The sequence below is a fragment of the Poromitra crassiceps genome (assembly GCF_964638095.1).
Source record: "Poromitra crassiceps genome assembly, contig: HAP1_SCAFFOLD_139, whole genome shotgun sequence".
In the NCBI taxonomy this organism is placed as follows: domain Eukaryota; kingdom Metazoa; phylum Chordata; class Actinopteri; order Beryciformes; family Melamphaidae; genus Poromitra; species Poromitra crassiceps.
This window is the reverse complement of record NW_028152225.1, coordinates 521,600-593,688: the sequence shown is the minus strand read 5'-3', so window position 1 is coordinate 593,688 and position 72,089 is coordinate 521,600. Positions and strand designations below refer to the sequence as shown.

The 72,089-nt window shown below is 44.2% G+C and overlaps 2 protein-coding genes across 2 annotated transcripts in view; both read left to right on the top strand.

Moving 5' to 3' along the window:
• Positions 1–5,100, top strand: part of LOC310770640 (extracellular calcium-sensing receptor-like) — a gene marked incomplete at both ends in the record, with an annotated part of 19,324 nt that extends 14,224 nt beyond the window's left edge. Inside the window, one exon of the mRNA XM_083663383.1 lies at positions 4,187–5,100. Coding sequence (XP_083519509.1) covers positions 4,187–5,100 — 914 coding nt within the window. The remainder of the gene's footprint in view (positions 1–4,186) is intronic.
• A 16,832-nt stretch (positions 5,101–21,932) lies between these two features.
• Positions 21,933–45,804, top strand: LOC310770638 (vomeronasal type-2 receptor 1-like; the record flags this gene model as incomplete). Its single annotated transcript, XM_083663382.1, has 9 exons — positions 21,933–23,440; positions 25,698–25,970; positions 26,157–26,231; positions 29,355–29,588; positions 29,711–30,008; positions 30,245–31,039; positions 31,212–31,439; positions 31,598–31,721; positions 44,891–45,804. The coding sequence occupies 9 exons, from the start codon at positions 21,933–21,935 to the stop codon at positions 45,802–45,804; spliced, it is 4,449 nt and encodes a 1,482-aa protein (XP_083519508.1).
• Positions 45,805–72,089: the final 26,285 nt, after the last annotated feature.

The following is a 72,089-nucleotide window of genomic DNA, read 5'->3' as shown; positions in this document are numbered from 1 at the left end:
GGCACAACTTACCTACAGGAATGAAAACATGGCTGGCATTCAATGTGTTAAATCCAGACTGAGGGAGGGCACACTCACACATTCACTGCCCAACAGCATGTGATAGATAGATAGATAGATAGATAGATAGATAGATAGATAGATAGATAGATAGATAGATAGATAGATAGATAGATAGATAGATATAGTGAGAGCTCACTTCTCTCAAGAGAAAAGTAGTTTTGTTATTGGCTGGGACTGATTCATGTGAAATGCAGTCAACAAAAGGAAAAAAGGGGAAACTTATTTTTCCAAAATTAAAGCACTTTATTTTAAGATGCAAATTTTTCCAAAGCACTCTGTTGTTATATGTAAACGCAGCCATTATTTTTTACTTGAAATGATTAAAGAACATTTATTTATTATTATAGTACACTAGCTATTTATATACCATTGCTCCGATTGCCTCCAACCTTGGGTAGTGCGCTTAGGCTGACCTGACGCAGTCCAGTGCCAAATTTAGTGGAATTCAGACAGCACCAACTACTGGCAACACAAAAAGTGTTTTTTCTCGAGAACCGTTGATCCAATCGACTTCAAAGTTAGGGAGTGCGCTGACGGGAATGCAATGAAGTGTGGTGCCCAATTTTGGACAGATGCATACTCATAGCGCCACCTACTATTTAGAATTTTGTCCAAAAGCTCTTTTTTTCCGCTATTTCTCCTTCAAATGTTGTCAAATCTTAACCAAAGCGCATCACACAGCTTGTGTGGACTGTCCTGCTAAACTTGTTTTGCCGTTTTTTGAAATACCGCACCGTTGCGATATAACTTTCGACTTGCAAAGTGGGTGGGGCCTATTTCACACAAATCGCTATTCAAATTCTGTCCAATCTTCATCAAACCCCACACACAGCATGTGTGGACTGTGCTGCTCAAAACTTATTTCGTGGTTTTTTAAAAGCCTGCACCGCAGCATAGGCTATTTCATGATGATCTTATGATTTTGGGATACTGGGAGAGATGTAATTAGATGAAAAAAAGAGGACTCCCGCACACTGACTCCCACTTCAAGGCTTTTAATAATAATGCTGCAACGTTCATTTGATCCTGCCTTTTCCGACGCACCTGACGTACACGGTTGTGCAGAGATTTCAACCCGTTCTCACTCTGAGCGCGTCGCATATTGACGCTTTGTCCTGTCCCTTGTGCGTCGCTTGTTACTAACATGGTACCCTTGAGCGACACATGAAACGACTTGGGCTTTCCGACTAAACTCAATGCAAACCCATGGAAGTCATCTTTGACGCTTATGGCAACTGCTCCCCTATTAGCCTAACTGCTCCACCATTAGTCAACTGCTCACCCATTAGGGTCTGGAGGAGCTAACCTCTCCCAGACCCTAACCCTAACCCTAACCTCTCCCACCCCATGCCTAAACCTAACCTCTCCCAGACCCTAACCCTAACCCTAACCTCTCCCACCCCATGCCTAAACCTAACCTCCCCCAGACCCTAAACCTAACCTCTCCCACCTCCCATGCCTAAACCTAACCTCCCCCCAGACGCTAATGGGGAGCAGTTGACTAATGGGCGAGCAGTTAGGCTGATGCGGGAGCAGTTGCCATAAGCGTCAAAGTTGACTTCTATGGGTTTGCATTGAGTTTAGTCGGAAAGCCCAAGTCGTTTCATGGGTCGCTCAAGGGTACCATGTTAGTAACAAGTGGCGCATAAGGGACGGGACAAAGCGTCAATATGCTACGTGGTCGGAGTGAGAACGTGTTGGAGATTTTCCTCTCTTAGAGATGTAATTAGAACAATAGAAGTTGGAGAAAAGGCACCATGAGGCTATACAGAGGGGTAGGGTCCTTTTAATGCGACAATTACACATCTTTTAGAATTTTACAATAAATACACGCGCATGCACGCACGCACACGCACACGCACACACACACACACACACACACACACACAAATGTATTATAATAAAATGTTTTGTTAAATGCAAGTACATAATTAAATAATTATTTTCTGTGGCTTGGGGACGGCACGGTGGCTCAGTGGTTAGTGCTGTTGCCTCACAGCAAGAAGGTCCCGGGTTTGAACCCCGGTCCGTCCCAGGTCCTTTCTGTGTGGAGTTTGCATGTTCTCCCCGTGTTTGTGTGGGTTTTCTCCGGGTGCTCCGGTTTCCTCCCACCATCAAAGACATGTATGTTAGGGTTAATACTGTCAGTGCCCCTGACCAAGGCAATTGCGAAAGAACTGGAGTTGGTCCCCAGGCACTGCACTGTGGCTGCGGACCGCTCCTAGTTCTAGGAAGGTTCCTAGTAGAGAATGGATCAAATGCAGAGGATGCATTTCCCCATGGGGATAAATAAAGAATAATAACTTTCTTACATACTGATTTTCCATTATATGCTTCATACTTTTGCCACCGACAGCCCTCCACATTAACAATGTCACTGCCTGCTAAAACCAACAGGGTCGTTAACGCTTTTCTGCGCTGTCCATATGCTAGGTTTCGACGTAGCCTTGTACTTAAATGTGTGTTAAATTTGCAGGCTGAGACCACTGAAACTTTTAAAGCAAGTGACAGAAGCAGGCTGGTAGCAGGGCACTGCCAAGGTGGTCTTAGGGATCTCAGTCATAGTGCCACCTACTGGCAACACAAAAAGCTGTTTATCTTGAGAACCATTCATCCCATCGTTTTCATACATGGTGAGTGCGCTGCGAGGTACCCGATGGAGTGCAGTGCCAAATACTGTGTGCTTCGGAGAGATGTTCGGACCGAGAGATGTTCGCAAGAGCAGAAAGTAGCGAGACAAGCTGTTTTGGGTTTGTTGCTACGGCCGTAAACCGTTTCGCTCTGCCTAGCAACGGTTTACAGCTGCCGTAAACTGTTTCGCTCTGCCTAGCAACAGACCCAAAACAAGAAGGACGGCTTTCCACGCTACTTCACGGGGCTTTCTACATTCGCGAACATCTCTCGTTATATTCTAACAGTTAGTTTGAAAGTAATTTTCTAATTTTGTGGTTATGGCTGAAGTGGCTGCCGTAAACCGTTTCGTTTCACTTCCTGATCTGCCTGGCCTGCACACAGACTATAATCAGCAAGACAGCACTCGTCAATTCACTCGGTGTTGGTCTCATCTACTATTAGAGGTAAGATGTGAGGCATCAATATTAAACTTAGACTGTTTAATAACAATCGAAAATCTTGCTCGTAGTTACTTTAAAGCCCATTCAGCAACTTTTCCAAGTTTTGCTATGGGAGAAACTGCGCCCTCTGGGTACAATAGTATCGATATCGATATCGCCATTCAAAGTCCACAAAACACAGTGGCAGAAAGCTCTATGTACATGTTGTGACATCGGGTACTCACCACGTGATGAAATAATAATCCATAGTTACGTGAAACGTCATTTTCGTAGCAAATCCACACCGAGTTACTTCCTTGTTTTACTGAACACAAGGCTCCCGCTGTACTGCGCATGCGCGCATCTTGCCTCCGGGACCCAGGCACCAAACTGCTTAGTCCCAGGAGAGGCCTTTGGAGGGTGGTGTGTGACCAATAGAGGTGACATTCTCCCTGTTACAAGTCACTACCATCCTCAATGACTAAAAAGCTGTTATATTAAAGTGAAAAAGTTACTGATTGGGGCCTTAAGGTTTCGGCATCCATTGCACTTAGCAAGGGACGGATCTTTGAGATATTGTGAAGATGAGAAAATGCTATGTTAGTGATGTCCTTAATGTGTGCATCGAATGAAAAAGCAGAATCGAAGGTAACGCCTAGGTTTTTCACCATTGAGTTTGGGGTAATTACACAGCTCTCAATATTTAGAAGATCTATCCTATCCATAGCTACGGCCTCTTCCTTGACCCTCTCCACCCCCTCCCACCACGCACACCCCCATAGCCACCTCTCGTACCCCGACTGTCTACGGCCTTCCTATCTAGCTACGGACGATTTTCCCTAGCACCATTCCATCCCCGCACAACATCACAACACCCACATCCCTCTAGCTACTCCCCCTACCCGAACCCCGATTTGATGACCTAACTATCCCTCGCCATGACCCCTATTCCCTAGCCCCGCCCCCTTCACTAAATGTCTATGAGTGACAGACAGACTGAGTGAGTGAGTGTTGTAAAGATAAGGGAGCTACTCAGGAAATCTAATATCTCTTTTGATTTTAACTTGTAGATTCCATCACCTGTGTGCGATGCCATCCTGAATTCTGGTCAAACGAGAAAAGAGATGGCTGTGAAAAGAAGGACACAGAGTTTCTATCATATGAAGAGATTATGGGGGCACTGCTCGCAGCGGCGGCCCTGTTAGGAACATGCATGACTGCTATGGTGGCTTTCATCTTCTTCAGATACAAGAACAGCCCCATAGTCAAGGCCAACAACTCTGAGCTGAGCTTCCTGCTGCTCTTCTCCCTTGCTCTGTGTTTCCTCTGTTCTCTGACCTTCATCGGCCGGCCCTCTGAGTGGTCATGCATGCTGCGACACACAGCATTTGGCATCACCTTTGTCCTCTGCATGTCTTGTGTTCTGGGGAAAACTATAGTGGTGTTACTGGCCTTCAGGGCTACACTCCCAGGGAGTAATATGATGAAATGGTTCGGCCCTGCTCAGCAGAGACTCAGCGTTCTGGCTTTCACTCTCATACAAGTCCTGATTTGCATACTTTGGCTAACTATCTCTCCTCCTTTTCCTTTCAAGAATTTTAAACACTTTAAAGACAAAATCATCTTAGAATGTGCATTAGGCTCAGCGGTAGGCTTCTGGGCTGTGTTGGGGTATATAGGAGTCCTGGCTATGTTCTGTTTCTTTCTAGCTTTTTTGGCTCGGAACCTGCCTGATAATTTCAATGAAGCCAAATTTATCACCTTCAGCATGCTGATATTCTGTGCGGTCTGGATTACCTTTATCCCTGCGTATGTCAGCTCTCCAGGCAAGTTCAGTGTTGCTGTGGAGATATTTGCAATTCTGGGCTCCAGTTTTGCACTGCTAATCTGTATTTTTATTCCCAAATGTTACATAATCTTATTGAAGCCAGAAAAGAATACAAAAAAGAATATGATGGGTAAAATGCCATCAAAATCATCATGACTCAAGGGAATAGGCATAGTAGAATGACAAGAACTTGTTTAAATGAAATCACATTTCATTCATGCAATAGCATACATCATACATCATAATAACTGTGGTTGCTGACATTAATCACAATGATTGATAAGCACTATGTGTTGTTGTTACTAGCAAACATGGATGGATTTAGCAGGGGGGCCAGTGGTTAAAAAAAAATCTCACCATTGTAAATCTCCATGTTACGTTCTGGCTGAATATGATCATTCTGCCAGGGCCTTGCTACAGCCGCGCTGTGGATGCTATGGAATGCCCTCCCCAGTCACATCGGGCAGGCCAAAACTCATTGGGCCCTATCTTGGTACAGGTGATATTGTATCCCCTATTTGTGCTTGCGCACCTGTTTGCGCATGCCTTAAGGCAGGGAAGATAGCAGTCCGCCCCACGCTAGTGTTCAGGTGTTATGCCGAGTTGGTAACGCTTTATATTAAGGTTCTATTAATAAGCGTTAATTAATAGGTAATAAGGCTCTTATAAGGTGCTTATTAACACTATTATTATGTTAATAATACTATATAAGTGTTAATAATCGCATTATAAACATATTTATTGGTAGCTTAGAAGAAAGTAGTGCCCTGTTCACAGCTGTGCTGCTAGTCCCGGGTGCAGCTGGAGCAGGAACAGCAGAAATAGCAGTAGTAAGGAAATCCAGCGCACACCAGGTTGTCAGAATAGACTTCTTTTATTTAAATTGCATAGATATGGCGAACATATTTATTGGTAGCTTATAAGACATTTATAAGCACTTTATAACCACCTTGTTACTGGTTTTGTTACTTTATTAAGCCTAATAAATAGTTTGTTATTACCTTATTAGCAGTTAACTATGCACTTATTAATAGTTAACTATGCTTTTTGCAGGTACCGGACTATGGTACCTGCAATCTGCCCCCGCGCAGTGCATGCATGTGAGTTTGAGTAACAACAAAGTGATATCCATTCTCCTGGCCGATTCTCACATTTGCCCATGTACACTGTAGGTTATTTAGAGGCACCAGTATTTCATAACCAGTTTAAAAGTTCCATGTATGGATTTAATTTTAACGTTATACGTTATAGCCTACTTCGGCTATGGGCGGAGGACATATCTATATCAAGTAGAGACGAGTAAGACCAGGTCGAGTAGAGCTGTACTGTGCTGTTATATGTGGTGGAAATTAGCCATTGGAGTAACACTCAGGCCAAGCATTTATAAAGGTATTTTACTTTTGTTTGATTATATTATTATTGTGATAATTATTTGATTATATTATATTATTGTATTATATAATACAAATTAAATTCATTGTCATACTTTTTGAACAGGTTAGATAAATTGGCCAATAATATCAATATTAGACAGGTACTACTAATACCATGTATTTTTATGCCTCCGCCGGCGACAGCCAGGCATTATGGATCCGGGTTGTCTGTCCGTACATCCGTCTGTACGTCCATCCGTCCGTACGATGTTCGTTAACGCGATATCTGAGGAATGCCTTGACGGAATTTCATCAAATTTGCGGCGCAAGATGGCCGCAATAAAACGAGCTGTGATGATATCTCATGATCTAAAATGCATAAAACCCCCGTTTTTTGATCTATACATAGGTTTTGGTGGTTGTCGATGAAAGGGGCTGGCCACTCAAAAATTCAAGATGGCGACCATTTCAAGATGGCCGCTATTTCTATCGCCACAAAACAAATGTTTTTAATATCTCAGTAACTAATAAAGAGATGTCAGCCTCCAGGCTCTAAAACCTTGGAATCCTGTAGTTGTATGTATGTATAAGTATGGCGTTTTCAGCCATAGTTTGGCCATTTGCTGTGGATGCAGTTGTTACATGGCATAAATAACTAGCCTACAATTTACATGATGAACAGTAATGAACGGTATTTCATGGCATAAACATCTTCAATCATGTTGAATTTGCTGCATGGAATTCTTGCTTGTTTTTACACCCACACTCGTCATCTCAGGCTATTTTCTATAGTCTGTCTGATTATGTCCATTTTATTGCACGCACACCCAATAACATGGTTTGGACATAAACACATGATCATAGGCGCAGATTTATGTTTCTGCCAGTGGGTGCACATGCCAACACTGTGTGACTGAGAATGAAAATGACTGAGGGTGCAGTTATAACTGGGAGGGGGCAGATATTTTTTATAGTAAAACCTATGTTATTACCCGCTATGCCTATTTCTGCACTTTTTAACCATGCAATAGCCTCTGAAAGCTAAATAACAACACAAGAAAGACTAGTGTTTCAAAATCAAATCAAATATTTATTTCACAGCAGTGGTGAAATGAACGCAGTATTAAACCTGAGTGTCCTTGCACAACGCAAAATGTCGTTAACTGTCTGGAGCACTCAGTCTGAACACAGGTCTATGCAAAATCATAGAATGAACAATTTGTTGACTACAAAAATCAACAAAAACTAAACAAAAGTATAGCCAACAGTGCCATGCCAGGGTCATTAAATAGACTAAATAAATAAATAAGTGATCAGATCGCATTGTCTATCTTTCTGCTCATATGTGGGTGCAGCTCGCTAGCTCGCTCTCTCTCCCATTGACGTCACTGGAAATTTCACTTCTCCATGGTTTCCATTCTGTGGATTGCTACAATGGAGAAAAAAATAGCCTAGAATTAGGGCTGAAAGTGTCAGGAGACAGCGGGGTGTGTGTTTTGTTTGTGTCTCTTCTTCTGTGTTCCCCCTCCCCTGAGTGTTTTTGCACAGTGGCACGGCTGGCAGCAATCTCTCCTGATGACCATGGACCTCGCAGCACGGCTGGCAATCACTCCACTCATCACCAGACACCTGTATAAAGACCCTGGCTCTTCACTCACTCTTCCTCAGATCATTCCGTCATCTACAGTGGTAGCTACGCTCGACCTTAGAATTATACTCTCTCGTGTTTTTCGTGCTTTCCCTGTGGACTATTTCTGACTCTCATTCTCCTGTGTTCAGGTCGTGCCCCAGCACCGAACCTCGTCGCCAGCTGTGAGCTGAGTTTGGGATTCTCTCTCTGCTGCTGCCTGTCCGCCCGCCATTCACTCCAGTGGATTTATCTTTAAATTAAACACTCTTTATTGCGAGAACTGTTTCCGTGTCTGCTCCTGGGTCCAACCACCTTATCCTGTAACAGAATAATCTGAGCAAACGATGGACCCAGCAGACGTGGAACATTTTCGCTCCACCTTATCCAACCAAGGCATTCTTCTCTGGGAACATGACACCCAGCTCCGGAGGGTGGTGGACGCCCTACAGGACCTGACGACCAATGTAGGACGACTGGTCGTTCCACCTGCTCCTCCGCCTCATGTGCCTCCAGTTCAGCCGGTGTTAGTTCCTGCTGCACCCGTCCTCGCTGCTCGAGAGCCTCACTGTCCTACCCCAGAACGTTACGCAGGAGATTTAGGAGCCTGTGGCCGTTTCTTGTTTCAGTGCTCTTTGATCTTCTCGCAACAACCAGGTACCTTTCTGTCTGAACAATCACGTATTGCTTATATTATGGGACTATTATCTGGGAGGGCCGCACAGTGGGTCACAGCCCTGTGGGAGAGTCATAGCCTGGATCCTGTATGCACTTCACTTACTGTTTTCACTGCCGAGCTCCGTAAAATTTTTGATCACCCTGTGCAGGGAAGAGAGGCCGCTGGGAGAATTCTCTCTCTCCGCCAAGGCTCCCGCTCAGTGGCAGAGTTTTCAGTGGATTTCCGAATTCTTGCTACCGAGAGTGGGTGGGATGAGACCGCTCTACGTAGTGTGTTTGTTCATGGCCTGGCCGAGTATATTAAAGACGAGCTAGCGGCGCGGGATGAGACCAACAGCCTAGACTCACTCATCTCCCTGGCCATCCGCTTGGATAACCGGCTACGTGAGCGCCGTAGGGAGTGAGGTTCTCACCCTGTGGTGTCGTCCGCTTCCATTCTCCGCACCCTACCACCTGTTCTCCGAGTAACATCTGATGTTCCGTCTTTTTCCAGTGAACCCGTCAGACTCTCCTCTCCCACACTCTCCCAAGAGGAGCCAATGCAGCTGGGAGGAGCGCGACTCACGCAAGCAGAGAGGCAGCGCCGCATGAGGGCTGGCCTCTGCCTTTATTGCGCCCAGACCGGTCATCTTATCGCCTCTTGCCCACAGCTACCAAAAGACTAGGCTTGTCAAGTCATGGAGAGGACCTGATGAGCCGAACCTCTTTTTCTCCAGCCACCACAGCCCGCAATTTGATGCAGTGTTGCTATGGCAACAGCACTCCCTACCCCTGGTGGCCCTCGTGGATTCAGGTGCGGATGAAAACTTTATTGACTTTTCTCTTGTGACTAAGAATAATATTCCTCTCAAGTCTCTCCCTGTGCCAAAGATTGTCAATGGCCTGGATGGAAGATTATTGGCAAAAATAACTCATTGTACAGCTCCTCTCTCTCTGTTACTGTCAGGAAATCACCGTGAAGCCATTCAGTTCTATGTCATCATTTCCCCTAACATTCCTGTGGTATTAGGACAACCTTGGTTAAAACTACACAACCCACACATTGACTGGCCTACAAGTTCTGTTTCCAACTGGAGTGTTTTTTGTCATTCCCACTGCTTGCGATCTGCTCTACCTCCCTCATCTCAGTCTGTAGCTCCACCTCCCAAGCCCCCAGACCTGTCTTGTGTTCCTACAGAGTATCACACACTGGGAGAGGCTTTCAGCAAAGAACGGGCCCTTTCTCTTCCTCCACATAGGCCATATGACTGTGCTGTGAAACTACTTCCAGATGCTCCCCTGCCCAGCAGCCGTCTCTACAACATCTCTCGGCCGGAACGGGAAGCCATGGAGAAGTACATCCACGAGTCACTCGCAGCAGGTTTGATCAGACCCTCCTCTTCACCGGTTGGAGCCGGGTTTTTTTTTGTAGGAAAGAAAGATGGCTCTCTACGCCCATGTATTGATTATCGTCAGTTAAATGACATTACGGTGAAAAACAAATATTCTCTGCCTCTCCTGGACTCTGCTTTTGTGCCTCTCCACGCCGCAACTATTTTTTCCAAACTGGACCTCCATAATGCCTACCACCTCGTCCGTATTAAGGAGGGGGACGAGTGGAAAACTGCCTTTAATACTTCTATCGGCCATTTCGAATACCTCGTCATGCCCTTCGGCCTCACCAACGCCCCAGCAGTTTTTCAAGCCCTGGTCAATGATATCCTACGGGACATGCTCAACCGCTTTGTTTTTGTGTATTTAGATGACATTCTCATATTTTCCCAGAACATGGAGGAACATGTCCAGCATGTTAAGATGGTGCTCCGCAGGCTGCTGGACAACAAGCTCTTCGTGAAAGCCGAGAAATGTGAGTTCCATGTGACCAGTGTGCCTTTTCTGTGATTTATTGTTGAGCAGGGACAGCTGAGGAAGGACCCAGCAAAGATCAAGGCAGTGGCAGAGTGGCCGACACCCACGTCCCTCAAGCAGCTCCAGCGTTTCCTGGGTTTCGCCAACTTTTACAGGAGATTCATCCAGAACTACAGCGCTGAAGCAGCTCCCCTCACCTGGCTCACATCCACCACTGTTCCCTTCTCCTGGACTCCTGAGGCAGAAGTAACTTTTGCAAAATTCAAACGTCTGTTCACGACTGCGCCGGTGTTACACCATCCTGATCCATCTCTGCAGTTTGTAGTGGAGGTTGATGCCTCTGAGACGGGGGTAGGGGCCATTCTCTCTCAGCAGGTCCCGAGGGACTCTAGGCTCCACCCATGTGCGTATTTCTCGTGTTCTCTAAACCCTGCACAGTGTAATTATGATGTTGGAAATCGGGAGCTCCTTGCAGTGGTGTTGGCTCTGGATGAGTGGAGGCACTGGCTGGAGGGGGCAGCGCATCCGTTCATTGTATGGACGGATCATAAGAACCTTTCGTACCTCCGTTCTGCAAAACGGTTGAACTCTCGTCAGGCCCGGTGCGCTTTGTTTTTGGGACGTTTCAACTACACCCTCACCTACCGCCCCGGCTCTCGTAACGGGAAACCAGACGCCCTCTCCCGCTTGCCTGAACCTGAGAAGCCAGCTCTGGAGCCCGAAACCATCCTTCCCTCCTCCTGTGTGGTGGGGGCTGCTAACTGGCAGGTTGAAACCCTGGTCCGTGAAGCTCAGGAGGCCCAGCCGGACCCAGGTAATGGACCACCTAACTGTCTTTTTGTTCCTGATCTAGTTAGATCTCAAGTGCTGCAGTGGGGTCACACCTCGAAATTGGCTTGCCATCCCGGCTTCCGCCGCACCCTGGACTTCATCCAGCAACGTTTTTGGTGGCCTACCATGTCGGCGGACACCAAGGCCTTTGTCGCCGCCTGCTCCGTCTGTGCCCGCAGCAAGGCCTCTCACCAGCCGCCAGCCAGCTTGTTGCAGCCACTGCCTATCCCTCACCGCCCTTGGTCGCACATTGCAGTGGATTTCGTTACCGGGTTGCCGCCATCAGAAGGTAACACAGTAATACTGACTATTGTGGATCGTTTTTCTAAGGCCGTGCATTTTGTTCCTCTCCCTAAACTGCCCTCCTCTGCAGAGACTGCTGACCTGCTCGTTCTACATGTCTTTAAACCCCATGGTCTTCCCCTGGACATTGTGTCAGACAGAGGTCCGCAGTTCACGTCCAGGGTGTGGAGAGCTTTCTGTGGGGCCATAGGGGCCACAGCCAGTCTCTCCTCCGGGTACCATCCCCAGTCCAATGGGCAGACGGAGCGGGCCAATCAGGACCTGGGTGCGGCGTTGAGATGTATCACCGCTCGCCACTCATCTGCTTGGAGCAAACAACTGCCCTGGGTTGAATATGCCCACAACTCCCTCACCAGTTCTGCTACCGGCATGTCACCTTTCATGGCCTCTCTCGGCTACCAACCACCCCTTTTCCCCAGTCAGGAGGATGACATTGCCGTCCCCTCGGTCCGGGCTAATCTCCAGCGATGCCGCAGAATTTGGAGAGAGGCTCGGGCAGCCCTCCTGCGAACCGCAGCCCGCAACCAGCGCCTGGCTGACTGCCACCGCACCCCTGCCCCGCCCTATCAGCCAGGTCAGAAGGTATGGTTATCTTCTCGTGACCTTCCTTTGAATGTCGAGGGCCATAAATTGGCGCCTCGTTTTGTCGGCCCATTTGAAGTGGACAAGATTATTAATCCCACGGCTGTTCGTCTTAAGTTGCCTGCCTCTCTGAAAGTTCACCTCACTTTTCATGTATCATTGTTGAAACCGGTAGCATCCAGCCCTTTGTGCCCTCCAGCCGAGCCCCCTCCGCCTCCCCGGATCGTTGATGGCGGCCCAATCTACACTGTTCGGCGCATCCTGGATTCCCGCCGCTGAGGCCGGGGTTTTCAGTTTCTAGTCGATTGGGAGGGTTATGGGCCTGAGGAACGGTCCTGGATAGCTCGTGGGCTAATCCTGGACGCGTCTCTGCTACGGGACTTTTTTAGGGACCATCCAGACAAGCCTGGAAGGACGCCAGGAGGCGTCCGTTAAGGGGGGGATACTGTCAGGAGACAGCGGGGTGTGTGTTTTGTTTGTGTATCTTCCTCTGTGTTCCCCCTCCCCTGAGTGTTTTTGCACAGTGGCACGGCTGGCAGCAATCTCTCCTGATGACCTGGACCTCGCAGCACGGCTGGCAATCACTCCACTCATCACCAGACACCTGTATAAAGACCCTGGCTCTTCACTCACTCTTCCTCAGATTATTCCGTCATCTACAGTGGTAGCTACGCTCGACCTTAGAATTATACTCTCTCGTGTTTTTCGTGCTTTCCCTGTGGACTATTTCTGACTCTCATTCTCCTGTGTTCAGGTCGTGCCCCAGCACCGAACCTCGTCGCCAGCTGTGAGCTGAGTTTGGGGTTCTCTCTCTGCTGCTGCCTGTCCGCCCGCCGTTCACTCCAGTGGATTTATCTTTAAAATAAACATTCTTTATTGCGGGTCCAACCACCTTATCCTGTAACAGAAAGTTCATTTCACAATCACGAAAAGCAGACGGTTTGAACCAAAGTGATGTGTCTCTATCTCCGCTCCATTTCAGCACCGCGGACAGCAGGGATTCTGGCCAATGCTGCCGGCGGTATCGTTCCAAAATTCCGGCCTTATAGAATGTTTACCGGCCCAGTCAAAATGTAGCTATTGAAAAAAGATTGATTTAATCATTTTTTAAATACATAACATATTTTTAGCAAACAAAATTTTCTTTTTAAAATATTTTTTGTTGCCGTTTATTTCAAAATGTAGTCAAAATGTAGCTATTGAAAAAATATCGATTTAATAATTTTTTAAATACATAACAAATTTTTAGCAAACAACATTTTCATTTTAAATAATTTTTGTGTTTATTTCAAAATAATTATCTATGCACTGCGGTCTGTGCTTGTAGTGCAAAGGGAAGCCTCACTGCTGGTTAATTAATTAATTTGGTTAGGGTTTGAATTTACTTTAGAAATAAACAGCAATAAAACACACAAAAACAAAAGGCTATGATGCAATCATCCAAGAAATGTGTTTTATTAATATAAGGGTGTCTTTACTCGACTTGGTGGCTTTATCAGTGTGTTTTATGGCACTTTGCTGTCGCATTAAATGAGCAGCTGGTGTGGTGCATGCAGATGCTTTCAGATTGATAGAGCCTTTGGTGAAGCCGTTTTTCTTACCCACCTTTTCACAGATGGTGCAGAACATTTGGGGCTCTATCTCCCCCCCTGGCCTTAGGCACTAAACTGTTAAACGCAAAAAAAATATGCTTTGCACCTGCCTACCCGTGACTCGGGAAGATATCGTCATGTTTTTACGCCTCGAAATGCGATTTACGCTGAAGAGGCATGGCGCAGTGCCAGAATAGGCCAGAATGGGCGTTTTGGGCTTAAATACCAGCCTAAAGCGATCTTCCCAACTGTCATTAATTTTGCGGTTAGCGCTTTTCAAAACCAGGCCTTATTCAGTGCGCCGGCCCCGGGGATGCACGCACAGCATTATTCAATCACTCTTTCTGCCGCTATCTCACTCTCTCTCCCCCCTCTCTTTCTCACTCCCTCTCTCCCTCTCTCTCGCGCATCAATTTCTGCCCCTATAGCCACTGCAAGCATCAGATCTGAAATGTAGGCTACACCACTGAATGACAGAACCATCACAATTTTGGGGTAAAGTCCACTAATTTATATGTAGGCACTAGGCAGGGACAATGACCGATGAAAAAGAAAGTTGATATACCGTAGTTTTGAGCGCCTGTCATTCAAAGGCTGTTGCATCATCCTACCTCATATCTGTCTGCCGTGCAGAAGGGAAGAAGAAAAGCCAGCGAGAGAAAACGATGCAATGATTCTGTCCAAATTTTCACCAATATAATTTCATCATGACATCCAGGGATAGGCTATATTTTCCTAGCCCATGCATTTAGAACATTGTTCTCAGTTTGCTCTTGCTATAGTGTAGCGTATTTACATGCTTGCTGTATTTAAACCGCCGTGAGATTTGTTTAAGGAGCATAATTATGGAATAATATATATGGAGACAGACGGGGATGAAAGAGGGAGGGGGGAGGTCAGAGCACTTTGGTTGGGCTTTTCTGACTGGACTGGATCGCTCCGTGGAATCGGAGCTTGAAAGGGATGAATGTGACTTGTTTACTGCAGATCGTTAATGGCCACAGTTGTGAATAATTCTACACTTAAAAAGGTGTGGTTAAATGGTTAGCACCGGCTTTAGCGCAGAGGAAAAATTATGGAATGCGCCTGACCACACCCACTAATAGCGCTAGGCCAAGCCATAAATGCAAATTTAAGGCCACGGGGAAGATAGAGCCCTTGATCTTTTCCGTCCACATTTTAGCAAGGCTATCGTTTATACAAGAAGACTCATATTAACACAGTTGGTGATTGCCCCTAATCAACACCTGAACAGCTCCATGGTGCTGAAAGAGCGCACAAGCTATACTTCCCAAGCATAATGGGGAATATTTGATGCATCCAAACTCACCGAATGCGAGCACACTCACAAGAGTTCCACTTCGGTGCAGGGCCAACACAAGTCACAAGAGTGAAGAAGAAGTAGGCCAGCACTCCAAAATATCCTTTCAAAAATTTTATAAGTCACCTGGGACAGAAGCACCAGGAATGTTTCAGCGTCAAGCCTTCAATATTTGATGCATAGGCCTACATGCCATTATAATGCCATTAATGCAACAATGCCAGTAGATCCAAAAGTAGGCCATACACAATTAAGTAACTCCATTTAGGGCATTTTAATCACCAAGTTCACCAAAGTTTAGACACGCTGTCTTCATCAGGGTATCTGGGAAACCAAAAACATACCGGCTATTCTGATATTGTGATTATGCGCTCATAAGGGAGCAATAAAACAAACAAATCGGAGTGGTAAAGCCAAGGTAAATTGACCTCAGAAAGATGAAAAATTAATTGATTCTGCCGCTCTCCATGTGGCCATACAGCATTGCGTAATGCTGTGATGTGCGTAAGGAAACACTGGCACTGTTATTAATAGGCAGATAATGAGTCCAATTTTAGCCATTACTCAGTCAACATCACGTGTTATGTCCAAACCATGTTTTTGGGTGTGTCTGCAATAAAATGGACATCATCAGATAGATAGGCTATAGAAAATAGCCTGAGATGATGAGTGTGTGCGTAAAAACAAGCAAGAATTCCATGCAGCAAATTCAACATGATTAAAGATGTTTATGCCATGAAATAGCCTACGTGTGTGTGTGTGTGTGTGTGTGTGTGTGTGTGTGTGTGTGTGTGTGTTGTGCGAAACAGCGCCTAAATAGAATTGTCTGCGGCTGTTTGCAGCCGAATTTATGGCTGCAATCTAGAGATTATAATGGACATTTACACCTCAATTTCAGCACCACCTCCAATGGACAGCAGTACAGCCGAATTTACATTACACCTCCATTTCAGCACCACCGTCGATGTACAGCAAGCAGTAGGTACAGCCGAATGTATGACCACAATCCAGAGATTATGGACATTTATACGCCTCCATTTAAGGACCACCGCCTATCAACAGCGACAGCAGTGTAGGTCGGATGGACAGGTCGGACTAGTGGGAGGTCGGACTAGCGGGAGGCCGTGGCAGGGTCGGACTAGCGGGAGGTCAGACTAACGCCCGGACCCCGCCCTGCCGTGAATGAGTATTTCAGCAGCAGGGTGTGAGAGGGAGGACCGGATCTTGGCAATGTTGCGGAGATGGTAGAAAGAGGTTTTGACAATATGGTGGATGTGGGGCTCAAGGGAGAGGGTGGGGTCAAAGATTACGCCAAGGTTGCCTGAGGAGATGGGTATGGGATCAGGCCGTCGTGCCTAAACCACAATTACCACCGCCACCAGTATGGGAGGCAGAGGGAGGTTGACTGGTGCCAGTCACAACATGGGATACCCCACCCACCATTACACATCTCATCAAATGTGGCTGCAAGAAGATCCAACAACCCCTATGTTTAGTTTGCTTTGTTATATGTTGTTGTATGTTTGTTGTATGTTGGGTGAAGTTAAGGTAACTGGAATGTATGTTATGTTCATGTTTATGCTATTTGTAAATGCTCACTGTTAACAAAAAGAAACCTATGTTTATACATTTGATCTTGGTTTCCGTCTTTATTTTATATTAACACATTCACTGCCAGCCGTTTTTTCAATACTGTAGGTAGGTTCTGCCAAGTTTTTTTTTTGAGGATCTGGCTCATCTTTCAAGAGCCGAGGATTCTTTTCTGCTAAGATTTTGTGAACACAAATGATCTCAAAAGAACTAATAGAATGTGTGCTTTCTCTGTCTAAAAGAGTTAGTTTGTAGAGTTAGTAGTTATGTAGGCATTAGCAGTAGAATACAGCATGGTTTCAGCGTCTGAAAATTTATTCTGAGATAAATGGCTTTTTGTGAAATTCGATAGAACAGTCACTTTAACCATTTATTTTTGGCGTAAGACGTCAGACATCTAAACAATAGTTTTGAACAGTAATCTCCTCCATAGCAGCAGGAAACCCCCCTCTCCTTCAAACTCCTCCCTCCGTGGGTGTGTCTCTGGTGGCTTTGCAGCGTTTGTCACAAGCGAGGCTCTGCCTGTCTGTGCTGCCTGGCTGCTGGCGGCTGCTCTTTGGGCGAGTCTGCATGAGTCGTTTCGGTTGTGAGCTCAGCTGCAATGAAGCTGCGTGCGATTGTGGGCTTTCTGCCGGTGTTTCAAAGTGTGTTGCACGCATAATCTATTATGCAAATTTGCAATCCCCCACCGCCAGCTCCCAGCGCGATAATGCGCGAAAGCGAAAGCGTTTTCGCCAATCCATTTTACAGTATGAGAGAATGGTTTCCTCGCGCGTTCCCCTGCAGTTTTGGCTCAGCTTTTTCTAGTCTGGAGAGCACTGTCGCCACTTAGTGGGTCGGTGGAATGGGTTGTACACGTTCGGTGGCTCCAATATTTTTATAGGAGACGTGGGGGGGCGTTGATCCACGTCCCACCGTCGATTATTATTTATTTTTTTTAAGACGAGATATCTCGTTATTGGCAGTCAACCGTTGGATTTTTTAAGACGAGATATCTCGTCAATGGCAGTGAACGTGTTAACACCCTGACAACTTCGGTTTCATTAGCATCAGCAGAAACGATAATCAGTTTGAACTGTAACCTGAAAACGAGGAAAACGAGGCATCTGGAATGATTGTATTTATGTCTAGTCAAAAGCTTATTTTCCAACACACAGATGCTCAATATGCTTATTATATAATAGAGCGAACATGAATTAGTGATGTAACGTACCTCTGTGCTGCTGACAGCCTCCTCTCTTTGCTATCCGTCACATAGATAGCACCTCCCGCTTTATCTCCCGTTGCTCTTTACAATCCATATTCAAATGAAACATCCATAATCTTGAAATCAGATAATATCTATATGCTACACTAGGCTGCTACACAACAGACTGAGTCAACTCTGACCTGCCCCGCATGTGCTTGTGATGGCCACAGGCCACACATGGTAATATTATTTCAATTTACTCTCACCTCATTTCCTCATTAGTTTGTTGTTCACACAGGTTCATTTCATTTGCACTCACCACACCCCAAACAATTAACAATAATTAACAGCACACAGTTTCTTTAATTTAGAATATGTTTATTTGCTTTATGCTTGACATTGTTTTATATAAACACATTTAACACTGTCAGGTCAGTTAAGACATTTTCTGTTATATTAATCATTGTTTCTTTCTTGAGTTACCATGGCTGTCTGGAGGTTTCCTGGTGGGGCAAAAGGCGTGGCTGAGGGCTGAGGACTATTAAGTACTGGAGCCAGCTCATCAGCCCAAACCAATGTGCTGCCAAGTTATGGGGGGGATTTGGGTTTAGTTAGTTTGCCTTGTGTTTAGTTGTAGTTGGCATCCATTTTGTTTACCCCCTGTGTTTCATTTGGTTTGCCCCAGTCACTATATATGTCTCCCCATGTTTAATTGTAGCAGGTCAGTTTGTTCAGTTAATACCTGTTACTTTGCGCTATTTCATTATAGTTATGTTTTGTTGACCCCTTTTATTAGACCTAGGCATTATATTTTTGGTTTGTAAAACTTTCATTCCTTTGGGTAAATAAAAAAACCCTGATTTAATGGAATATACCTGTGTCCTCGGTTGCTTTGCTGCTTGGTCTCTCACAGTTGGTGTCATCCAGTGGAGGACACAGGATTTTTTTTTTTTTCTCTTGAACATTTATTGAATTTTTCTTTTTTCTCTTTTTGCCGCATCCCCTAACCCAAAAATATATATAAAAACAAAAACAAAAAAAAATGGTGCGTGGTGGAAAGACTGGGGCAAGACAAGGAGGCCCTGCAAGCCTACAGACCGGACAGGAGGAACACGCCGGTGGTGAAGAGGAGGAAAATGGAGCTGCTGGAGTGGTAGAAAGCACTGAGGGTGAATGTAAGGAGCCAACACTGTCGGACCTGATGAGCATTTTCCGGGCTCATATGGGGCAGCAGGAGGCCCGTGAGGAAAGACAGAAGGAGGTAACTGAAAAACAGGAAACACGGTTTAAAACACTTCAACATCAGTTTCAGCTTTTGCAGTTAGAAGTACAGGCCCGAACATCTCCACTCACTCCTCTGTCATCAGACTCTAATGTATTGGATTTGGAGGCTTTACCACCCACCACAGAACATTCTCAGGCCCAAGCTGAGCCCTCCATGATTGCTAATCCAACTATGGCCTCTGCAGGTCAGTTTGGCTCACATCGGGAGCCCAGATTGGAGAAATTAACTGACACGGATGACATTGAACATTTTCTTGTTACATTTGAGCGCATGGCTGTAGCATGCCGGTGGAAGAAAGTTGACTGGGTTTTTCACTTAATACCATTGCTAACTGGCAAGGCTAGAGGTGCTTATGTGCATATGGACATTGATGATTCCCAGGACTATGAGAAGGTAAAAGCTGCAATCCTTTCTAAATATGACATTAACCCTGAGACCTACAGGCTAAGATTCCGCTCCCTGGAGATTTACCCGAGGGGGAGAGCCCCAAGGAGTTGTATGTAAGGCTCAAGGAGCTTTATGGGAAGTGGATACAGCCAAAAGGTAAAACTGTTCAGGAAATTGGTGAAATGATCATATTGGAACAATATTTGAGAATGCTGTCCCCTGAGCTTCAGGTCTGGATCCGAGAACATGATCCAGGTTCAGCAATGGAGGCGGCTAAGCTAGCTGATGTGTTTGTGGCTGCCCGGAACAAGGCCCAACCATGGGGCTATAACTCTTCATGGAGAACAAAGGACAGCCGCAGACCAGCCTCACAGTATCATGAGAGGCCAGCAACCGGTGGGGGTAAGCCTCCCATGTGGGAGAACCAAGCAACTAATATGCCATTAAAACCCCCTGGAAAAAAGCCAATTTGTTATCTCTGTGGACTAGAAGGCCATATAAAACCCATGTGCCCTAAAAATTCAGCTGAGATAACACAAATGTGCTATGTGCCACGCCCTCATGTTGAACCGGACCAGTCAAGTAGAATGGCATCCATTGAGGTAAATGGAACAATGCTCAAGGCCCTACTTGATTCTGGGAGTGATCGGACTCTTGTACACAGAATGTTTGTACCACCCAACATTATCCGCACCAAAGACACCACCCCCATTTGTTGTGTACATGGGGATAAGAAGCCCTACTCAACAGCTGACATGTACATAAAAGTGGAGGGCCAAACCTACCTCTTTAATATTGTGGTTGCTGATAATCTGCCTTATGCAGCTGTGCTAGGACGTGACCTTCCAGTACTTTTTTACTTGTTGGAGTCAAACCAGAGCCAAATGGCCAATGTGGAGTCAGACCAAAGCAGAACATGCAATGTTGCCGTTACTAGAGCACGGGCAAAATAATTAAACAAACACTCTGTGACTCTCAGTGCTCTGCCTTTTTACAACGAGGAGTTGGAGACTACACCCGGGAAGTCTCGGAAAACTCGCAGACAGAGAAGGGAGGAGAAGTTCCAACACACAGTTGTGACACCATCAGCCAACACTGAGTCAGAGTTGCCTTTAGGGTTCCAAATACCATCTAATATCATTGAGCTGCAGAAAACTGATCCGTCTTTAGTGTCTCTTTTTCAGAGGGCGGAGGAGAAGGCACCTGGAGCTGGGCTGGACATCAGCAGAGAGGAGTATATTGTGCAAAACGGCACACTCTATCGCCAGCAGGGGTCAGTGTTGCAGCTACTGGTCCCCCAAGCAGCTAGACACCATACTCACCTTGGGGCACTCTGTTCCCTGGGCTGGCCACCTAGGTAAACATAAAACTATAGCTCGCATTCAACATCATTTCCACTGGCCTGGCCTGCGCAAAGATGTTGCTGAATTCTGCAGAAGTTGCCCTCAGTGCCAGATCACATCTGCTAAAATTCCCTCCAGAGCTCCACTCCACCCATTACCGATCATTGGCACCCCATTTGAGCGCCTTGGGATGGACATTGTTGGCCCTGTTGAGAGGAGCAAGACGGGGAACCGTTATATGCTGGTTATAACTGATTATGCTACAAAGTACCCAGAGGTTTTTCCATTGAAATCCATAAAAGCAAAACCAGTCGCTTTCTGTTTGGTGCAGTACTTTTCCAGAGTGGGCTTCCCCTGTGAAATATTGACTGATCAAGGAACTAACTTCATGTCAACTCTGTTGAAACAGGTGTACCAGTTACTTGGTATTAGGAGACTGAGGACCACACCGTATCATCCTCAAACTGATGGACTGACGGAGCGCTTTAACCAGACCCTGAAGCAGATGCTTAAGAAGTTTGTGAATAGCAGTGGTACAGACTGGGACCAGTGGCTGCCATACCTCCTCTTTGCATACAGAGAAGTACCCCAGGCCTCCACTGGTTTCTCTCCATTTGAACTTTTGTATGGTCATGAAGTGCGAGGTCCTCTTTCATTACTGAGAGACATTTGGGAGGGAAACAAGGGAGAGGTGGGGTCTGTTAACATTATTTCCTATGTTGTCCAGATGAGAGAGCGCTTGGAGAAAATGAGTGAGCTGGCCCAATCACACATGGCGGAGGCCCAGCAACAGCAGAAGTCCTGGTACGATAAGGCAGCCCGGCAGAGGTCCTTTGACCCTGGACAAAAGGTGCTGGTGCTCCTCCCTAGTGACAACAACAAGCTGCTGGCGAAATGGCAGGGACCATTTGAGGTCATGAAGAAACTTGGGCCGACCACATACCAGGTATCAACCCCAGGGCAGTCACGCTCCAGGAGGGTACTGCATATAAATCTGCTGAAGTAGTGGGTGCAGCGACCTGGAAGGGAAGCAACAGTGATGCTTATCAGAAGTGTGCCAGAGGAAGACGAAGTGGACGAGCAATACTTACCTCCTGCTGGTGCTCAGGTGGACCTTGACCTCAGTCACCTGTCGGAAGACAAACGGCTTCAGGTGAGATCACTCTGTAATTCACAAGTGTTTCAGGAGAATCCTGGGAAGACCAATATGGTTGAACATGACATTGTTCTTAAAAAAAGTGCTTCTGTGAGACGACTCAGTTACAGGATCCCTGAGCGTCTGTTGGCCTCACTGAGGAAGGAGGTTGACCTGATGCTGTCCCTGAACATCGTCAAGGCCTCGAAAAGTGAGTGGTGTAACCCAGTGGTCCTGGTGCCAAAGAAGGATGGCAGCTTGAGGTTTTGTATTGACTTCAGGTACCTGAATTCAGTTTCTCAGTTTGATTCCTATCCAACACCAAGAATTGATGACCTTCTTGAACGGCTGGGAAAGGCAAAATACTTGACCACCATAGATCTGTGCAAGGGTTACTGGCAAGTTCCGCTCGCTAAGAAGGCCCGGGAGCTGACAGCTTTCAGGACACCATGGGGTCTCTTCCAGTTCACAGTCATGCCATTTGGGTTGCATGGGGCTCCAGCGACCTTCCAGAGGCTCATGAACCAGGTACTTTGTGATTTCTCTGGTTTTGCTGCTGCATATCTGGATGACATTGTCATTTACAGTACCACCTGGGAGGAGCACCTGGAACATCTGCGTGCTGTCCTGGATCGTCTCCGCTCTGCCGGGCTGACCATTAATTCATCAAAGTGCGTCTTTGCTGCTGCAGAGACAGAGTACCTGGGCTATGTCATCGGGAAGGGGGTGATACGGCCGCAGGTCACCAAGATCCAGGCCATAGAGTTCTGTCCTTTGCCACAAACAAGGAAGCAACTCCGCTCATTTCTGGGCATGGCGGGCTTCTATCACCGCTTTATACCACAATTCTCCACCAGGGCAGCTCTACTCACAGACCGAACGGGATCCCGGTGTCCTAATCAGGTCCAGTGGATAGATGAAGCAGTGGCAGCCTTTCAGGACATTCAGCAATCATTGAATAATAATCCAGTTCTGTACAGTCCATGTTTTGATGAACACTTTGTTTTGCAAACAGATGCTTCCGACAGGGGACTGGGGGCTGTGCTTCTCCAGGGACCGCCAGGCGAACGGCATCCAGTTGCCTACATCAGCCGAAAACTGTTCCCCAGGGAGGTTCGGTATTCGACAGTGGAGAAGGAAGCGCTGGCTATAAAGTGGGCCCTGGACTCTTTCCGGTACTACCTCCTGGGTCGGGAATTCACCCTGGAGACGGATCACAAAGCGCTTCAGTGGATGGAGAGGATGAAGGACACCAATGGGAGGATCACCCGATGGTACCTGGCACTGCAACCATTCCGCTTCAATGTTCAGTACATCCCGGGCAAGGAGAACCTCACAGCTGACTACCTCTCTCGCTGTTCCAGCGAGAGTCCTGAAGGGGGGGAGTGTGTGATGGCCACAGGCCACACATGGTAATATTATTTCAATTTACTCTCACCTCATTTCCTCATTAGTTTGTTGTTCACACAGGTTCATTTCATTTGCACTCACCACACCCCAAACAATTAACAATAATTAACAGCACACAGTTTCTTTAATTTAGAATTTGTTTATTCACTTTATGCTTGACTGTGTTTTATATAAACACATTTAACACTGTCAGGTCACTTAAGACATTTTCTGTTATATTAATCATTGTTTCTTTCTTGAGTTACCATGGCTGTCTGGAGGTTTCCTGGTGGGGCAAAAGGCGTGGCTGAGGGCTGAGGACTATTAAGTACTGGAGCCAGCTCATCAGCCCAAACCAATGTGCTGCCAAGTTATGGGGGGGATTTGGGTTTAGTTAGTTTGCCTTGTGTTTAGTTGTAGTTGGCATCCATTTTGTTTACCCCCTGTGTTTCATTTGGTTTGCCCCAGTCACTATATATGTCTCCCCATGTTTCATTGTAGCAGGTCAGTTTGTTCAGTTAATACCTGTTACTTTGCTCTATTTCATTATAGTTATGTTTTGTTGACCCCTTTTATTAGACCTAGGCATTATATTTTTGGTTTGTAAAACTTTCATTCCTTTGGGTAAATAAAAAAACCCTGATTTAATGGAATATACCTGTGTCCTCGGTTGCTTTGCTGCTTGGTCTCTCACAGTGCTTGAGAAACGCTTCTGTTTGCTAACAGAAGAAGAGAAGCACAGAAGAAGAACAGAAGCACATTTGGGGCAGATCAGAGTTGACTAAGTCTGTTGTGTAGCTATGGAGTAGCACCAGCCTAGCCTAGGCTATAGATATTGTCTGATTTCAAGATTCCCCCCTTGAACCCCCTACCGCGTATCTTGCCATACCTTGGCTTTTGCTGAAATTACGACACTGAGTGGACGTGACCGAGAGTCAACCGGTGTGTAGTAAAACTGGCCATTTTCAGCATGTAGCAAGGAGCTAGCATCGTCGAAACACCGGCGGAGGCAATGGCAGAGCTTAGGGAGTTGAAAGGAATTTTCTTCTCCTGCCGATGGAGCGGAAATCTCTGGCGGAGGCCCTTGAGTTCCAATTATTCAGGCATTCAAATGAGCCTGGGGTTAAAAAAAAAAGCAGACGTTTTTCTTTTCTTTTTTTATTGTTGGGTTCCCAGACTGCGTTTTGTGTCACTTTCGTGACATCATCAGTGATGTCATTAGACATGACATAATCAGTGATAAATCCCACAACATGTTGGGCCCATCGTCTCCAGTCTCCACCCTAGAAATGTCCCCGAAATACCAAATAGTCTAAACATCATGGACGTTTTCCATGTCAACTCCCCTGACAGAAGCCGGCTCTGACCCATTAAGTGATGCACGTGCCTCTGCAAGCTGAGTGGGGGCGAGCTGCGCCCTGCGGGGGCGAGCCCGGCGCGAGCCCAGCGGCTCACGCAGGTTGATGCAAAGGCCTTTGACAGTTATCAGCTGATAACTGTCAAAGGCCTTTGCAGCAACCTGCGTGAGCCCTCTGCCCCCCTTCGTTCCCGCTCAGCTTGCAGAGGCACGCACGTCACTTTTTCCACACAGCCTGTAACAAACAGTTAGCAAACAATTACACAAACAATTACAAAATTGGCGATTTTCTGGGGAACATTTCTTTTAATATTTTTGGAGAATGACAACTTTGACGACTGGGATGCCGCTGAAGAAGAAAAAGGCCGGCAAAAGAGAGAAGAAAAAGAACAAGAAGAAATGGAAAAAAAAGCTGTGAAATGGCACAAGGAGTTATCCGTGGAAGAACTAAATCAAATTGAAGATGAAAAGGATGAGATTAACACAAAGAAAACAACAAAATGGGCAGTTAACACACTGAGAGACTTTCTTGCACAAAAAAATCTGGACTCCAACATTGAAAGCTACACTGCCGATGCGCTGAATGAGACACTGCAGGAGTTTTATGCGGCTGTCCAGTCCACCAAGACAGGGGGGGGATACAGCGTCGCAAGCCTGAGGAGTCTGAGAGCCGGTATCAACCGGCACCTAACAGAATTCAATCTGACGACTGATGCCAGGTTCAAAACCAGCAATGCCGTTTTCAAGGCCATCCTTAAACGCTACAGGAAAAGTGGGAAAGACACCAGCATCCACCATCCCCGCATCTCCGAATCAGACCTTAAATTAATTAGAGAATCTGTTGCCCTATCTCCAGATACCCCCACCGGCTTGGTGAAAAAAGTGTGGTTCGATATCCAACTGTGCCTTGCTCGTCGGGGCAGGGAGGGAAACCGGGAGCTGTCCATGTCCTCTTTCCTCCTCCAGACAGACGAGGATGGGGTGGAGTTTGTGAGCCTTGCCCACAACCCACACACTAAAAACCACCAAGACCCCAACGAACCAGACAAAGAAAACCTAAGAGGGTTTATGTTTGCCAGGCCAGGGGATCCGCTGTGTCCGGTTGCCAGTTTAAAAAAATATAAATCCAAATGTCCATCTGATGCGAAAGCCTTCTACCACCACCCGAAGCGCAGCGCCGTGGCCTCGGATGTGTGGTACAGCCATATTCGCCCATGCATGTCCACTACCTGGGGAACCTGATGAAAAAGATCAGCGAAGAGGTGATTACAATTGACAAATAAAAACATGACAGTCTAAACATTTTTTATAAGATAGGCTATTGTCTCCCAGCCCGCTCCATCCCAAAATATAATAAATATCCTATCTTCTATACCTTTCAGGTGGGCCTTTCACGGCCTCCGAAGCACAGCTGTTGGTCGCCTCTCTGATGCCGGCCTGGAGAGCCGCCAGATAATGTCGGTGACAGGCCATCGATGCGAGAGCAGTCTGGGCTCCATCAGTGCAGGAGAGGCGAGAATGGAGCGACATCTTGTCCTCGTTGAGTGGTCTGAATCCGATGCCGAGCAGCAGTGCCACTGCCAGCAGTGCCCATCATCAGCCCACAGCCACTGATATTAACACGTTCACTGCCAATGACGTATTAATACGTCAAAAATAATCCAACGGTTGACTGCCAATGACGTATTAATACGTCAAAAAAATGAATTTTTATTTTTTGACCGTGGGATGTGCATCTAACCCTTTTACATCTCTTATATAATTATTGGAGCCACCGAACGTTTACAACCCATTCCACCGAGCCACTAAGTGGCGACAGTGCTCTCCTGACTAGAGGAAGGCAAGCAAAAAGCAGCCATTCTCATGAAAATGGATGGGGGAAAACGCTTTCGTTTTCGCGCTGATTGCTGGCGATGCGGGATTGCAAATTTGCATAATAGATTACAGGTGGAACACACTTTGAAACACGCAGCATAAATATGACCAGAATCGCAAAAGCTTCTCTCAACCAAAACTCCAAGAAGCGAGCGAGTCCATCCAGACTTCCTCAAACAGCGGCCGCGCAGACAGGTAGCAGCAGCAGCAAAGCAGTGAGACTGGTGACAAGCTTGTGACGGCCGCTGCAGCCAAGAAGAACGCCCACGGAGGGAGGAGTTGGAAGCAGAGGGGGGTTTCCTGCTGTTATGGAGGAAATTACTGTTCAAAACTATTGTTTAGATGTCTGACGTCTTACTGATGCCAAAAATGAATGGTTAAAGTGACTGTTCTATCGAATTTCACAAAAAGCCGTTTATCTCTGAATAATTTTTCGGACGCTTTCAACTGCTAATGCTTACATAACTACTAACTCTACAAACTAACTCTTTTAGACAGAGAAAGCACACATTCTATTAGTTCTTTTGAGATATTGTGTGTTCACAAAATCTTAGCAGAAAAGAATCCTCGGGTCTTGAAAGATGAGCCAGAATCCTCAAAAAACCCCTCTGGCAGAAGCTAACTACAGTAAAAAAAAAACGTCTGGCAGTGAATGTGTTAATATGCCAGAATTGCCAGTTAATTTATCTAATTCACCAACAATGGAAACGTCCAATTCAATTTTAAATAAAAGATTGTTTTCTTCTGCAGTCTAGCACAATTACCCCGACCATGTAGAATAGGATAATTTGTCAAATTATAGCCTATATTATTTATGTTCTTGCACGTGTGTTCCTAATGACCTCGTGTTGGCTATAGCCTAATATTAAATATTTCAATGTTCTTCTGTTCTTGTTAATTGTTATGTCAGAGGCACGTGTGTTCCTAATGACCTCGTGTCGGGGGGTCATCCCTATGTTCCCCGGGTCCTATGTTCCCCGGGTCCTATGTTCCCCGTTTTTAACACTCTCCATAACATTTGGGGTGTCTATCCGCTATGCCGACCACCCGCAATGCCGACCTTAGGTTTAGGCGTGAGGGGTGGGAGAGGTTAGGTTTTGGGTTAGGGTCTGGGGGAGGTTAGGAAGGGTTCTATGTTCCCCGGTCCCACAAAAACGGGGAACATAGGACCCGGGGAATATAGGACCCGGGGAACATAGGTACGCTCCCCGTGTCGGCTATAGCCTAATATTCAATCTGGCAATGTTCTTCCGTTCTTGTTAATTGTTATGTCGGAATATTTTGGTTGAAATGGGAAATAAAGATGTGTTAAATCAATTGTTGTCTATTCGTTTGAACAATAGGCTATAAAATGTCGATGATATGCCTACTCTGCCTACTGATCAAATGTTGCAAGCATTATTCATCTAATCGTAAAGCATAGCAGCCTACTGGTTAAATGTTGCAATAATTATTGCTTAGCTTGTTAATCTAATCATGATGCAATATGTCTACAAACCTGCAGTGCTGACATGGCATCAGCTGCTGCGGACTGGCCTACTCCACATTAGAAATGAAATGGAGGCAGAATCCCGAATGTAACAAAACTGCCCTCTGAACACGTGTGAGCATCATGTCCCATGTTGCGGTCTGAGCGAGGGGACTATTTTCTCTGCGGTTCTTAAATCATCTCCAAGGTTATAAAAATTAAATTTTGATTGCAAAACACACAATATAAATGAATGGTCTTGTTTTGTTGGCAAGTGACCATGGTATAAGCGGATTAATGCACTTCGAGGTGTCCATTATCACTTTTTAAGGGACTTCGCGGAAGCAACCGGTTCACGCTTCTCGCGTCGTCCCTTAAAAAGTGATAATGGACACCTCGTGCATTAACCCTTACTTCATCCCCCATTATGACGTTCAAATATTAAATGCAAAAACACCACAATTGTAGGCTATGTGACTGAATAGGCTACTACTCATAACGGGGTCAGCTCGCCATTCCGAAGTGTCGGCATTCCGATCATTGACTTCTATGCTTTCGGAGAGGCGGCCCTTTTTATCTCCAAAAAATATTTCGCCGAGAGGTTAGGTTGTGGGGGAGGTTAGGCTTAGGCGTGGGGGGTGGGATAGGTTAGGTTTAGGGTTAGGGTCTGGGGGAGGGTTCTTTCGCAATGGCGAGACAGATGTCAATTTTGTCGGAATGCCGGTATTTCGGAGTGCCGACATTTCGGAATGCCGAGGTGTCCCCACTCATAACATATAGCCAAAACTCATTAAGAACTTTACAGTTTTGAACCTGCCTCCTCTGTCCTGTCCTCCCTGTGGAGCCATGGGACATCACTGTTCATTACTATTTGTTGTGCTTTAATATCTATAAATACTGCTGCAAGCTCTGCCCTGCTCCTGTTAGGGCACATCTGCTGCTGCCCCACAGTTTGCCTCTTAAGGTCCTCTTAGGCATTTGTTTTTCTTTGTGCGATTAAGTCGTACATCAATAATATTTTTCGAACCTACAGTATAACAGTCAATGCAACCGTGCATACAAACAGTGAAGTTTTGCTGAGCAATATTGCAGCGTTTATATTTTTGGACCAGGGTCAATTTTTCACTTCTGACGTGTAGCCTACACATCTGTTGCTGTGATTGACAGGTGGGTCAAAATTTGCATCGCAATTTCATGCTGTATATTCACATTGCTCTTGTTGTGTAATGGCCTTTAGTGTGATGTCCACCCAAAGGTGGCCAGAGCAGGGTTGGGCCCTTCTGCAGCTGCTGCTGGTGGCATCTCTCTCTGGGGCTGAGGAGCAGGTGTGTCAGCAGATAGGGGAGCCGGAGATCCCCCAGCTGTCTAAGAATGGGGACATTATTTTGGGTGGAATCTTCGCTTTCCACAACAGCTGGAAAGGCCGACAGGACACCTACATGCACAGACCAACGCCACTGCAGTGCACAAGGTAAATCGCACTGTAGCAAGCTATTTGACATAAGTAAGATAGAAGATTAGAAGAGATGTGTAGATATACAAAATGGTTTCAAATGGTTACCACACTGATTTTCTTTTTCTGTCTGGGTCAAGTTTGAGTTTCAGAATGTTCCAGTTTGCTCAGGCTATGCTCTTTGCCATTGAGGAAATTAACAACAGCACAGACTTGCTGCCTGGCATCTTTCTGGGCTACAAGTTCTATGATTCATGTGACTCCATTGCAAGGGCAATAAGGGTGGCACTGGCCCTGGCTAATGGGAATGAGGATATATCCGCAGCCTCCAAGGCACCCTGCACCAGACCAGCCCAAGTGCAGGCCATTATAGGAGCGACCCCCTCCTCTCTTTCCATGGCTATATCCACTGTCATTGGACCTTTTCATATCCCATTGGTGGGTAGTTTTTCTTACACTTAATGTATAATCATGTAATCGACCATGTCCATGGTTTGATATTTATTTTTCTTTTCTTGATAAAAACAGTTATTAGTATACTGCAATTTGTCTGACTGCTCACAGTAAAGGCAGTTTTAAGAGAATTACTGCTAATGTGCTCTATGTTTTCCTGTGTACATTGTTTTATAATGTGCACCCTCATCTTCGGAATATCCTTCCATTCTACTCCTTAGATCAGCTACTGGGCCAGCTGTGCTTGTCTCAGTGACAAAGTTCGGTACCCATCCTTCCTCAGAACACTATCCAGTGACATCTACCAGAGCAGAGCTATGGCCCAGTTGGTCAAGCACTTTGGCTGGACTTGGGTCGGGGCAATTAGGACCAATGATGATTATGGCAATAACGGCATGGCGAGATTCACAGAGACAGCCCAGCAGCTGGGCATCTGTCTAGAGTACTCTGTAGCTATATTTAGAACAGATCCACCAGAAAGAATACAGGCAATAATTGACATTATCAAAGCCTCCACTTCCAAGGTGATTGTCAATTTCCTCGGCCCCCCTGATTTGGAAATACTAGTACATGAGATGGCCTCCCACAACCTAACTGGGTACCAGTGGGTAGGCTGTGATGGCTGGATCGTTGATTCCTACATTGCAACTATGAATGGACACCACATCCTGCATGGTGCTATAGCGCTGTCCACCCCCGATGTCCATGTCACAGGCTTGAGAGAGTTCATTTTGGACTTAAAGTCACTCAATTCATCTAGTGATGAATTGTTCACAGAATTATGGGAGACAATGTTTGATTGTAGGTTCAAGCAGACGAAGGGTTCCGGAGGGAATCAGAGATACTGTACAGGATCTGAAGATCTGTCTGGGCAGCAAAACATTTTCACTGATATGTCATACATGCCCTTCTTTAACACTGTCTATAAAGCAGTGTATGCTGTGGCTCACGCCCTACATAGTGTTCTTGGCTGTAAAGAGATATGTGGCAATAAGGTACAGCCAGATCCATTCACGGTGAGCTGAACACTGAAGGCTGAATGATAGTTCAACATTATGTGCTTCACATGAGCAGATTTTTTACAGTATTTTTTAATAAATGGTTGCATGTGCATCATTCTGCAGAGCTAATACGAGGTGATTTGAGTTACATTTAATGGAATAAATAAAGTAATATCTATCTGCTTAGATTTTGCAGCACATAAAAAAGGTTCAGTTCAAGACAAAGGAGGGGGAGGATGTTTACTTTGATGAGAATGGAGACCCAGCAGCCAAGTATGACATCATAAACTGGCAGCCGAACGAAAATGGCAGTGTGGAGTTTGTCACCGTTGGTCTTTACGACGCATCTTTACCTGAAGAAAAACAGCTAAATCTGCACACTAAGTCCTTAATTTGGGCACAGAACTCAGAACAGGTTAATACTATTATGATCATTAATGGATTGTTAACTTGCAGGATTATTGCAGGATTATTGTATCGTAGCTACTGTCGATTTGATAAGTATTTCAAGTGGTGACATGGAAAGACAAAAGCACGTCAACATTTATCTCATACTGCTTTTTGTTCATGCAGGTGCCTGTGTCAGTGTGCAGTGAGAGCTGTCCCCCAGGAACCCGTAAGGTCCTCCAGAAAGGAATGCCGGTCTGCTGCTATGACTGTATACCATGTGCAGAGGGAGAAACCAGCAACACCACAGGTGCTCTAGTATGATTTAATGGATCAAAGTGTAACGCTTGTCAATTCAATATCAGCATTCAAATATATATTCAAATATAATAACAGTATTTATATGTGTACTGTATGTGCAGTACAATTCATAGGAAAAATTGAATTCACCATCAGTGCATTTGATCAAATTTGGGAGTATTGTGAAATCTTGTTCTGATTTATAGAAAATGTACCATCATGTGATTATACTGCAAACAACATGTACATTTTGTTGTAGATAACAAACTAAATCATTTTTACTACCTGCTCAATCCTTTTCAGGGTAACAGGGGGCTGGAACCGATCCAAGCATACATTGGGTGCAAAATTATGAATGAATGAATTATGTAAATAAGTACCCTACATTCTCCCTCCTTATATAGTTTCGCCCCGAGTCAAATATTCATTATTTCTTGCATGGCCAAGATTATCACACTTGGCCTACCACCACGACTTCAAAGGAGTAGATTATCAGGCCGCTATGTAGACTTACTTAGGCGTGTTGAGAAGAACTGTAGCCTAGGCATTGGACATGTCATTTCAAAGCAGCGACAATGTCCTTTACACTTTAATTTGTTTATTCATGTAGGCTGTGTTCTGTCTCATTCAGACTCCATTATCCCCACGTTGAATTGCCGCAATTGACTGTTAATGTGGTAAAAATAATCACTGAAGATATTCTCTTTTTTTCCCTTTTTTTTTTAGAATTGTCGAATCCAGTAATCACACAACTCACCGATCATGTACCGATCATCTCTTCTCGTCCAAATTCATGTCACTTGTGGCTCCAAATATTGTTATCTTATTTTAATTTTACTTTTTTTTAACCAGGTAAAATATCGGTAGAGAACCAATTCTCATTTACACCGATGACCTGGCCAAGAGGTCTCAGCAAGATTTGATAAAATATACACAGAGTAAGACATAAAATAACACAGTCAACATGGAACACATGGGTACATAAGAGACTGCAAAGACAAGGTAAATAAAATAGGTAAATAAAATAGAGCCAAGATCGATCAGCACTGCACAGGAAGACAACAGTTACTGGTCATGCTTTGTGGACATTATAATGGGAGCGAGAGAGGAGAGGGTAGGTCAGCAGGTACAGTTGTCAACTATGACCATGTATTGAGTCAGGCAGTTTTTTCGCCTCCTGTTCTATGCTCTTTCGGTGAGGAGGGCAGCTGTTGCTTTGTCGGATCCTCACCGACTTCAACACTGTGCACCGCTCAATTGGCTCTCCCCATGTAACATCTCGTCCCAACGTTGGATCAGGATCAATCAGATGATGCTTATGTCACATGAAACGGGTTTTCATCAAGCTCCATATTCGCAGGATCAAAGAGATGCTCACAATGTCAGATCTCTTATCTGGATGTTTTACAGTGTAATCCAGATGCACCTTAGCACAGTCGAGATCCCCTGGATCGAAAATGAGTGATGCGCACTTTCCACCCTCTTCTGTTCCTTCCTCCACTATGGTTACTACAGCTAGAATCACCGTGTTGCTCTGAGGTTGCTCCAGCTCCTCTCTCTGAGCTTCACTAAAGCTAACACATGCTCAGCCTTAGCTTTCCTAGCTCTCTCATTGGCTGCCTTGTTATGCCTCCGCCGGCGATAGCCAGGCCGAAAGCATTATGGATCCGGGTTGTCCGTACGTACGTCCGTCCGATGTTCGTTAACGTGATATCTGAGTAACGCCTTGACGGAATTTCATCAAATTTGCCTCAAACATCGACTTAGACTCCAGGATGAACTGATTAGATTTTGGTGGTCAAAGGTCAAAGGCCAAGGTCACTGTGACCTCTCGAATGCCATTTTCAAGCTTGTTAACGCAATATCTCAGGAATGCCTGAGCGAAGGAAATTTAATCAAATTTGCCTAAAACATCGCCTTGGACTCAAGCATGAACTGATTAGATTTTGATGGGCAAAGGTCAAAGGCCAAGGTCACTGTGACCTCTCGAATGTCATTTTCAAGCTTGTTAACGCAATATCTCAGGAATGCTTTGACGGAATTTCATCAAATTTGCCTCAAACATCGACTTGGACTCAAGGATGAACTGATTAGATTTTCGTGGTCACTGTGACCTCACAAATGCCATTCCCAAGTTCGTTAACGCGATATCTCAGGAACGGCTTGATGGAATTTCTTCTAATTTGCCTCAAACATTGACTTGGACGCAAGGATGAACTGATTCCATTTCCTGTGCAGGCACCTGCACCTCACTCTACTCCTGTCGTTCCTCTTCCGCCTCCACACTGGTGACCACACACATAGGGACAAGCTCTTCCTTGAGCTGCTGTTCTGCTGTTCTGCATCTTCAAACTTTGGCATGAAATTCCATGCTTGACCCATATGGAACAACGTCGTTCCACGTCAGTATACCTTTCTTGGCCTTTTTTTCACCTTTTTTGTGTGAATTTTCAGAACTCTTTCTGAAGCTCCCGATGGTGGGTCTCCTTTTCCCACTGCAGGCCTGTATCCGTCTCTTCTCTCTCCCACTGCAGGACTCTCTTTCTCTCTTTCTCAGCCTGCTGCTTGGCTTTTCTTCAACTTTCTCCTTAGCTCCATCCTGTTTCCAATGTTCAACCAGCCGTAGCCCCTCAATCACACCCTTAGTCCTATGGCGGGCATGTTCTCTTCCAGCACCACCTCTTCTCGCTCGGCCAGAGCAATCAGCTCATCCTTTTTCAAATACCTGAACTGATGCCTTGTCACATCATAAACTGACTCCATGCTGGCAGCTGGGTCACTTAAAGGAATGTGTCACTTTTTCGGGAGTTTAGCTCATCTGCCATATCCCCCGCAGATAATCAAGCTACACCATACCTTTACCGTCACTGTCTGAGCAGTATACAGTGAGCTACAGTACATTCATGAAGTTAGTAAGTATCGCCTTAGAATGGAGGCCAATGGTACAGCCGTTCAAAATAACGCAGATACATGTTGTGCTTCGGGTATTCACCACGAGATGAAATATTAATCCAAATGCGGAGAAATGATTTTTTTAAAGGTAAATACATAGCCGGAATTACTTTCTAAACATGGCCACCAGGCATGTGCGACATACAGCGCATGCACTGTGTACAGCGCTTGCCATAAAGCGCTCTTTATGGCAAACAAGGAAGTAACTCGGTGTGGGGATTTACTCCGAAAATGACGTTTCACGTAACTATAGATTAATATTTCATCTCGTGGTGAGTACCCGAAGCACAACATGTATTTTGGCGCTATTAGATCTGTGTTTTGGGTTATTTTGAATGAGTGTACCATTGGCCTCCATTCTAAGGCGATACTAACTTCACGACTGTAGCTCACTGTATACTGCTGAGACAGTGACGGTAAAGGCATGGTGTACCTTGGTTGGCAAATGAGCTAAACTCCCGAAAAAGTGGCGTATCCCTTTAACAGTGACTTTTCAAATGCTATGACAACTAGCATTATGCTACGTGTGATGCCCGCTATTTCTAGAGTAGCAAACCTTAGCCAATTCTGAGTACCATTGCAGGCATCGCTTACTATTCCCAAATTGGTAACCTTGCAACAGAACCTCAGCGGTGCACACACCCTGCAGCCCAATAACACACAGTTCAAGACCACTCTAACAGTGACAGGAAGATCGATGAATGATTCCACTCACTTCAGCATCACCACACAAACAGCATCAAACCTGCAACCATCGACTCCCAAAATAACCATAATCCCAATACCAAACCACCCCAATGTGCTGCTAATCCACTTTCTTTTCCAATTTAATCAGAATAATTTATTTTATTAAAGCAGCTACGAGCAAGATTTCCGATTGTTATTAAACAGTATAATTACAATATTGATGCATCACATCTTACCTATAATAGTAGCTGAGACCAAAGCCGTGTGAATCGGAGATTGCTCTCTTGATGATTATTAAGTCTGTGTCTGTCTAAACTCGCGTCACCAGGGGGCTCTCTCTCTCTCTCTGCTTACCGGCGGACCGGATAAACCCGGAAGTGAAACCCGGAAGTGAAACCCGGAAGTGAAACGCAGCTGCCTGCCTTCCCCCGTTCGCGCTGCCTAGCAACATACCATAAACAAGGAGAACGCCATGCATGCTCTCGCGAACATCTCTCGTTATATTCTAACAGGTTTTTTGGAAGTTATTTTGTGGTTATGGCGGAAGTGGCTGCTGCAAACCGTTTCATTTCACTTCCTGATCTGCCCTGGCCACAGACAGACTAACACTGGCCGATTCACTCGGGGTTCAAGCGAGACTACTCTGCGTTGGTCTCGTCTACTATTAGAGGTAAGATGTGATGCATTGATATTAAATTTAGACTGTTTAATAACAATCGAAAATCTTGCTCGTAGCTGCTTTAAGTCTTGTTTACTCCTTCTACCCTCTGTTCATGAAATTACTTTGGTATGAGAATATGTCAAGCAAAATCTAGCTGACACAACAATAACAAATACAGTAGTAATAATGACAACATGATTGAACAATCATATGATAGAGAGAGACAGAAAGAGAGGGAGAAAGGGGAGGGAAATGTGGGTGAGGAGAGAGCAGGGAGAGGGTGGTGGAGGGAACAGGGGAATGAGGGAAGGAGAGAGCAGGGAAAGGGAGGAGGTGGGAAGGGAATGGGGGAGGAGAGACCAGGGAAAGGGGGAGTTGGGGAGGGAGAGCGGGGGGGATGTGGGGGAGGAGAGAGCAGAGAAAGGGAGGAGGTGAGGAGGGAAAAGGGGGATGTGTGGGAGGAGAGAGCAAGGAAAGGGAGGAGGTGGGGAGGGAGCAGGGGGAGAGCGGGGGGATATGGGGGAGCAGAGCGCAGGGAAAGGGAGGAGGTGGGGGAACAGGGAATGTGGGGGAGGAGAGAGCAGGGAAAGGGAGGAGGTGGGGAGGGAGCAGGGGAGGGAGAGCGGGGGGGATGTGGGGGAGGAGAGAGAGCGGGGAAAGGGGGGATGGAGGGGATAGGGAATGTGGGGGCAGAGAGTAGGGAAAGGGAGGAGGTGGGGAGGGAGAGGGGGTGTGGGGGAGGAGAGAGCAGGGAAACGGAGGAGGTGGGGGGGGGGGGGCAGGGGAGGAGGGAAGAGGAGAGCAGAACAGATAGAATATACAGCAGCTAGTCAATCCACCCAGCCATCATGCTGCAGCGGCACACTGGAACCAGTAGCAGAGCGGCCAGGCCAAATGAGCAGCAGCTCAGACAATCTGACTACTCTAACCATAAACCTGAACTAACTAGCAGACAAGGAATCTAGCTAATCTACAACCTAGTCTGCCCTGTCCTACTCTACTATATAGTCTGATTTTAGCCTGAACACTAAAACACTCCAGTTCAGAGGATTTTAAAGTGGGAGGTGCCCCCCCCCCCAGGGGGCTCAAACAGTTTGAGGGGAGGGTCAGTGAGTGATATATTCTTGCTTTCAGTTATAGTTAAATTAATAGTTTGAATAAGAGTGAAGGCAACTTTTTCATTTAGCTTTTTCCATGCTATTTCTGAGAGAAGGCCCATGGTCTCAGAATTTGGAAACCTGTGGTCTACAGCCTACAGTTAGGCTGTAGCTAATCTATAGCCTAGCATAAGCTATTCTGACCTACCGGCATCCCTTGACCAGTGATGGAGAGCACCGATGCCCCCACCCCGGCCCCCCTCCACCCCCAGTGCGCGCAAGGAAACCTTTCCAATCGCGGAATTATATCCCCAGGATTGCCTCAGTGACTGGCTGAGGAGGAACGTTGTGAGGGCCGATGTACCGTAGGCGCCCAACTATGGACCCCAGCTGGGGACCCCCCTCCGGGATAGCCTGAATGGATGCCGTGCTAAACATTTTTTTTTCAGATATAGAAATACAATTGTGTCACCCACTGGTAATTTCAATACAATCTAGCCGAGGTCATTTTTCTGTTTTTTGCAGATTATGAAACTACAGACTGTAAGCTTTCAAATGCTGTGTCACACATCGAAATCTGAAAATTATTTAAGAAGATATACTCATTTGAATGTTGGTACACCTCAAACCACCTTTCGGAGAAACACAGCCTCAAAGATTGACCACTTTTCACCTCTGGGCCAGCCAGGTAATGGGGGGGAGTGAACAATGTGAACAATAGCTGCTCATTTACATTGACCACTCCCAGCTGTCATCACTGTCACAGGTCACAGTCAACAGCAAAAAGGGGGATACTTATTTCCACTATAATTCCATCCACAAGTAACATAATGATAGAATGTACGGCTATTTTGGTCATGGGTTTCATACACTTTCTGTAATAAAACATACAAAAGCAAAACTCTTATCAAATGGGGGCGACCAAGTGACCTTGACCTTTTCTTTAAAGTTGCAAGTAAGCAGATTCCAGGCATATTGGGGTAAATTAATCCAAAACTCTAGTGTCATTGTACTTGGAACAATAGAATGAATACAATAATAATAATATACCCAGCAAAAATACTTTTACTTTAGAATTGATACTGAATATTCTTGCAATTATATTATTACTATAAAAATAAACAATCTGTCGTTTATTTTATCATTGCATGTCTACCATTTAATAAGACTACTATTAACACGTTCACTGCCAATGACGTGTTGATACGTCAAAAAAAATCCAACGGTTGACTGCCAATGACGTGTTAACACATTAAGTGCCAGAGACGACCTAACTCGTCTTACATAATCCAGCGCTTAAGTGCCAAGGACGAGCTAACTCGTCTTACATAAACATTTTTTTTTTTTGACGGTGGGACATCAATCAACCCCTTTTACATCTTCGAGATAACTATTTGGAGCAAGAGCATGTGTGTAATCTATTTTACCGACCACTAAGTGGGACAGAGACCGAGAGAAGCCACAGCCACGGGACCCAAAAGCAGCCGCCTCCCGCGGAAATGGCTTGGCGATTTTACAGTCAGAAGCCCGGACACACACACAGAACGGACAGAGATCTCTTCCCCCCAGAGCCGCGGAGCAACGCGCGAACACACACACACACACACACACACACACACACACACACACACACACACACACACACACACACACACACACCGCGGGAGCAAGCCATTCAAGGAAATGGCTTGGCGATTTTACAGTAATCCATTTCAGACTCGTCCCCGCACGCAGGCAAGCAGGCAGGCAGGCACGCAGACAGACAGGCAGGCAGCACAACGCGCTTCTGACACGCCCGCTGTTAGGAGGAAGGAGGAGAAGACACACGGAGGGAGGAGTTTGAATGAGAGGGGTGTTTCCTGTTGTTATGGAGGAAATTACTGTTCAAAACTATTGTTTAGAATGTCTGACGGTCTTACTGATGCCAAAAATGAATGGTTAAAGTGACTGTTTCACAAAAAGCCATTTATCTCTGAATAAATTTCCAGACGCTGAAACCATGCTGTACTCAACGGCTAATATCTACATAACTACTAACTCTGCAAACTAACTCTTTTAGACAGAGAAAGCACACATTCTATTAGTTATTTTTAGATGATTGGTGTTCATGAATTCTTAACAGAAAAGAATCCTCGGCTGTTCTAAAATGAGCCAGAATCGTCAAAAACACCCCTGGCACAACTTACCTACAGGAATGAAAACATGGCTGGCATTCAATGTGTTAATACGTAAAAAAAAAAAAAAAAGTTTTGACGGTGGGATGTGCATCTAACCCTTTTACATCTTCTATATAAATATGGGAGCCACCGAACGTGTACAACCCATTCCACCGACCCACTAAGTGGCGACAGTGCTCTCCAGACTAGAAAAAGCCGAGCCAAAACTGCGATGAAACCATTCTCATACTGTAAAATGGATTGGCGAAAACGCTTTCGTTTTCGCGCTGGTTGCTGGCGGTGGGGGATTGCAAATTTGCATAATAGATTATGGGTGCAACACACTTTGAAACACGCAGCATAAATAAGACCAGAATCGCAAAAGCTTCATCAAAGCTCTCAACCGAAACCCCAAGAAACGAGCGAGCCCATCCAGACTTGCCCAGCGGCCGCCAGCAGACAGGAGCAGCAGCAAAGCAGCAGCAGAAACGAGCTTGTGACACGCCCGCTGCAGCCAAGAAGAACACACACGGAGGGAGGAGTTTGAAGGAGAGGGGGGTTTCCTGCTGTTATGGAGGAAATTACTGTTCAAAACTATTGTTTAGATGTCTGACGTCTTACTGATGCCAAAAATGAATGGTTAAAGTGACTGTTCTATCGAATTTCACAAAAAGCTATTTATCTCAGCTTAAATTTTCAGACGCTGAAACCATGCTGTATTCAAGTGCTAATGCCTACATAACTACTAACTCTACAAACGAACTCTTTTAGACAGAGAAAGCACACATTCTATTAGTTCTTTTGAGATATTTTGTGTTCACAAAATCTTAGCAGAAAAGAATCCTCGGGTCTTGAAAGATGAGCCAGAATCCTCAAAAAAACCCTCTGGCAGAAGCTACCTACAGTAAAAAAAAAACGGCTGGCAGTGAATGTGTTAAAAAAATGGGAGAAAAAAAGATTGATTTTTTTTTCGCTTTGATTTTTGTTTTTGCTGAAGGCGAAATGTTTTATGGTCAGTCACGATTCTCTGGAAGACTGGTTGGCTTGGTTCAAGCCTTAAAACTCGTTATATAAGGATTTTTCGAAATGTCTATGGAGAAAATGAATGAGGAATTCACTTCTAGCGTTCTAGGGCAATGTCAGACAGCCACCAGCACTCATAAATGCTCAATTTAACCCTTCAGGGTTCATACACATTTTGACCAATGGATTTCCATGACTTTTCCATAAGTTCTTAACCTGTATTTTATGCACACCTGGGCTAACTAACGCTAACGTTACATGCAAGCTAACATAGCTAGCTGCTAGCTACGTTAGCTTCACGTTACCTTGCATGTAACGTTAGCGGTTGCTTTTGGAGACACAAACCCTGGACGTTTCATTTTGAGTAATGCATGAGGTTCTCTATGGTTTACGCAAGCTCTGGGAGTATGAAGTGCTTTAAATGCGGGGATTTTGGTCACAACAAGCTTGTGGACCGCTGCCTTCTGAACTACTAGGTAGGCCACAACCAGCTAGCCACCACATTAGCCACCACACAACAGCTAACGTTAACGCCAAACAAATCCGCAACTCCTCCCCACGTTTGGTTTAGCGCAACGCCAGCTCAGACTTTCCCCTAATCTCAGAAACCTTGCGGGACATGTATTGCAAATTGCAATAGTGGTTGTTTTGTTATAATTTGAAACAGTCAGCCACACTGTCTGGAGGCGGCCATGTTTCGCCACTCTGCTTGGGTTGTTGTCACTTGTAAACAGAGCTTTGCACCCCGCCCCCATGTAACACGCTGAATTCTATTGATGTGGCTCATTGGCCGAAACTCGGAACAATAGCAGACATTATAGCCAGTGAAACGCCGCATGCAAATGAATGAAAAACCCCCCTCAGCTAGGCGACTCAAGCCTGAAATCTTGATTTTTTAAATCGCTAAATATACCTATTTACTGATTCTAAAACGACTCCATTTTATGTGGAATGGATAGTCCATCCTCTTCTTTGTCTACTAATAGAAAAAAACGAAAAACAACAAAACGACCTTTCACCTCAAATTGTGCGATTTCAACCTGGCGAGATTGTACTGAAAATACCAGCGCCTGTCACAATTGACAAAAGAACAGGAAGTTGAAAATGTAGTCTTTAAATGTTAACTCATTGAGTGCCAGCCACTTTTGGAGAACGACGCTCCCAGTGCCAGAGTTTCAGAGCGTTTTCAGTGATTTCTCGAGGCTCACAAAATATTGTGTGATATTACTATGTAAACACCGAACACGGAAAAAGAACAAGGAGACTCTATTGTATCATCAGCAAAAAAAGTTTATTGATACCATTTTCCATTCTTTAGTTATGAGCCGGAGAAGATAGGTTGTTTTCAGCGTTTTCAGGCATTTCAAATTATAAGCTGAGATATTCAGCCTTTTGTGAAATGAAGCATTTCAAGCACATTCACTGACTCTAGCTAATATTTTCTGATGTAGTGACGTGGTGTAGTTGTGTCCTGCCCTGCGTGCCCCATCCCCCTCTCCCCCCCTCAGCTGAAAACTCCTCCCCACACTAGTAACACACAGCCTCACGCACCCAGCGTCTATTTTCGGAGTGCTTTTTGTGCGCCGCCTCCCAGGCAGCGCAACATGGAAAAGCCACACGCGGACTGCAGGGAAAGGTTTGGCTTTTCAGTGTCGGCTGCTGCTTTTCTAGCGGCTAATCGTGTGGAGAAACTATGCTGACAGACAGACAGAGGCAGAAGGGCTCAGTTGTGTGCGCGGATTGACTTCTGTTGGCAGGCACCGTCAGTTGCAGCCAGAACAATCTACATGGCTCTGGGCTGCAGCATGAGCGCTTTCTCTTTGATCACTGGGCTTTTTCAGGCTGTCATTGGCACTCAATGAGCTAAATGGGTGACTATACTATAAATACTAAACGTGATTTAGCGGGTTCCTTTTATCAGTTTGACTTGAAACAATGTCACAGGCTGGGAAAGGGTCTGATCTAATGTAAACAAGCAAAACATGAAAGTATGTCCGAGTACGTCTTTGGCACAGAACGCCATTGTAAAAAGTACGTCCGAGTACGTCTTTGGCAGAGAATGAGTTAATAAGTTCAGGGAAGAAAGTTGAAAGTGTAAAAAGGAAGAGTCCAAAAAAGAAAATAAGTCTTTAAACAAGTTAATAAGTTCAGGGAAGGGAGATAATTAGCTAGGTTAAAAGGGGAAAATTAGTCTCTAGTAAACTGAGAGTTCCATGAGGGCAATCTGAGAGTTCGACGAGGGCAATCTGAGAGTTCGACGAGGGCGATCTGAGAGTTTGACGAGGGCGATCTGAAAGTTCCATGAGGCGACATTGGTGGCATTGACTGAGAGGAGAGGATAGGGGTCAGTGGTGGTGATGAGCCTGGGGGGAGCTCGAGGCGACAAGCAGGCAAAGAAGTAGCGGATATTGGGCTAGGGTGATGAGGAATCGCCGGGACAATGATGAGTGACTGCACGTCCAGGGCCGGCAGCAGCAACACGACACAGTAGCCATGGTGGCGAACAGGCAGGGACACGAGCCAGGCCAGCGGAGGACACCTGAGGAGGAGAAAGAGATGAGAGGGGGAACCTCTACGGAGGAATCTGCACAGGGGACTAGGTTTGGCTGGCAGCTAATAATTTCCATAAACTGCTGGGACAACTGACACTATACTACTAAATCAAGTCTAGATTTATACTGATACTGCTGGCTTGTCCATGCTATTAGGACGACTAATACAATACTGCTAATTCAAGTCTAAGTCTAAGTTTAGACTGATACTGCTGGCTTGAGACAGTCTGCTCAGCAGTTCAGGACTAAGTTTATTCAGCAGGTATTAGATATTCTGTCCAAGCTACTAGGACGACTAATACTATACTGCTAATTCAAGTCTAGGTCTAAGTTTAGACTGATAGTGCTGGCTTGAGACAGCCTGCTCAGCAGTTCAGGACTAACTGTATTCAGCAGCTGATAGAGTTTCTGTCTAAGCTACTAGGTCGACTAATGCTATACTACTAAATCAGGTCTAAGTCCAAGTTTAGACTGATATTGCTGGCTTGAGAGAGCCCGCTCAGCAATTCAGGATTAAGTTTACTCAACAGCTAATAAATATTTCTAGAGAATGACACCATCAAACACAACCATATGATTGAGAAAATAAATGGGTTTTGAGTCTAGTTTTGAAGATGTCAATAGAACCGGCTTCCCTAACTGACAGAGGAAGCTGGTTCCAGAGACTTTGAGCACGGTAAGAAAATGCTCTGCTACCTGCTGATTTTTTCTTAATTTTAGGGACTGTAAGATAATGACCATCCTCTGAGTGGAGGGTACGCGTGGTACGCGTGAGGAATGATTAGCTCAGATAAATACGGGGGTGCGAGGCGAGCACATCTACAGATTTATAGGTTAACAGGAGCACCTTAAAGTCCGATCTGGCCTGAATTGGGAGCCAGTGGAGGGAGATTAAGACCGGAGTAATATGATCAAACTTCCTAGTTCTGGTTAGTAGGCCTATTCTAGCAGCGGCGTTTTGCACGAGTTGTAATTTATTTGTGCTACAAAGTGGAAGGCCAGAGAAAAATACATTACAGTCGTCGAGTCTAGATGAAACGAAGGCGTGTATTAAAGCCACAATCAGTAACTTTTCCAAGTTTTGCTATTGGAGAAACTGCGCCCTCTGCATGCAATAGTATCGATATCACCATTCAAAGTCAACAAAACACAGCGCCAGAAAGCTCTATGTACATGTTGTGACATTGGGTACTCACCACGTGATGAAATAATAATCCATAGTTCCGTGAAACGTCATTTTCGTAGCAAATCCGAATCGAGTTACTTCCTTGTTTCCAGGAACACAAGGCTCCCGCTGTAGAGCGCATGCGCACATCTTGCCTCCGGGATGCAGGCAGGATGTCGGTGTGTGACCAATAGAGGTGACATTCTCCCTGTTACAAGTCACTCTACCATCCTCAATGACTAAAAAGCTGTTATATTAAGGTGAAAAAGTTACTGATTGTGGCTTTAAGGTTTCGGCATCCGTTGCACTTAGCAAGGGACGGCTCTTTGAGATATTGCGAAGATGAGAAAATGCTATTTTAGTGATTTCCTTAGTGTGAGCATCAAATGAAAGAGCAGAATCGAAGGTAACGCCTAGGTTTTTCACCATTGAGTTCAGTGTAATTACGCAGCTCTCAACATTTAGACTAAGATCTATCCTATCCATAGCTACGGCCCCTTCCTTGACCGTCTCCACCCCCTCCCACCACGCACACCCCCATAGCCACCCCTCATACCCCGACTGTCTATGGCCATCCTATCTAGCTATGGCCAATTTTCCATAGCACCACCCTCTTTCATCCCCACGCACCCTCCCACCACCCACATCCCCCTAGCCACTCCCCCTACCCACCATTGAACCCCAATTTGATGACCTAACTATCCCTCGCCATGGCCCCTTTTGCCTAGGCCCGCCCCCTTCACTAAATGTCTATGAGTGACAGACTGACTGATTGAGTGTTGTGACCTTGGTATCTGCTGACCCCGGCCTGGCCTGCTGCCACCGCCGTGGGAAAATGAGGGAGCTACTCAGGAAATCTAATATCTCTTTTGATTTTAACTTGTAGATTCCATCACCTGTGTGCGATGCCATCCTGAATTCTGGTCAAACGAGAAAAGAGATGGCTGTAAAAAGAAGGACACAGAGTTTCTATCATATGAAGAGATTATGGGGGCACTGCTCGCGGCAGCGGCCCTGTTAGGAACATGCATGACTGCTATGGTGGCTTTCATTTTCTTCAGATACAGGAACAGCCCCATAGTCAAGGCCAACAACTCTGAGCTGAGCTTCCTGCTGCTCTTCTCCCTTGCTCTGTGTTTCCTGTGTTCTCTGACCTTCATCGGCCGGCCCTCTGAGTGGTCCTGCATGCTGCGACACACAGCATTTGGCATCACCTTTGTCCTCTGCATGTCTTGTGTTCTGGGGAAAACTATAGTGGTGTTACTGGCCTTTAGGGCTACACTTCCAGGGAGTAATATGATGAAATGGTTCGGCCCTGCTCAGCAGAGACTCAGCGTTCTGGCTTTCACTCTCATACAGGTCCTGATTTGCATACTTTGGCTAACTATCTCTCCTCCTTTTCCTTTCAAGAATTTTAAACACTTTAAAGACAAAATCATCTTAGAATGTGCATTAGGCTCAGCGGTAGGCTTCTGGGCTGTGTTGGGGTATATAGGAGTCCTGGCTATGTTCTGTTTCTTTCTAGCTTTTTTGGCTCGGAACCTGCCTGATAATTTCAATGAAGCCAAATTTATCACCTTCAGCATGCTGATATTCTGTGCGGTCTGGATCACCTTTATCCCTGCGTATGTCAGCTCTCCAGGGAAGTTCAGTGTTGCTGTGGAGATATTTGCAATTCTGGGCTCCAGTTTTGCACTTCTAATCTGTATTTTTATTCCCAAATGTTACATAATCTTATTGAAGCCAGAAAAGAATACAAAAAAGAACATGATGGGTAAAATGCCATCAAAATCATCATGACAAGGGAATAGGCATAGTAGAATGACAAGAATTTGTTTCAATAAAAACACATTTCATTCATGAATGCAATAGCATACATCATAATTAACTGTGGTTGCTGACATTAATCACAATGATTGATACGCACGTGTTGTTGTTAGTAGCAAACATGGACGGATTTAGCAGAGGGGGCCAGTGGTTAAAATAAATCTCACCATTGTAAATCTCCATGTCATGGGATTTGGGCGGTCTTAACCACCAGAATTATTCACAGGTGTTGCCGTTACATCAATAAAACCAATCAGATTCCCGTCTCGCAATCACTGTTTGCGCGAGGCATGCAATATGCTGTAATTCTCTCCATGCGTAATAGAGTAGACTCACTCGTGCGGACAGAGAGAGATGGAGAGAGCTTGTTGACAGATCGTCTGTGGTGCCAACGACCCTCCAGGTTATGGGTGAAGGTGAATAGCCATTGTCCAACAAGTTTTCTCAATTAATTTCCCTCTTTGCGATGTGATAAAAGTTTCTCAGTGTCCTGGCATGGCAAGGCTGTGCGTAATGACATATCTAAAATTAATTTTACTCTGCACTGCGCTGCGCAGCACAGAGGTTATGGTGTGCTCAAGCGCAGCGGGGTATTTAACGCGTAAGAGGTGCTTTCAAAAGCTCTTGGCTGCTGACGATAGGATAATGCCATCTATCCCCACATTTTAGCGCTGAAACGTCTGGTTTAGCATGTGGCACGTCTATGTCCAGTTCAATCAGGAGACTTGATGAATAAACAATGATTTTATTATAATGATGATGAATGATCTTTACAGAATATTATGATGAGAAAGTTAGTTAGTCTTTGGAGCTTGACACCACAGGGAGATATCGAGATTGAGCTGGGTCAGCTCGAACAGCACAGCCAGACCCTGTGGAGTCAGGATACTGGTGCTGGTGAAAACCTCTTAATGACTGATGGATCAGGAACTTGGTGGAGACGGGGAGGTGGTGGGTGTGCACCGCCAGCAGGGTTTAGAGAGACTGAATGAGACACAGAAAAGCATATTTATGCACACAGCGGCCCCTATTACGCTGGCAAATGCGCTTTAGGCGGAATGGGCGTGGCGCACTCCCTGAATGGGCGAGAATGGGCGTGTCGGCCTTAAATACCGGCCTAATGATATCTTCCCACCTGGCGTAAATTTAGCGCTTAGCGCTTTTGAAAACCAGGCCTATTCAGTGCGCCAGTTGCGCGGAGCGCTCCCCTCTGGCTCTCCTCTGTCACCCTTCTCTGTGTCACTCTCTCCCTCTCTCCTCAGTCTGACAGGCACAATACGACTGTCTCTCTCTGACTCCCTCGCTCAGACAGACACAACACACGTCCCATAGGAAAAATAAGTTGTAAGTTCACTGCCTATGAATGTCCCAGCAAGCATTGTGCTACTCCATTTCGCTACTAAATAGCAACCAAATGAGCCGAAATAGATATAAAGGTAGATCTAAATAATGTTTAATGGTAACACAACCTGCAATTGTAGAACATTTCAATATTGGACCAAATAAAACATGAAATGAAAACACCACCCTATGTGAAACATATATGTCCTCCTGGGCCTATATATATCCCTTGTCGATTTAACGTGATTTAGGTAAGTGACAGCGGAACGCGCTTCTACTGTCATGTGCTATACTGTGATGTCCGCTCCAATAACTTGGCCCTACTTCACATTAATTTTTTAAATAAAAACACATTTATGCAATGACTTTACATAATGTAGGGTATATTTATGTGCATCATCCTACCTGCAGCAGCGGAGAGAAAACGATATCTTTCTGGACAAACTTTCACCAATCTAATTAATCTCATCATATTGGGATAGGCTATATTTTTCTAGCTGATGCATTTAGAACATTCTTTTCACTTTGATCTTGCTATAGTGTAGCGTATTTACATGCTTGCAGTATTTAAACTGCAGTTTGATTGGTTTGAGAAGCATAATAATATGGAATAATAGCCTATATATGGAGACAGACAGACGGGATCAAGGGAGGGGGGGGGGGAGCAGAGCACTTGGCTTTGTCTGGTTTTACCGGATTTCTCAGTGGAATTGGAGCTTAACACGTTGACTGCCAATGACGTGTTGATACGTCAAAAAAAAAACGGTGGGACGTGGATCAACGCCCCCCACGTCTCCTATAAAAATATTGGAGCCACCGAACGTGTACAACCCATTCCACCGACCCACTAAGTGGCGACAGTGCTCTCCAGACTAGAAAAAGCCCAGCCAAAACTGCAGGGGAACGCGCGAGGAAACCATTATCATACTGTAAAATGGATTGGCGAAAACGCTTTCGCTTTCGCGCATTATCGCGCTGGGAGCTGGCGGTGGGGGATTGCAAATTTGCATAATAGATTATGCGTGCAACACACTTTGAAACACGGCAGAAAGCCCACAATCGCACGCAGCTTCATTGCAGCTGAGCTCACTACCGAAACGACTCATGCAGACTCGCCCAAAGAGCAGCCGCCAGCAGCCAGGCAGCACAGACAGGCAGAGCCTCGCTTGTGACAAACGCTGCAAAGCCTCTAGAGACACACCCATGGAGGGAGGAGTTTGAAGGAGAGGGGGTTTCCTGCTTCTATGGAGGAAATTACTGTTCAAAACTATTGTTTAGATGTCTGACGTCTTACACCAAAAATAAATGGTTAAAGTGACTGTTTTATCGAATTTCACAAAAAGCCATTTATCTCAGAATAAATTTTCAGACGCTGAAACCATGCTGGATTCTACTGCTAATGCCTACATAACTACTAACTCTAACTAACTATTTTAGACAGAGAAAGCACACATTCTATTAGTTCTTTTGAGATCATTTGTGTTCACAAAATCTTAGCAGAAAATAATCCTCGGCTCTTGAAAGATGAGCCAGAATCCTCAAAAAAAAACCTTGGCAGAACCTACCTACAGTATTGAAAAAACGGCTGGCAGTGAATGTGTTAAAAGGCAAGCGTGTGCACTTCTCCAATGAGCGGACTGCGCATAATTTTACGCTTAAAAGGCGTGGTTATAATGGTTGAGGCTGCGTGTAGCGCCGATACCAAGATAGCCAGTGCGGTAGTTACCTGGTAGTTCCCGGGCAATTACCCGGTAATTACTAGATATTTTTCTGAAAATTACCTGGTATTTACTTGGTGATTACCTGGTATTTATTACCCAGTAATTATATATTACAGATTGTAAACCTCCACTATCATCCATCAATTTGTCTAAATGTGACCGTGTTAGGGTGACAATAACTCAGATCTTTACAAGGTAATTACCAGGTATATACTCAACATTGGACAGGTATTTACCCAGTAACTACCAGGAATTTACCTGGTAATTAGAAGTATCTGGTGGGTAATTACCCGGTAATGACTACATATTTTCTTGACTACTACCACGTATTTACCTGGTAAGTACCTGGCATTTACCCAGTAATTATCGATTACAGAATATAAACTTTCCCCTATTACCCATCAATTTGTATAAATGTGACCGTGTTAGTGTGACAAGAATTCAGATATGTACAAGGTAAATACCAGGTATATACTCGACAATGGACTGGTATTTACCCGGTAACTACCAGGTATTTACCTGGTAATTACACAGCCTTTAATCAATGTCTACCCGGTAACTCGGTATTGACCTGGTAATTACCCAGTAATTAGAAACTTGTACCACGTACTAGTTACCGGACAATAACTCGGCTATTTCCCCTGTAATTACCTGGTATTTACCCAGCATTCACTTGATATTTTAACTCCCATGTATTTACCTGGTAATTACCCAGTAATTAGAAACTTACCACATACATTTCCAAAACGTTATCAAGTAAAACCTCACGAGTTACCCTGTAAGTAAGGTGGAACTGTACTGTAAAAGGAAGCGTGGTTTGTTTCCCTGGTATTACCTTGTACTTTCCTGGTAATTGTAGTTTACAATGCTCCACTATTACCCATCAAGTTGTGTAGTTTTGACCGTGTTACCTGGCAATAACTCAGATATTTCCCATGTAATTACCAGGTATTTACCCAGAATTTACTAGGTACTTACCAGATAACTCCCAGGTATTTACCCGGTAATTACCTGGTATATACCCAGCATTTACTTGATATTTTCCCGGTAACTCCCATGTATTTACCTGGTAATTACCCAGTAATTACAAACTTGTACCACATACATTTCCAAAACGTTATCAAGTAAAACCTCACAAGTTACCCTGTAAGTAAGGTGGAACTGTACTGTAAAAGGAAGCGTGGTTTGTTTCCCTGGTATTACCTTGTACTTTCCTGGTAATTGTAGATTACAATCCTCCACTATTACCCATCAGGTTGTGTAGTTTTGACCGTGTTACCTTGCAATAACTCAGATATTTCCCCTTTAATTACCAGGTATTTACCCAGTATTTACTAGGTACTTACCAGATAACTCCCAGGTATTTACCTGGTATTTATCCAGCATTTACTTGATATTTTCCTGGTAACTCCCATGTATTTACCCAGTAATTAAAAACTTGTACCACATACATTTCTAAAACGCTATCAAGTAAAACCTCACGAGTTACCTGGTACGCAAGGTGGAACTGTACTGTAAAAGGAAGCGTGGTTTGTTTCCCTGGTATTACCTTGTACTTTCCCGGTAATTGTAGATTACAATCCTCCACTATTACCCATAAGGTTGTGTAGTTTTGACTGTGTTACCTGGCAATAACTCCGATATTTCCCCTTTAATTACCAGGTATTTACTCAGTATTTACTAGGTACTTACCAGATAACTCCCTTACCTGGTATGTACCCAGCATTTACTTGATATGTTCCTGGTAACTTCCATGTATTTACCCAGTAATTAAAAACTTGTACCACATACATTTCCAAAAAGTTATCAAGTAAAACCTCACGAGTTACCCGGTAAGTAAGGTGGAACTGTATTGTAAAAGGAAGCGTGGTTTCTTTCCCTAGTATTACCTTGTACTTTCCTGGTAATTGTAGATTACAATCCTCCACTATTACCCATCAGGTTGTGTAGTTCTGACCGTGTTACCTGGCAATAACTCAGATATTTCCCCTTTAATTACCAGGTATTTACCCAGTATTTACTAGGTACTTACCAGATAACTCCCAGGTATTTACCTGGTAATTACCTGGTATTTACGCAGCATTTACTTGATATTTTCCCGGTAACTCCCATGTATTTACCTGGTAATTACCCAGTAATTACAAACTTGTACCACATACATTTCCAAAACGTTATCAAGTAAAACCTCACGAGTTACCCTGTAAGTTAGGTGGAACTGTACTGTAAAAGGAAGCGTGGTTTGTTTCCCTGGTATTACCTTGTACTTTCCCAGTAATTGTAGATCATTAACATCCACTATTACCCATCAGGCTGTCTAGTTTTGACTGTGTTTCCTGACAGTAATTCAGATATTTCCCCTGTAATTACTAGGTATTTACCCAGTATTTAGAAACTTGTACCATACATTTGCAAAAACGTTTTCAAGTAAAACAGTCCACAAGCGGTTCCACCAGGATGTCTGTTGCTCTCCCGGCTCTTTCCCTGTCTACCGACTAGGCCAGAGGCTGGCGTTCTCCATTTGTGTTCCGTGCATGCCAAAGTCTTGGCTCTCCGCTCCGACACGGTGTCCGTGAGTCTGCTTCTCCACCTACACTGCATCGGTAATTAGCTGTCGGGAGATAGGAGGAAAACACCCACAGTTCCCAGGACCTACCCAAAACAGCACCCCCATACCAGCTATGAAATACATCAAGATAAAACACATTATATATTATTAATACATGCCCTCACACACACCCCCACCCTCTGACAAATACGCCAAAACAGGTGAGCTGTCAAAGAGAGTAACTTTATAAAACTCTTAAAGTGCATGTCCCACCCAGCGTGTTGTGCTAGACAAAGGATCAGCCGAACAGCATTTTTGTAAACAAACCGCGTCACTGGGAGAAAACAAGAAGACACTATGGACCCAGCCTTGAATGGATCTCTACCTAGGTTTACATTTTTAAAACTACAACAGTTCACACAACTTTAACACGACACGCATCCATTCCTTGTATCCCAAAAACAGTGCAAAACTTGTAACTGTAAACTTGTAACTGTAAATTGTTAAGGTTACATATAAAAACTGCAGTGAATTTTCATGTATAATATTTTGAATGTTTTAACAAAAATACAAAAAAAGTGCAAATGTTATGTGCACTTGGAATGTTTTAGTAATTGCTAAATAATAGAAAAGAGCAGTGAACGTTCATTAAAAAAAATACAGATCTTTAGATAAAATAAAACCAGGGTTGAACTCCCCATTGACCACTAAAAAAAGTGTTGTATAAAATAACACTGACAAATCCCTGAAACAAGTGCAGTAAGAAATTAAAATACATAAAAATAAAATAAAATAATTTAAAGCTGCATTCAGCAATGTTGGGTGAGTGTTTGGTCAGTGACTTGAAACCCCAAACCCCTCGCAGTCCTCTATCTCTGTCCTGTAGTCCTGCATGCAGGGCGGACGTATCTCTGCAACCGTAACTCGTAGAGACTCAGGGATGGCGGCTTAAAATTCGGGGTTACTCTGCGAGTTACGGTTGCAGAGAGACATCCGCCCTGCATGCACGACTACAGGAGAGAGATAGAGGACAGCGGTGGGTTGGGGGTTTCAAGTCACTGACCAAACACTTTATTTCAGTAATTGCTGTCAGAATATAGAGCCATTTCTCACTTATTTTAACAAAAAAACATTGCTGAATGCAGCTTTAAATTACTGCACTTTTAATCAAGTGTGGCTTTCAGGTACTTCCATCACTGGTTACACCTTAGATCTTCCACTACTATCTAGATGATTCACCTCAGGCTCCGCCAATTTTAACAAATGGTCGCTACAACTCTCCCAAATGGTCACGTGATCACCTTTCTCCTGAAGTGTTGTGAGAGGACTGTTGCCTGGTGATGCTGGGTTAGTGTTGACCTAGCAAGCTAACTTGAAATAAAGATTGTGAGTTCCCAAAATCCACACAAAGCACACATATAAACACAAAGCTGCCCGTGTTCGCTCAATATAGTTGAAACTATAGATCTATTCCATAAAAATAAAAAAAATTCTAGCCACAGATTTAGCTACTGCATCAACGAACTTCAGCTTTAGCTAATCGCTCCCTGCTAACATGAGTTCCTGTTGCCAAATCTCGTGAGAGTGTGTTGCTGACATAGAGACAGGTCTTGAACAACTTTATTTTTCTCCTGATCTGTCTGAAAAATGCCATTTTAGTGTCAGAGTATTCTGAGGATATGTGGCTTCGGAGAATGGCCCAAATATTTACTTTAATGAATATGGGGGCAAAAGAATCTGTCATAATCTGAGATCACATTGACTTTTCCCATTGACTCCAATAGACTCAGACCGGCCGAAAACCTCCAAAGTGGGCGTGTCCATGGAAGCCATGGTCAAAACGCGCGTGCAAAAATGACAGGAACTGAGTTGAAGTTGGGTGGTCTTGCTTGAAATCCCATCGTCTTTGGTTACACTTTGTAACATGCTCTTATGTCTTTAAATAAGCGTCCAAGAATGCCCTCCCTATGCTCTTTCCCAAGCCAGTGGTTCCACTCGATGCACCTTAAGCTCATCTTCAAGGCCTTCTCTGTCAAGTTCCCCCTGTACCTGTAGATGTTCTCTTTATAACTCCGCCATGCCCGCTTAATGTGCTGTGTGTGAGCACCAGTCCCAGGGTGGACAAAATATATCTGGTGATTTACCTGATAGTGAATGTAGCTGTCATGGGACAATCTGTTGTAGGCACGCCAGCAATCACTAATGACTTAACTTCCATGTCTAACATATTTTATGATGATTGGGAGCAATCTCCTCCTGGATCGAGTTTCAACCAGTTTTAACACAGGGCGTCTACGGGACCGCTTCACCTCCATCATTCCAAAGACCCACGAGCGTTGTCGCCAGGTGTTTCCATGTCATCCAGGTCCATACTGAAAATGTACAAAATGTCATGCTTAAAATGTATAATTTGAGAATGTTCGAGTCACTTTGGTGCTTGTTGATTCACCCCCAGGATCATGGTAATACTGCCTGGCATATGAACAAATCATATGGCTCCCAAATCAACACTTTTATTTGTCAGATCTTTCTATGTAGATGCCATTATGAGGCATTTGGATCAGGGTTCCCACATCCTACCTCAACATTAAATTCAAGGACCTTTCACAGACTTTAGAGGGCCTTTGCCCCAAATTCACAGACCCTGCATGGCATAGTTTGACATGGGTCATCAAGGTTATGATGAGAACTCGTACAAGCTCACGGATAATTAACAAGGGCAAATTCGGCTGTGGATCGCGTGCGGCAACTGGTGATGCAGCTGGTGGGCAGGCATCGCTGGGTTGTGGCTAGATGGGGTACAGCCACGGATGGAGTGACATGGTGAAATGGTGGCAATTGTTATTCCATGTAATTTGTGTTACTTCTTGTATAGTGTTATGACGAAAGCAAAGATACAAGAGGGTGAGATAAAGGATACATCCCGCCAATATTGAAGTAGCCTCTGATACAGTGTGTGCAGGGTTGGGGAGTAACAGATTACATGTAACGCCGTTACATAATCTGATTATAAAAAAACGGTAACTGTAATCTGTCACAGTACATTTTAAAATGTGTAATCTAGATTACAGTAACGGGGGTATAGTAACGGCGTTACAGGCAGGATTACATTCGCCCTTGCCTCTTCATTAATTTTACAAAATAACAACAAAAAACGGTGTAGCCGTGACTGACTGTGACGAGGACGAGCGAGGCGGAGCAACAGCAGCAGCTGCAGGCAGCATTCATGATGACAGAGGCACCCGCGCCTGTGGTGCCTCCTCCCACGAGTGCATATACGTCATGGAAATATAACAAGCATTTCACTTTTACGTTCGCTCAGTGTTTAGACAGATCAAGCGTCTTCCACATGGATTCTACTGAGTAGAATCCATGTGGAAGGCGCTTGTGTGTGGGGCTGTCAGCTGAACATTACGAGCTGCCAGGCAGTGGAAAATCTGCATTGAATTTCTCCGCTGACAAACGCTGCTCTAGTCTGCATGGGGCGAGAGGTTTTTACTTTCACTATCTCCTTCAGATCACCTCAGCCTCAACACGCCACGTGTCGACTCGTGTGTGGGTGTCGCTCTCTCTCTCAATCCATACGCAGGCAGCGCGTTTCTCCTCTCCCTCTCTCTGTCCCCCTATCTCTCTTTCTCTGTCCTGCCCTGTGGTCCAGTAAGAGGAGGTGCAAGCAAGGTTAGTGTTTCACGTCGTGTTTCAAGATTAAAGCAACAAGCTGCGTCTTCCACTCCACAATACATCATGAAAAATACCCATAACGTAAATTAAAGTGGTCTTAAAAATAACTCTTGTTGTATTCTCCTTAACTTCATGTTGGTATAAACATTCTTATCTGGTTATCAATGGTAAAACATGCTTCATCTAGTTAAATAAGGGTTTTAGCCAGGACTCTTGACCAGGACTCCCTGGAAGAAGAGATCTTGTATCCCAATGGGACATTCCTGGATTAAAAAAAAAAGTAATCCAAAAGTAACTGAAAGTAATCCCTACTTTACTTTTAAATAGTGGTAATCGGATTACGTTACTAAGTACAATACAACTAAGTAACTTTAAGGGATTCCTATTTAAAAGTAACCTACGCAACCTTGAGTGTGTGTGTGTGTAACTTCCTCTAGACCTAACCGTATTTTCAAAATGTCTGATCACCAATACCATTATTATTATTTTGTACGGCTTCATAGCATGAATGAGAGATGAATAGAGGGGGACCAGCTATTATTCTTTTTGTAAAAACAAAAAACAAAAACATATTTGAGATCCGGGGCTTTTCATAAAAGTTCCGAGGCCAGGCCTAACGATGACACTGCTTGTAGGAAGATACTGCTTTATCCTCAAAACTGCATGATGTCAATCTAATAAAAAGAAACAAATCTCCAATAGGCTATCAAAGAACATGTCGGCGATGTCAGATGACTGAGATTCCAGAGCATTTTTAAGTAAGTGGAGAATCCTTGGTGAAAAGCAGGCCTATAATAGCTGCGTCTGTGCGCATTTGGCACAGGGGCGAGAGGAGGGGATGAGATGGAGCTGCTCCTCTGCGCTGCTGACTGGGAAGTGAATACAGTGCGCGTCCCTGAAAGTCTTTAGCGACAAGCAAATTAATTGACATGTGATGTGATCTCTTTCTCTCTCAATCCCTCCCTCTCGCGTGTGCGCAGAAAGGACTTCAAAGGGATTGCAGCGACAACCAAATTGATGTGATAAAAACATCGCTGTAACGCGAGGGGACATAACGCGTGGAGACACTGACACATAGTTCATGTCTTTAAAATGTTCTGTAAAATGTAGTTCGCCACTTACCATTTTAGCACGGGCCGAAGCAAAATAATAAGGAAATAGCGAGTATAAAACGGGCCGAGGGTATTTGCATTGGGAGGAGGAGGTGTGTGTGTGTGTGTGGAGGTGTGTGTGTGAGTCATTGTGTACTCGTCCAAATGAAGGCAGCGCCCCAAGCGGGCGGGGTCAGGCGTATTGAAACACACCACCCCTTCGGGAAACGAGAGTGAAAGGCCCAATTCCGATCTGCCCCCTAAAGACTCAAGCCCTGTTCCCTCACTCCCTCTAATGGCCGCCATCTGAAAGTGGTTGAGTCATCAAGTGTGGAAGGGATCCACATTGGATAAGTAGGAGGATTGGGACAGCAGAGCCCTTTGCACTTGACAAGATGATGTTGACTCTGGCAGGTTTGGGGCTCGCTATATATAGTTTATTGTCAAGACGCCTAAAGTGTTTGAGGGATAGACTCCCTGATGAGTCTGTTCTCATCCAGGCTCTGGCTCTACAGAGTGGACAACAGGTAGCCTAATTTAAAAATAATAAATGTAGCCTACTACAAAATCTGCAAATTGATAACTCATAATTGTAATAGAAATGGTCGATGATGATACTAGGATTGTGTAATATAACTACTTGCATTCCTCTGATATAATATTTTTGTCTAATCTGAAATGCCTATTAATGTAATGTTTCATTGTCAATTTACGCATTCCAGCGCACCCCGTACACGCGGCTCCTCGGTCTCCTTGTTCGCTTCGCGCACGTGTTCTTTTCTTTTTTAACAGATATTTGCGGCCTTCCGCGGTAACCCCGTTATATACGTCACAACGCTATGCATTGTGGGCAATTCCCTTTCCGTAAGTGGCCATAGCTGCTCCCTTAAGGCCACAACAGACTCGTCCGTCCGCCTCGAATTGGAGCCGTCTCGCCCTCTGCCGGCGCCAGCGAGACCTACATGCTAGGACGTCACTACACCCTCCCTCCTCCCACCATCCCTCCTCCTGTGGAAGCTCCGTGGGAAAATGGCGGCGATTGAGTGCCAGGCAGTATGAATGAAATTGAATGTAACGTTCCCAATTCTATGTATTAAATTCTAAAAAACGACCCTCAACATTTGGGAAGGCTAAGCCACACAACTAGTTTGTTATAATCTAACGTCATGCTTCGAAGCCGACTTTACGACGATGAGGACGGTAAGGACTCAATCACATCAGGTCTCTGCTGACTACCTCGGAGATCTCTGTTACAGTCCCAAGGCAACGGCCAATCACAACTCTCGTGCAGCTGACGTCACGCACGTATCGTCGCCGCTGAGTTACATTTTGGAGCAGCCCCCGTCAGCCGACGGCGCCCCCTCCCCGCATGACGGCATCCACCCGCCGTCATACGGGGAGGGCGGGGCGATGACGCACAAGTCTGTTGTGGCCTTTACGGTAAGGGGGCAGAAAGGGCTCACTCTGAGCCCTCATTCACTTTGCGATTTCACCATGGGACATCCCTAAGCCCTCACTCCCTTCACGTGAACGCGCCTCTAAGGGGGTGAGTCAGTAAGGGGGCGAATTGGAATTGGGCCAACGTCATCCAGCGTGGAAAGCGTAATTTCCGTTGCATATGACTTACTGACACTGAAATAATAGTCTGTAGACCCGTGCTTCGCACATGGTAAAAAGAGAGAGGCTTGAATGTGTGAACACTTCTCAACTGTGTTAGTGATGGCAGACTATGTGGTCTCTTGCCTTCTTGAACACAACACAGCAAGAGAAGGGTCCATGTCTATGTTCCCCGGGTTCTATGTTCCCCGGGTTCTATGTTCCCTGCTCCTGCTAAAAAGGGTTCTATGTTCCCCGGGTCCTATGTTCCCCGCTCCCAAAAAAGGGTCCTATGTTCGCCGCTCCCGAAAAAGGGTCCTATGTTCCCCGCTCCCGAAAAAGGGTCCTATGTTTCCCGGGTCCTATGTTACCCGCTCGTATGCGTAAGGTCGGCGAGTGCAAACTGCAGGGCCATAACGGCAATATACATGAGAACGACAAATCCCCCCCAATATTTAAGCCTGATAAAATGTGTCCCCCCCCCCAATAAATTGATGTAAAAAAATAAGAAAACAGATTTACTGCGCGATACTGTTCATGGCGCTCCTAGGGGAGAGCAGAGCAAGGAACTAACCATTCTACTAACACGGAGATTGATGTAATGGCTATATATACCACTCCCATAACATGTGTGTATCACTTAGGGTGTCGAGTCATAGTCTACCGGTATTTTTAATTTGTCTTTATTGAATGTTTCAAAACTGTATGTTTGAATAAGAATATGCAAATTTTTATTTCCACCCACCACTCATTTAATTTGGTTAATTAGTTACTTTCATGTAAAAAGTTTGGAAGGAACACGCTACATCCTGGTAGAAATATGCAAATGCATTTGTCCAATGTGGTCCAATGACATTAGCTAGTGAGCAACTAACAAATCAACACAAGGTAGCAGTTTAAACTTTACATATCAATAAGGATAGAACAATAGCCATCAAGAAAAGCACAGCAGCTCACAGTATGAATGAATGAACTGCCCCTAATCAGACACACAGACTGGTGCGCATTTTCCAACATAACTAACAAGACCAACATCAGGACATCCAAACAAGTTCTGACAGAGAGCAATGTCATTGTCATTTGTCGTTCTCAATCTATATTGCCGTTATGGCCCTGCAGTTTGCACTGCGGGGAACATAGGACCCAGGGAACATAGGACCCTTTTTCGGGAGCGGGGAACATAGGACCCGGGGAACATAGAACCCTTTTTAGCAGGAGCGGGGAACATAGAACCCGGGGAACATAGGCATGACCCCCAAGAGAATATACTGTGGACACATATGCGACCCTAAATTCAAGCACTTTTAAGGACCCATTTCTATTTTCACAAACTTTTAATGGCTTGGGTATCCCTCCCCCCAAATTCACAAACTTTCCAAGACCCGTGGAAACCCCGTTGGATATATGCTCAGGCAGTATTACCATCACCATGGAGATTAACCTCTTATAGATTGTCGATATTTTTGGGTGAAGTATCCCTTTCACTTCTTAGAAACCTATTGTCGCCGTTTTAACAGCAACGTAGTAATTCTAATGCACTTTACGACACCAAACAGAAATTTACATTTTATGACCGAAATAAAAACTTACCTTTCTTTTGTGTCTGAACTTGCTCTCGTCTATCGCTACGAAAGCTCTTCTCCCTCCAATTCGCATTTCCCGTCTTCTCTCCAGTCGTCTGACTGCTTCACAGCAAATTTCTCGTAAAAGTGTAGTCACCCTGGTCAGTGATTTGCTGCTCCCACATACTCCATCCTCTAGCATATCCACTTGTCTTTTCCTCAAACCCTGTGACAAACTGAGCAAAAAAAAGAGGACAAATCAACATATTAGCAACTGGGATGGGATAGTTTAGGAGTCGGGGAGGGGTGATTATGAGCAATGTTCTTGGATTATTTTGACAGAGTTAGGTTGGTGCCTAGGATAGCCACTGTGCATGTTGTACATGTTGCGATGTGTGTGATTACTTGGATTTTTTTTGTGTTGGTTATTTGGATTGTCTATGTAATATGTGTTTATGTTTGGCTATATATGTATAAGGGGACACTATCTGCATGTACTGTATCAGGTCAAGATGTACCCCAGAACATAATGTGTAAAAATAGTTGCTGTAAAATCGAAATGATGCAAGTACAAAGTCTGTCCTCCAAAGTGGGGGGCAGTGGAAGGGTTAATTATATTTATATGTATGTATGACATGTATGTGTGTGTGTATATATATATATATATATATATATATATATATATATATATATATATATATATGTATATATACGCTATGAATCCAGCCTTATTGTAATAGTCTTAAAGATCTAATGAAATGAACTAACAAGCTACAAACCAGCAATTGTTGATTTAATCAGCAATCCTACTGGGCATTATTATTGCATAACAAAACACATTTGTGCAGCTTGAGAGAGAAATGCTTACTTTGTCGAAATATGTAGTGTTACATCATGTCTATAAAGCCATTTGAATTGAAGTGAGAGGGAGAGAGAGAGCATCCAACCTGTGCATAATTTTCATCCATGATGCTAATGGGATGTGTGACCTGGAGAATACTGAGCCGTCTCTGATGGACCTTGTGATAGCCCTGCCCCTGTGTGTTGACTTCCTGCAGCCCCTGTAACATATAACATACCACGTCTGTAAAATATAGTTTGAAGTAACATACGTTATGATGATACATCAGTTTGGCAATACGGCCCTGCCCCCTTTAGGTAGAAAACACAAGCCACTTGCAATTGACTTCAATGTAAAATAGCGGTAGCGAAAAAAAGAAATGAAAAAATACAATACATTTTGTGTATCAATGACCCAAAGACACCATGACCTGACCAGACCATGTGCCGCCTACTAAATTGCGTATTGCCAATCTGATGTATAATGTTACAACAGTATAATATTGGACTGTGGCTACACTGAGTGTAGCCTGTGTGTCGCAATGATGCTCATCCCTTACCACCGATAGCCATCCTTGGTCGTGTTGGTTCTTTTGAATTGCATTCTGTTGTGGCAAACAGGGCATCTTTTTGTCCTTGCCAACAGCCTCTCCCCCTGGAGCCATCCTATCAACTGTTTACCTCCTTGCGCTGTCATCTCAAGTAATCTTCTTATCAAAGTCATATTATGCAGAGTAGTGTGTCTGGAATCAGTTTAAATAGTCTCTCTGCAGTCTGCCTGATTTAACTTCAATCATGAGAGGCCAGTTGGTAGGATTTAACAAACTTTATTTAGCAATCGGCATGCATGGCAAATACTTTGGCGCATGACTCCATTAGCCAGTGGCGCTGCTCTTGAGGCAAGAAGAGAGCATCTGCGTAGGCTAGGAGATCCCCCCCCCGTGGGGGATCAGGAGTCACGACTCGTTGGTGGCGGACTGGGGAGGTGGGTGGGGCAAAACAACGCTTCGGAGGACGCTTCAGGGGAGATGGACTGCCGTGAAGCTGCTGCTGTTATGATCGGCCAGAGAGAGAGAGGTGACATAGAACCCTTGCTATATATATGAGAATTAACTGACGTCATATCTGACGTCATTACGGACGTCATACTAAGACTTTGACTGACCACGTCATACTAGAACTTGACTGACGTCAGGGGTGATCGGATTAGATTATGCACGAATGGCCTTCTGCTTGAAATATGGTCTAGAGACCTCACGTGCACAGTCAAACAAGGAAGTTAGTTTGTGCTCCTCGTGGGCATTTACCAAATGTTGCGTTCATGAAAACTCGGAGGGAAAAAATACACATCAGATGTGACTAGATAAACATCAATTGAATGGGTATCATTTCAGAGCTGAGGTTTGCCGGGGCATTGCGTTCAATCTCGAAAGTAGGGAATCAGAGTTGAAACTTTGGAGTTCAAATTGTTTAGAACGCGTGAGTTGATGGCGTGTGATGTATGTGGGGATTTTGGAATGTCGGCTTTTCTGCATGGGCTCTTGAATTACTCCTGAACGTAATGACGTGCGCTGTCAAAATACACAGCCAAAAAAGTTGCTAGTTTCTATCGCGAGAAAAAAATTAAAGACACGTCACTTGACTGTACAGCTCTATGGAGTTTTCCCCCAATGTATGCCTATACAAAACAAACATGACAGTGACATTTGGTGCTTAGATAGTTAAAAGATATTGCCATGGAAACGTTATCTTCTGAACTGACCAAGATTCAAGATTGAAGACATAACATCTCAAATAACAATAGACAATACAAATAAAGACAAGACATAAAATGACAAGGACATTAATTAAATAATCTAGCCTACATCGTAGGGGGTTGGTTTAATCTAATTCAGTGGGAAAATATTTTGAAATGTCTATAGGCCTATAGCTTCTGTAGCCTATACTTTTATTGCTATTATTAGGCTCTCTGGATTTTAAGTAGCCTACAATTAAAATTCATTCGGGAAAACAAACAAATTGGGGATGATTTCAGGATTCTGTTCTCATGGATAAAGAATTTACCTAGACATAGAAGTAGCATTACAACAGAGTTCATCATATTTGTTTAACAGGATGGAAGATGTCCAAATGTTAGGCTATACCGTTTCTCCAGAGATAGAGTCTGGAAACGATGAGATTTTTGGTTCTATCCATGGTGAGCCAGAATATGTGCACCAGATTAGGCTGCATGAGAAAAATATAGGCTATGGTCCATATAGTCTCAATATCTTTCTCACAGAGTGAACATATATTGTCATCAATATTGAGACATACCCTGAGTAATTCTTTAGAGGGTTAGATGTTATTTTGAAGTGTGTTTCTTTTATTTTAGCTGAGTCATATATGTTCCATCTTCCGGGGATGAATTCTTCAGCAGGACAGCCTTCTTCTAAAGTAGGCTAATTGTTGGAGTAGGCCTATTTGTCCAGGAATAAAATCCCTTGAATGGATAATGAAGCTAGTTGTGGCTTTATCGGTTGGTGTCTATTTTTTTCTTATTTTGGAGAAACACAATTGGAGCCCCTAATATGACGTGGAAGATTTTTTTCATTATCTCGTGGCCACGCATTAGTAACTTGTGGCCACGACTTAGTAACTTGTGGCCACTCGTGGCCACGAGATAAGTAAGTCATGGCCACGACTTACTAAATAAGTTGTGGCCACGAGTTACTAAGTCGTGGGAACGAGATAAGTAAGTTGTGGCCACGAGTTAGTAACTCGTGGCCACGACTTACTAATGCGTGGCCACGACTTACTAATGCGTGGCCACGAGATAATTCAGTTGAGATAGGAATCTGTTGTCAGTCTGGGCTCACTGCACCATACTGCTGGGCTATACCCAATAGCTCATACACCATACTGCCAGGCTATTTATCAGCAATTGAAACATGGATAGATTTGATTTAATCTCATTTTATTTTAATCTTGGGATGAATTATAATGATATCCTGCAATCTCTTGCTGTTCAGCACAGTGTCATCATTAGCAAAAGACACTTGATTCGTCTGCTTAAAATGCACGGGTTGAAACGCAGACAATATGCAGACATTGGGCAAGTCATCGACTTCATCAAGCAGGAGCTGGAAGGACCTGGAAGACTACATGGCTACAGGTGGATGCATGCTAAATGCCTGAAGAATGGGATCAATGCAAAAAAGGAGGATGTTCGTATTATACTTGCATCTCTGGATCCAGTGTCCTCAGCTATGCGCAGAGCGCGGAGACTAACCCGACTCTAACTGGTCGGTGTGCTCCAAACACACCCACAAACGGCCTTAGTGCTGATTTAGTGCCGATTTAGTGCTAGTGCCGCTATGAAGATTTGGGCCTAAATGCCTATCAACGCCAACAACCTCAACACTCACCTTCAACACAATGTTAAATTACTTGATTTAATCAATCACCAATAGTTTTTGTTTTTTTTCATCACTGGAAGGAGACAATCTATGCAAATATCGGTAACCCTTTATTTTACAGGTACCCTAGTTACATATGAACTATTTGTAATTACACATGAACACCAAATGTAATTACACAGTAATTACCAATAGTTCTAAATTACGTTCATATGTAGTTACATTGTAACAGACCTGTAAAATGGAGTGAGTCTGTTCAACTGTAGTTCATATGTAGTTACATTGTAACAGACCTGTAAAATGGAGTGAGTCTGTTCAACTGTAGTTCATATGTAGTTACATTGTAACAGACCTGTAAAGTGGGGTGAGACTGTTCAACTGTAGTTCATATGTAGTTACATGGTACCGGACCTGTAAAGTGGAGTGAGGCTGTTCAACTGTAGTTCATATGTAGTTACATGGTACCGGACCTGTAAAGTGGAGTGAGTCTTTTCAACTGTAGGTCATATGTAGTTACATGGTAGCGGACCTGTAAAGAAGCTCCCGGCTGGGACAGAGATTGCTAAAACCCAGTGGTGGATTCGAACCACTGAACTTCTGATTGCAAAGCAAGCGGCTTTAACCACTCAGCCACGAGGGCTTTCCAAATTTCATGGTGGAGTTTAAGAGGATAACTGTATGTCAGTCAGATGTAGTTGCTGTCACTTCATAGCTTTGTTATTATACACAGAGACTTGGGGGAAAATATTGATACTTTATTTAGTTGTAGGTATGATTTTGTCCAGAATTCCAATACAAAAATTATAATAAAAGTATTGTAGATATAGAGGTAACAGTGAAACTATAATCAAAATAGCCATTCTTCCACATTCTAATTGTTAGCTTATTGTAAATGAGTCATTTCCCCATCAATTTCCCAATTTCTCAATTTGTTGGGGACCCAGTCGAAGCCCCTCAAAGACCCCTTTGGTCAGCAGACCCCCGGATCATCTCTCCCCAAAGTCTATACCCCCCCCCCCCCCAAGTCTATAAATCCCCTAATCCGCATAAGGGGGGAACTCCCCCCTATTTGCTAAATAAATTGTATGCACTGTGCTCTAGAAACATTTAGTTATATTTAAAGATAAAAAAAAAAAAAAATGCATTCTAATAATTTTCTGAATTGTGGTGTAAATAGTCCCATGAGCCATTTACAGCTCATGGGGGGGGGGGGGGGGGGGGGGGGGGGTCTGGCACAGTCACACTGCAGAAATGCATTCACATTAATCAATATTGCCTGTCTTTCAAGCTACAACTAACAAAGTATCTAACAAAGTCTATGCTTATAATACCAAAGCTAGGAAGTGACAACTACATCTGACTGACATACAGTTATCCCAAACTCCACAAGTTGGAAAGCCCTTGTGGCTGAGTGGTTAAAGACGCCTGCTTTGCAATCTGAAGTTCAGTGGTTCGAATCCCCCACTGGCTTTTAGCTATCTCTGTCCCAGGCCAGAGCTTCTTTACAGGTCCGGTGCCATGTAACTACATATGAACTACAGTTAAATAGACTCACTCCACTTTACAGGTCTGTTACCATGTAACTACATATGAACTACAGTTGAATAGACTCACTCCACTTTACAGGTCCATTACAATGTAACTACATATGAACTACCGTTGAATATGCTCACTCCACTTTACAGGTCTGTTACCATGTAACTACATATGAACTACAGTTAAATAGACTCACTCCACTTTACAGGTCTGTTACCATGTAACTACATATGAACTAAAGTTGAATACACTCACTCCACTTTACAGGTCCGTTACAATGTAACTACATATGAACTGCAGTTGAACAGACTCACTCCATTTTACAGGTATGTTACAATGTAACTACATATGAACATCATTTATAACTATTGGTAATTACTGTGTAATTACATTTGGTGTTCATGTGTAATTACAAATAGTTCATATGTAACTAGGGTACCTGTAAAATAAAGGGTTACCCAAATATCATTGCATATTCATTCATTTTCATTTGCCTTTTCAGAAAAACTGCACACAGTGATGGAGATAAACCTTAAAGGAGAACTTAACCGGGGGGAAAAAAAACATGCTGATTTATTTTGCACATGATCTCTGAAAACTGTTAACAGTTTTGCAGGGACTCATTTAGCTTGACAGTTATTGAGAGTTGATTAGAGTAAAATTGTGGACCAGTTATGTCATTCATGCACAAAATAAATCAGCATTGTTTAACTAATACATTTTCATTTCATACGTGAATGTCCTGGGTAGGCTACTGGATCAGAACTGAAAATAACAAATTATATCAAACTTTCCATATGAGAGTCTATTATACCTACAGTGAATTTAGTATTTTAAACTGTAATGCATAAACATAAATGTCATTACAAACAATAATTTGTAAGCTCTCATAAAAATAGACATTTTGAAACATTGGAACAAGGAACTAGAATGTTGTGTGGGTCCCTACAAATTGGCAGATCATTCACTCAACTTTAAAGTTCTGCTTTTGGTTGACCGTCAACATTAAAGTAGTAATTGTGGCGTCAATAGTGCAGTGATAGATTCCCTGCCTACCAACATGAGGGCCTATACACAATTGGGATGCAATGTGTCCTCTCCTCAGCAGATTGAGAGGACACAATCATTTACACTTGTGTTCAATGTGGTCATAATGTGTCTCTGACCAATCAGATTGCAATCCGTCTTCAATGTGTCTTTGGGGTGTTTACACCTGTACTTTCAAGTGGCCAAGCACTATATGATTGCAATCTGATCACAGAAAATGCATAGTGTCAGGTGTAAATGGCCTCACTGTGTCCTGGCTGTCCCTCTGGTTGGTCAGGGTGCCTGTTCGTGGGGAGGGGGCTGGGGGGAATAGCGTGATCCTCCCACGCGCTATGTCCTGCTGGTTGCACAAACTCTTTGCAGTCAGTCATACATAAAACAAAAAAAAAAGACAGAAAAGGGGGAATTTGGCCAAGTTAGTATAATTGGGAGAAAATGGAGAGGGGAGGGGAGGGGAGGGGGCGATTGGGGGGGGGACCTTATGTTGCGTGAAAGGGTGGGGGGCTCCTTATGTTGTTGCTTGAAGGATTTATACAAAGTCCATTACCCAGACTGAGCTTGTTAGTGTACGATCAAAGTCATTACGGAGCTCTAGGTAGTCGCTATAGTTGACAGGTAACATCAGATAGCACCCACATGTACAGTATGTGCCTGAGGTCGACGCTGGAATGTGGAAGTGGCAATGAAGTTAACTGTGATGGGTTCTTCAAGCAGGATATCTGCCGATGTGCAGAACCGGAGGAAAGCCTTCAACATCGTTTTCTCACATTCGCCGATGTACATCCTCAAATGTCTTGCCACCCTGTCTTGTGCGGCTGTCATGTCTTCTGGGAATTTCAGGTGTTGTTTCACACGCTTGGGAGTTGGGATTAGTTCTTCCATTATCTCAACAAGTTTCTGAGGATCCAAAGTATCTGCCAAGGTTTTCAAGATGGGCCTCCAACATGTAATTACAAATGTTGGTGTATTGATTAGGCTCCTCTGACCTAACTGTATCACTAGTCCAGCAATGTTGTCTTTAGTGGGAAGTCGGTGGCAGCCATATGTATCCAACACGTCCAGAAGGTCATTTTGATTTACAGATTCAAATGACTTCAATGCAAGCTCAAGAATTTCCCTGTCTTCTTCTGAGACATATTGCAAGAAGCTCTCCGTCACACTGCTGTAACTTTTTCCATACAGGGCTTGTTCCAAGAATGGAAGTGGGAGATAGAGTGGAAAATACCTGACAGTTTTCCAACCTGTCACAAGGATCCTAGCAATTGCTTGCCATTCTGCGACATCGTAATCATGCACAAGGTAGGGTACTTTTACGTTGGTACCTAATGTGCATTTACTATAGAATTCTCCCCAGAATTCTGTCAGGCAGTCACGCAGTACACCTGAGCCTTCACCATCTTCCAACTTTCCATTAGGAAGTTTCCTCTTTATGAACACATCTTTGTTCATAATATCTGGGTCAAGAAAGGCTGCTAGGAGATCACTAAGGCAGTTACCCCTACGCACCACAATAATGACTTTTGCCTTTGAGCTCTCCAAAGGCAGAGTATCATCCAATTCACCTGAACCACTAAATGACGCACCGACAATTACTTCACCATCATTGTAGTATGTGTTACGCTGCATTTCTGACTCATGGGCAGGCAAAGCACCTGATACACCTGTACCTTGGTCTTCTTCTTGCTCAATCCTAATAATAGGCCTATCTGTTGTCATTTCAAGGGTTCCTTGATTTTGTGTTATGTCTCCAAGATGTATTCCTCTTCCTTCATCATCCCAATCCACATTTGCTAGGTCTGGTTCTTGAATCATCATTACTTCTGAATCCGGATGGAAGAGGTCTATCAGCAACTGCTCCGACAGTGAAGTTAAGTCAATTATGACTTCTGGTTCTGATGCTTGACCTTGTTCAACAACCTGTGAAGGGTTTCTTGAGGCGTCTGAGGTTGACGAGGTTGATGCTTGAGCAGTAAAGGTTATGACTTCTGGTTCTGATGCTTGAGCAGTAAAGGTTATGACTTCTGGTTCTGATGCTTGACCTTGTGCTACACTCTGTACAATCTGACTATTTTTTAATTTGTTTTTTTCATACAGATGAAACTGTATAATCTGGGTCAATCTCGTTTTGTGCAAAGTCACAGATACTTCGAACATGGTCTGCCATTTTCAGAGACTTGCAGAAACCATTAGGGAAAAAAGAGACTCTGCCATTTTTTGGATGTCTCTGACTTTTGTCTGCCTCTCCACGGAGACATGCCGCGTGCCACCCCCTTTTAGAGTTTGCACCTGTTTGAAACTATTGCCTTCTTCACTGAAATTCATCCACCCAATTTCTATCCTCCTTTTCTCTTTCTTTGCATTTGTATTCCCTTTTAATTTGTCGAAAGCATGCTGTCTTTTAAGTGCCTTGCTATCCGGAGCACTGCACTTTGCCCTTATATTTTCCAGTAGGTGACTTCGTCTAGAAGATGCTGCTGAATCTCCTCCATGACTGTTGCGGCAGAAGGCTACAGCTGCCAGTCTGTCTCCGTAATGTGGGATGTACGTTGATAGAGCTTCTTCAGACATCAGTGGAATTATTGATGAATCAATCTGCAAAATATAAACAAAATAACTACATGTTAAAAGGATAATATAAATTCTCATGGGTGGAGAAACTGACATTTTATTTGTGCCAATTTACACATGTACATTTACCAAATTAATGAATGAAGGAAAATATGTATATATGCACTGTGTGTGTGTTTGTGTGTGTGTGTGTGTGTGCGTGCATGTGTGCGCACTACAAACAGATGAATGCACCGCATGCAATAGAATGTAATGCAATAAAATCCTCAAACAGGAATGATCATTTACACCAAGCAGCCACAAATACCACATAATAATATTAATTGATTACTCCAACTTTGGAGGATTGTGTGACCATGTTACCAAGTCATTGCCATTCTGATCTGTAGATAAGTCTATAAGAGACAGTCTGTGTCACAGTGTTAATTTTGGCAGCTATTTTAGATTTAGTTTTAGTCTTAGGCCCCTATTCTCCCACAGGCCTTCGGTGCTAAAACGGGCCTTAAATGCAAAAAAACGTGCCTTGCGCCTGCCTCGGGAAGATATCAACATGGCTTTATGCTGGCAAATGCGCTTTAGGCGGAATGGGCATGGCGCTCTCCCTGAATGGGCGAGAATGGGCGTGTCGGCCTTAAATGCCGGCCTAATGATATCTTCCCAACTGGCGTAAATTTAGCGCTTTGCGCTTTTGGAAACCAGGCCTATTCAGTGTGCCAGTTGCGAGGAGCGCTCTTCTGCCTCTCCCCTGTCACCCTTCTCTGTCTCTCTCTGAAACCAGGCCTATTCAGTGTGCCAGTTGCGAGGAGCGCTCTTCTGCCTCTTCTCTGTCACCCTTCTCTCTCTCTCTCTGACTCCCTCGCTCAGACAGACACAACACACTTCCCATAGGAAAAATAAGTTGTAAGTTCACTGCCTGGCATGTCCCAGCATGCATTGTGGTACTCCATTTCGCTACTAAATAGCAACCAAATGAGCCGAAATAGAAAAAGGTAGATCTAAATAATGTGTAATGGTAACACAACCTGCAATTGTAGAACATTTCAATATTGGACCAAATAAAACATCGAAATGAAAACACCACCCTATGTGAAACATATATGTCCTCCTGGGCCTATATATATCCCTTGTCGATTTAACATGATTTAGATAAGTGACAGCAGAACACACTTCTACTGTCATGTGCTATGCTGTGATGTCTGCTCCAATAACTTGGCCCTACTTCACATTTAGTTTTACAATAAAAACACATTTATGCAATGACTTTACATAATGTAGGCTATATTTATGTGCATCATTCTACCTGCAGCAGGGGAGAGAAAATGATGTCTTTCTGGACAAACTTTCACCAATCTAATTTATCTCATCATATAGGGATAGGCTATATTTTTCTAGCTGATGCATTTAGAACATTCTTTTCACTTTGATCTTGCTATGTAGCGTATTTACATGCTTGCAGTATTTAAACTGCAGTTAGATTGGTTTGAGAAGCATAATAATATGCAATAATAGCCTATATATGGAGACAGACAGACGGGATGAAGGGGGGGGGGGGCAGAGGCTTGGCTTTGTCTGGTTTTACTGGATTTCTCCTGGAATTGGAGCTTAAAAGGCAAGCGTACTGCACTTCTCCAATGAGCGGACTGTGCATAATTTTACGCTTAAAAGGCGTGGTTATAATGGTTGAGGCTGCGTGTAGCGCCGATACCAAGATAGCCAATGCGCTGGTCCACACCCACTAACTGCGCTAGGCGGCCTAGCGCTAGGCCTTAAACGCAGTTTCTACGCCGATTGCAACGATAGGGCCCTTAGTCTTTAGACTAAAATGCTTATTAGTCACATTTTAGTCATTTGTATCCTTCATAGTTTTAGTCTAGTTTTAGTTTTTATCAGAGATAAATAGGTAGTCGACGAACATTTTTAGTCACATTTTCGTTGACGAAATTAACACTGCTGTGTCATATGTTTTATTTATTATCAAAGCAACATTTTATTTTATTCATTAGCACAAAGACGGGGAAGACTCAAATTGGCCTGCAATACATAGGATAGGCTAAATGCCAGTGGATGTTGTTGTTGTTGTTGGTCATTAATTTAGAAATTAATGGCAAACTCACTTCCAGGGCAAGAAATGTCACGTGAATGTCAAGTTCAGCTCTATAAACTCAACAGAACATGCAAACCGTTTTCTTTATTGTAGGTCTATAAATTCATATAAATGCAATAAAATATGTTATTATTGTAATAGAAAAAAGTTCAAGTAGCCTACCAAATCCTAAATAATCCACTGCACAGTAGCCATCTAAAACTGTTAGGTCAAGGCCTATGCAGCAGCGCCCTCCAAGGTGCTGATCCTTGCTGATAGCAGGGAGCTGTCCAGAGTGCTATCTTTCTCCTCCACCCACAATATTGGTAAGGCAAATACCGTAATTATAGGTTCATAGGCTGTGTTATATCTTCATCATAACTTTGATTTGATTAATTCATTAATTAATTGATACCAATTAATACCAAATTAATTAATACCAAATTAATTCATTAATTAGATTGTGTGTTTGTTTATTTATTTATTTACAAAATTGCTATTTTCATATGGTTACTGATCCCTGGTATAGGGCATAAAGTATCACTGTTTGAAGTAGATTCATTGTGTAGAAAGATGATAGGCTACATTATATTCTCTGAAGAATAGCATACCTTATTGTCTTTCAGTTTATTTAAGAATTCTTCTTCAACTCCACGGTCTTGCAGAAACTGCAGCAAGGGGTCCATCTGGCGCTCCATGATCTGTAAATGGACACATTTAATTAAACCAAAATACAATAAAAAAAACTCCCTCCTGCTACTTAACACTTGTTTCTGAAAACCTGCTGTTTTGAATTTGCAACTGTGGTTGTGATCAAATGCTGAACTGTATAGTCCTGCGTTTTGAACAAGAGGTTATTAATCGCCATAAGTTAAAATAGGCATAATAGGCTAGCCAGCCATATAACAAACTCAAAAACACGCCAAATTAACTGTACATTAATATAAACTGAACGAAAACTCCAATATGGCAATGAAAGCAGTGTTGCCAAAATAACAAATATTTTTGCCCCCCCCCCGCAAGATGTTTTTATATTTTAAAGTAGCCTACAATGCATGAATTTGGTGCACTTTGAGAGAGTGCTTGAGAGCAAAATTAAAAGGCTACATTTACTGTGCTGTAGATTTAGATTTAATAAGAGAGTTTATTTAAATAAGCTACCAGCCAATTATAATTTCCACTAGCAAAAATGTTTTCCTTTCAGAATATGAGTGCCAATGGGTTAATTTAATCAGTAAAAATGTGTTAC